The 68986-nt window shown below is 56.0% G+C and overlaps 1 protein-coding gene across 2 annotated transcripts; it reads left to right on the top strand.

Annotated features, from left to right (window-relative positions):
• The first annotated feature begins 17049 nt into the window (after positions 1 to 17049).
• Positions 17050 to 67696, top strand: Ctdp1 (CTD phosphatase subunit 1). Of its 2 annotated transcripts, none has more exons than XM_026412458.2 (13): positions 17050 to 17435; positions 33380 to 33463; positions 34139 to 34232; positions 36416 to 36544; positions 38278 to 38428; positions 40560 to 40650; positions 41372 to 41538; positions 42762 to 43790; positions 45277 to 45418; positions 46212 to 46421; positions 60209 to 60371; positions 64546 to 64733; positions 66965 to 67696. In XM_026412458.2, exons 1-13 carry the CDS (start codon positions 17122 to 17124, stop codon positions 67104 to 67106), a joined length of 2904 nt encoding a protein of 967 aa, XP_026268243.2. In that variant the 5' UTR covers positions 17050 to 17121; the 3' UTR covers positions 67107 to 67696. The 2 variants fall into 2 exon arrangements, with proteins under 2 accessions (XP_026268243.2, XP_026268244.2); XM_026412459.2 differs by having other exon boundaries at positions 17114 to 17184; positions 66965 to 67695.
• The last annotated feature ends 1290 nt before the right edge of the window (positions 67697 to 68986 follow it).

Here is a 68986-nt window from a genome sequence, read left to right as displayed (position 1 = left end):
CACAGGGCTGGAGAGCCCGAGGCCGGCACTTGCAGGCCCCCAGAGGCATTGGATGTGCCTTGGTGGTGGCCACAGTGTGGTTGGCTGTGGAGAGAGGCACCTTGGGCAGGAGTGAGCAGAGGTCTCTGGCTTCCCCACCCAGGCCTTCTGGGACATTCTCAGGAAACCCTGAGGTGGCCACCAAATGTTTTCCACGAGCTGACCCAGGAAGAGTGAAGGTCAACCAAAGGCACCTGCCTGCAAGGGCCTCAGTGGCTGGGGGCCTCTAGACACTGAGAAGGCCCAAGAGTCCGACTGCAAACCCAGCCAAGAGCCCCTCACCAGGTCTCTGCCCAATACCTTTTGTTTCCTTAAAAGAACAGGCAAGATCATATTTAGAGTTCGGTCATCAGAGAAAAGGGAAAACCAGTCACCACAAAACCAGAGGCGGCTAGTGGCCATCTTTCTAGGTGCCTCCTGATGGTGTGAGTGAGCCTGGGTGGGTCCCTGTGGGCCAGGACAGCTGAATGTTGGACACCACTGAGGCCAGACTGCTGGGCCAAGATGCAGCTGAGCCCGCTCCCTCCCCGGTCCCAAACACCATGGGGACCCACAGCACAAGGCAGACCCTGGACACTGCCAGGTCTCACTGTCACATCAGGCTCTTGAAGAGTGACACGCACCGCATGCACCGTGGCGGGTCCCGTCTTGGCTTGGGGAGTGGTTTTCTGTCTGGGCTGCCGTTTCCCTCTCCTTGGACGTCGTGCATGGTGTTTAGGTGAGGATGATGACGCAGTGAAGCCTGGCCTGAGCCCAGGGGACCCTGGGATCCCTCCCCAGGAACAGTCCCAGAACCAGGGCCACCACGCGTGTGGCTCCAGGCCTGGCCCTGCCCTGGTGCCTGCCCTTTAGGAGGTGCGTGGGTGGCACAGGGAAAGGCGAACCGCACACCTGGGCTCTGGGGGGGGGGCAAGGCAGAGAACAGCCGCTCGGCCCCACAGAGGCCCCTCCTGGGCTTCTCGGGAACCCCCTGCTCCAAGAGCTCTCCCTGCCACCGAGCACCAGCCTCTGAGGCAGGTAGCTCCCTGTGCCTTGGGCTCTGGGCCAGAACCTCAAGGTGACCTTGGCATCTAAGGTGAACGGCTGGTCAATCTGCTGCCTCTGGTCAATTTCTGCGTGTGGTGTCAGCTAGCTTGAGTTTATGTGTCCTCTCACACACGGGACATGGCATGATTAGCTCCCTGTGCTTCGGGATGGGAGAGTGATCAACCTTAGAACCGGATTTAAACATGGTGGGTATCAGGAATGATGAGAGGCAGGGGAGGACGAGCCAGCTAGAGGCCACCACAGCATGGCACCGCTCTGGTGGGAAGAGGGACTTCTCCAGGAGGTAGCCTGCTGTCTTGGACGCTGGGAGGGAACCCAGTCCTGCTGTGCACAAGGTTAGTTCACCTCAGAGTTCACAATAGTTTAGAAGTAAATAGTACACTGAAGTCCAAAGGACTTCTGCAAACCCAGGGAAGTAGACTACCAGAAATACAGTCAGACAGATTAAATGAGAGTCCACCTCTAAGAACCCAGGATCTAAGTGAAGGGACCTAACGTGGGCCCAAGACAAGTGTGGGCTCCTACCCAGGGCTCGCCCACACCTGCCCAGGGACGCACCACCAATGACCTCCACAGGCACCAGTGTCCAGAGGCACAGGCACCTCCAGCCGGGCTGAGCCTCCAGGGGAGTGAGGCTCATGTTCTGCCCATGCACACCCCACTCCAGGGAGAGCACATCCCACAACCTGGCCCAGTGTCCACAGCACGTGGATCAGCCTCAGCCACGCGGTCCTGGTCTCTCGTTCCAACAACTGGACATTCGACAAATCTGGCTGAGTGCAGGCCTTTCACTGAGGTGCTGTCCCCAGAGGATGGCCGCCTGCAGCAGAGCGCGCATTCATGAGGTGTTCTTTTTCTTTTGGGTACCAGGGGGATTGAACCCAGGGTGCTCAACCACTAAGCCACATTCCCGGCCCTTTTCAGTTTTTATTTTGAGACAGGGACTTGCTAAGTTGCTCAGGGCCTCTCTAAGTGGCTGAGGCTGCCTGTGAACTGGGATCCTCAGGCCTCAGCCTCCTGAGCACTGGGATTACAGGCGTGGACCAGCACGCCCAGTAATAAGGTGGAGACCGCCCAGGATGGAGCTCCAGCTGGAGTCCAGAACTCTGCCAGGTCTGGACCTGAGAGAAGAGTTGGGAGGTCAGCATAGAAAAGGCCATGGAGTATGAAATGTCCTTGACTCTGTGTTGAGCGGCAGCCAGGGGACAGTTCTCAGGAGGGGGCAGCTGGTGCCCGAGGGAGGGGCCAGCCCAGAGACCAGCAGGAGGGGGCTGCAGCAGAGAAAATGAGGGTCCTCAGGGCAGAGCTGCAGGTCAGAGGGCAGGGCAGGGCTGTCCTCCTGTCCTGAGGTACATGGGAGCTCAGGATGGACAGAGTGGGCAAGGGGGACAGGAGTCCATGGGAACCAGACAGAGGATGCTAGCAGACCCTGGAGCCGACCCTGGGTGGAGACGGACATAGCCCTGAGCAGGAGGACAGGCCAGACGCTATGAGCCTGGGCTGGCCAGGAGAAAGCACCCTGTCTCGATTTCCGCACACACATAGCCCCCGACTTTCTATCTGAACACATCCCAACCAGGACTTGGGCTGCTCCGTGGATTCCGGGACCAGGCGAGCTGCTCCTGAGGTCACTCCAGTGACCTTACATCTCCTGAATGGGGCTAGGTGGCCCTTTCCTGCTGCCAGTGGCAGGGCTGGCCTTCCTCCTGGCTCTGCAGCCGTGGACCCTTGCCCTGGCAGGCCTGGCCAGCCTCTGCCTGACAGCTCCCCAGCACTGGGCCAGGCCTGTGTCCTCCTCGGCCACTGCCTCCTTGGCGCCCATACCACCCACTGATGAAGGCCAGAGGCCTCAGGGAGAGGGCAGTAAGGAGAGTTCAGGTGCTCACAGCTGACCCTTCCCTTTACCCCACCAAGACCACTGAAGGCCACCCAGCTGCCCGTGGCCCAGAGTCACCCCCCACCCCACTCCCCAGCACCCACCATCTTCCCAGTGCCCTGGGGCTTCCTCTACAGCCCACTCCCCGGCCTGGAGTGCTCGGCAGGACGCCAGGAAGCCCTGCACCACCCGCCCTGTGGGCCACACCGCAGCAGCCCACAGGGTGCAGCCCCCTCTTACCTGGAGGGCAAGTCTCCTCACTCCCCGGGGGTGGGGGGTGCGCCCCTTTGCCGCCCGGTCTCCACAGGGCAGCCTTCTGTCCCAACCGGAGTCCTCCTCTCTGAGGGCCAGGCCCTGAAAGAGGGCCCGGTGGGGCCTTGCTGGTCTTCCCTCCATGCCCACGGCACCCTGGGGCACTGCCTCCCTGCTCTGTGGGGTGAGAAGGGTGGTCCAAAGAAGGGTGCTCAGTGAGGGGACCACTGTGACCACCAGGCCAGGATCTGTGTGAACACACGGTGAGGTGACACACGGGGAGTCCCCTACCCTGCTCACCTGCCCCCTCCCAGGGGCCTTTTCTGCTGCCCAGACGGCGCGGCTCTGTGCCCTCCTCCTAGCAGCTGCCCCTTCCTCACTCCGGTGAAGGCTTGGGGACTGCTGGGAACCAGGCGCCCTGCCGGCAGCCAGCAGTGGGGGAGCTCTGCCTCCTGTTTTCTCTCAAGGCTAAGCTGGCCTGCCTGGCCAGGGAGCCCCTTCCCACAGGCTTGCTGCAGGGTCCTGGACTGGATGGATCTGGGCCCTGGCAGTTCCAAGGGGCCAGCAGGGGTTGGGAGCCTGAGGAGCCAAGCTGAGTCCTGCCGCGGCAGCAGAGGACAGGGCCGTGCCACGCTCAGGGCACCTGGGGCATCACGAGTCTCTGTACAGTCCTGTCAGGCTCAACTTGGCTCCGAGAGTCCAGCCTGGCTCTGGTCCAGCCCTGGGTAGAGCGCACAACTCCAGCTACATTGCAGTGGCAGCCTGGACCCTCCCCAGTACTGGGGCTCCATCCTCTGCCCCCAGCTCCATTGGAGGCTCGGGAAGTTCTGTCCCTGGGGTGGTGCTTGGCTAGGGGGATGTGGATAGTGTACCTATGAACCCTGCAAAAGAAACGCACACCCTGGGAATACAGCACCACCAGTGCTGAGGGCCCCGAGGGAGCCTGCAGGGGATGCGAGGCCATCAACGCAGACACACCCTCAGCCTCCAGGAGGTGGCCAGTCCACCTCCTACAGTCAGAGGGCTCCAGGCTGGGGAGTGGGCTCTCCAGCTCCCAAGGAGGGCCAGGGAGTGCTCCTGGGCACACACAGTGGCCACCTGGAGACAGGTCCCAAGCACAGGCCCCACAAGAGCAGGAGGGCTGCAGGCCCACCTGCAGCGCCCTCCGTGTGGTGCTGCCAGTGGGGCCAGGCTGGGTCCACCTGTTCCTCAGCCGCACTTTCTTTCCAGTGGCAGCCGGCATGGTGCAGACAAGGTGTCTCTAGAGACAACCTCCAATTCCTGCTTTCAAATTGGAAACAGCATTACTGGCTCTAATTTTCTGTGAAATTAACCCCCACACTCGATCTCCTCTAGCAGGCAGGCTGCCATCCTGTGGGCAGAGGCAGAGAAAGAGCCCGAGGGACTTCCACTGCTAGAAGAGGGGCTTATTCCCTGGAAAAGGCACAACTGAGCAGGGCCCCTGCTGGGATCCAGCTGTCTGCTCTGAGCGGCCAGGACCAGCCGCTGTGCTGCCCTGGGACCACTGTCTTCCCCACCCTGGACCCCTGGGGTTCGGCCTGGACCAAGGCACCACCTCCTCTGGAAAGGAGGGCCGAGAGTCCCCCAGAGGGGCCCTGGCCCTCCGCTCACATCACCCACATCATGAGACTCCAGGAGGAGGGTCCCAGGTGCCGAATCAAAGGGAAGCAGGCCTCCCACCAGAGCCTGGGGGGCTACAGAGGAACAGCCTGGCTCCTGCAGGGTCCCGGATCTGGCCAGACCAGCTTCCTGTGAGGGCCCTGGGGCAGAGTCAGAGGCCAGCATGCTCAGGAGGGGTGGGCAGACTCTAACCAGCACCGCGGCCCAGACGTGTGCCAGTCTGCTGTGAAGGAGGACGTTTGGTTCTGTTCTGACCTGACTACGGAACCGTCCGGCTCCACAGCAAGTGAGCGAGTGGCCTCCGAGGTTCAGTGAGTTTTAAAGTCTCAGTGAAACACTCGTGCAGTCACACTTCTTCAGAAGTCCAGTGTGAAAAGGAAGTCTTCTTATTTTAGGAAGCCTGGCCATTTGCACCCCTAGGCCCTGGCCCCCCACTCTGACCCCCACCCACGGTGTAAAGATGTCATCCGCCCTTTCTCCCCAATGGGTCCGCCTCGCTTCTTATTTTTTGGGCACTGAGGATTGAACCCAGAGGTGCTCTCCTACTCAGCTAGGTCCCCAGCGCAGACTGGGCCTGACTGGCGACCCTCCCTCTGTAGCTCCCAAGTCCCTGGGATCACAGTGTGCACAGTGCTCGATGCTCCTCACTTTACAACAGCCAGGGCGAAACTGTGGCGTGCCACATAAAGGATCGCGGGGGAGAGTCCCTCCTGAAAAGGAAGCCCCAACAGGAACTTTTAAACCGAGGTGGAATATGTGGAACCCAAAATCCACCATCCCAGCCACTGCTAAGCTCTCGGGTCAGGGGCTTGACGGCCACGTGCCCCCAGACTCTGCCCCAGCTCCCAGCCCCACAGTGCTCCAGGTGTGCCACTCCAGGGGTCTCAGGTAAGAGCAGCCACAGGCCATGCCTTGGTGGCCCGCTTCACTGGGCACAGGGTCCTCCAGGCCACCAGGCCATGGCCTGTGTCAGCGCTCCATTCCACTGCGCACAAGAGCAGGCCGCTCTGCGGACGCACCACATTTACCTTCATCCGTCCACAGACACGAAGTGGCTTCCAAAAGCCAGCTTCTGTGAACAGTGCCAGTGTGGATGTGGGTGTGCAGATTCTCCCCAAGGTCCTGATTCCCATCCTTGAGGCCTGTATTCATCCCTCGTCGTACCTTAACGTGTGATTTTATGTTTGTTAAGCCACTTCTTCACAAGTTTGGAAAAATTAACTCATTTTTTAGTGGAGATGTATCTATAATAAATACTCTTCGCATCATGGCCAGGGTCATCTCTCAGTACCTTTTCTTATTTGGGGAGGGAGACAGACAGGAGAGGAGGCCGGGGAGGGACATCTGAAGGCCAGGCATGGATGGGCCTCCCAGACAGAGGCCCCTCCTGCAGCAGTGCCTCTCCCCTCCCCCAACCCTCAGTTCTAGTTTTCCCAAGGTCCAGCCACCTCTAGCACCAGCTTCTCAACAGAGGATGGTCCAGAGCCTCCCAGCTCCCGTCCATCCCTCAGGAGCCTGTTGTGCAGCCAGCGATTCGAAACGCCTCCTGAGCCTCCTATATTCCCCGTACATGGCTGGGGCCAGCAGTGCCTGTCCTCCTGGTCACCTCCCCGTGGGCTGAGCCACAGGCCTTCCCTCCTGCGCTTTTCCTCCCAGCCTCCTCTGTCTTGTGACCAGCCTGGCAGGTGAGTCATCACCTAGACCAGGGCACCTCTGGGACAGAAGGGCCACCAACCATAAGAGCCAGGGACAGACTGCAACCAGGGCAGGCAGCCCCCGGAGGGCTAGGCCGTGGCCCACAGCCCCACTCTCGGGCAGGTCTGGCTCTGGTTCACACAGGCTCCCCTTCGGCAGTGGACGCTGACCTGTACACCTCCAAGTGCTCCACATGTTCCCACTCCCCTCCCTTTTGTTTTCTGAGCAGTGACATCCTCTCTCGCATCCCTGTCTCCCTGTCCACTATGGAGCCTGGCAGGTTTGGTATGGAAGAGGCCATAAATATGGGAAAAGAAACTTCCTCTGGCACACGTCATCTTTGGAGGTCCAATTGCGCCCCAGTGTGGTAACAGTGAGGACTGCAGGCTGAGGACCTCCCGCCAAGGCACAGGCTCAGGGTCTGCACAGCGCCCCACAGTTTGGGAGTGAGCAGGCGATGGGGGGCCTCAGCCACACCACAAGCTCCGGGGTGAAGGCCCTGGAGGAGGGGCCGGGCCTGGTGGCCCCAGGCTCGCTGCTGAGAGCCTACCTTACCCCTCACTGGCTCCTCAGCCAACATCTCCAGACACCTTGAAACTCGCCCCAGCATTTTATTTTTTTATTTTTATTTTTTTAAGAAAGAGAGAGAGGAGAGAGAGGGAGAATTTTAATATTTATTCATTTTTTAGTTTCTGGCAGACACAACATCTTTGTTGGTATGTGGTGCTGAGGATCGAACCCGGGCTGCATGCATGCCAGGTGAGCGCGCTACCGCTTGACCACATCCCCAGCCCTCGCCCCAGCATTTTAGACGGAAGCTTTACAGGGGACGAGGCTGGCGCTTCCTGCAGCCGTCAGGCAATGCCACGACTGGTCCATAGGATGGCTCACGGGAACGTGGACTGCCACCTCAGGACCTGCCAGCCCACGTGCGGTGGAGCATCTCGGCGCCCTGCCAGAAGGCAGCCAACACTCGACGGTGCCGGAGCAAGTGCATCGTCCTCCTGGGTGAGGATGACCCTGAGTAGGGGTAACAAGTAGACAGAACGTCTGGAACGAGAAGACCCTCACCCAAGCACCAGCCTCCAGTAACCAGTCACACTGCTCACGTCTCCTCATCGAGAAAGTGGGGACAAGGGCAACTCTGGCCTCGAGTACTGTCACCAACATGGCGCGGAGCCTTGGGGTCCAAAGCCTTAGGAGTAGTGCAACTTGCACACACATGTGCCTGTGCTCACACTGCGGGAGATCTGCAGTGCACAGGAGGAGTCACCCACCAGGCCTCCCAGCCCCACAGAGGCCTCAGCAGAAAGACTGGGAAGAGCCAAGGTCCTCTCACACAACTTCCAGGCCTCGAGGCACTAGGCCCCATGGAGGGTGCCTGTGGCCCTGACCACCCTCTTTCTATACTCCTCTTGGGCTCCTGGGACACCCTAAGTCCAGCACTGAGGCAGAACTGCCTCCTGACTGCATTACTGCAGGACGAGGCTCCAGACTGTCCAGGGCTGTTCTTCCTCAATACAGCCCACGTTCAAATAAGTAAAAACTAAGTGTGAGGAACAGCCGCAAAGTACCTGCTCCCCACACGCTGCCCAAAGGCTTCTCCTAAGGCTGCAGGCTCCCAGCAGGAGACTCCCTTCCAAAGCTGTGCAGCCTGCTCCCTGGCTGGCCAGGGCTACGGGGAGACGTCCCCACCTCGTGGCCGCCATTTTCACTGCACTGAGAAGCAGGCTCCTGGGCGGCTCTGGAATTAGACAAGGGCATTTGTGCACAACCTCATGACTATGCTAAAAACCATGCAATTGGACAGTTTAAGGGGTGAATTGTATAGAATAAGTTATATTTCCATTTAAAAAAAAAGAATATTGTGAAAGGCTTTCATATGAACAGAAAGAGAAATCATCATCCGTGTTTCCTGACAGACAGGTTGCGGCCTGGAGCCCAGTGAGGGCCTCCTCCTCACTCTGTTCCTAGGACACAGGTCGGGCCTTTGGGGGGCATCTGAAACCACAGCTACAGCCTGGGAACAACTCATCAGGACCCTCGGTCTAAGGCTGCGGGAAGCCCTTTCTTTTTCCGGCCACGTCTCTACCACACGCTCCTGGCTGCGACCACAGCCCTGAGTGCGCCACACACGCCACCGCCCCTGCCCGGCCTCCAGCTTGCTGCATCCCCTGCACGACACCCAGCTGAGTGCCATGCAGGGCTCCCAGTACTGCCACCACACACCACCTCAAGAGCCTTCCCCCACTTCGTGTGGGACTGATCAGTGCAATTATTTTGTAAAGGTCTTTGTCAGTGGCTTCAAAATAACCAGAAACAGTAATTATTATCATTTAGGATTCAAGTGTTATTTTCCAGCTGAGACACAGCCTCAGCGTCACACAGCCACAGGTGTGGTTGACGAGGAAAGCAGTTCTCTGGCATTGTCTTCAGGGGGCTTCTGAGACCAGCTCCTAGTTCCTCTGCCCAGAAGCCGACTCTCCACACAAGCCTGGAGGAATCTGCTGTGGCCTCACTGTGTGTTTCCCTAGCCAGGCAGGGGTCCTCCTCCTCCATCAGCTCAGACAGAAAGTGCTGCCTCGTGCAGAGCCACAGCCAGGCCAAGAGCAGCTGTCAGGTAGCCTCAGGCAGCGCAGCGGCCACACTCACCCCCCAGGGGGCTGCTGGCCTCTGCTGCCTGCACAGCGTCTGCCCCCTCTGCCCAGCCCTTCCTCAACTTCCTCTCACAGCTGTGAACCCAAACACATTCCACACCAGACGTGTGCACAAATCAGACACATCCCACAAGCACAGGGCCCCCTTAAGACAAAGAATGATCTGGCCCCAATGCCAACAGTGCTCTGGCCAACGACCCTGAGGCAGATGAGCAGAGAAGGAAGGAGCGGGGAGGGAGGGAGGAGGGAGCCTCGCGGCCACTGAGCTGGAAGCCAGAGGTTGTTAGGGACACCCCCACAGCTGTGTGCCAACCAAGACACAGTGGAGAGTCCTGGAAAGGTACCGAGGACCGCACCTGACTCCCCCAGAGACAGGAAGCCTGCATAAGCCCAACAGGTGGAGAAAGCTCCTGTTTTAAAATCTCCCCACAAACACAAGCCCAGTCCCAGCTGGCTTCCATGGCAAACTCCATCAAATACTTAAAGAAAATAAAACACGGATCCTCATGGACTGAACCCACAAGACCATGAACCCCAAGCAAACCCTTCCTCCTGATTGTTCCTGTCAGGAGTTTTGGTCACAGCAGTGGAAGGCTGGGCTAACACACCCACTTACACAAAGATGGACTGACATCAGTGGGCTCAGCATCCTTTTACGATGACAGGAAAGAACAATATGAACAGAAAGAGGAATTATGTCCATGTCTTCTTATAGTTGAGTTCCAAGGCCTGGAGCCTCGTGAGGGCCTTCTCCTTACTCTACTCCAGGGAAAAGTTTAAGACATCCAGGGACACAGGCTGGCCATTTGGTGGCCTACAAAATATGATTTCCAAAAGGGATTCCAGGTAAGAGCTCTGACTGAAACTATGCCTATGAGACAAATCTGTCAGTTTAAACTTTCCCACAGAGAAATACCACGACCAGAATGGTTTCAAAGGCTGATCGCACCAAACTTTTAAGGAACAAGTCATTCCACACTTACAAAACCCTCTTCAAAACCAGAAAAGCTCCCTGCTCATTCTCTGAGCCCAGGCAGCCCTGATGATGCCAGAGAGGAGGCCTGTGGACCAGTCTCACCCACAAAAGTGGGTGTAAGAATATCAGCTAAAACATCCACCAGCTAACACCCAGCAGCTGAGTGGGGTCATCCCAGAAATGCAGAATTTGATTTAGTCGTGTGTGTGTGTGTGTGTGTACACATTCACATATTCATAAGTTACTATTTTGGCAAATGAAAGAGAAAAGCCACATGACCATCATCTCAGTAGAGTCAAACCAAACATTTTTGATAATATTCTGAAACAGTCATAAAAATCTTCCCAGGAGATAGGAAATGCATGGAAGTTTCACTTGACCAAGGATAGCCTGACACTGTCCACAAACTTCTTTCTTAATGGACATTTGTTAGAAGCCTCCCTTTAAAACCTGGAATAGGGTGAGGATTCTACCAGTCCTGCCACCTTCACATGAGAGAGACCAGCAAGTCAGGACAGGAGGGAAGAAGCCACAATCCCGGGAAGGAGGAGCAAAAGCCACCTGCACACAACCTGGGTGCACTGGGGAACACCAAGCACCTGCTGGTCCTACACGAAACCCCAGGTGACAGTAAGGTGGGCACACCAGAACTTGACTGGCAGGTGTATGTACCAACAATGACCACTCAAACTGTTACTTAAAAAGGAACATCACACACAATAGCATCAGAAAGATAAGGTAACTAGGAATAGAAGGAAACAAAAATCTGCAAGTCTGATGAGGGGAACACCATCCCTCTTTTGGAGGACTTGTGAGGATCCAGCAGATCCTTGTGCAGATGGCATGACTCAAACCACAGGGTCAGTGGACCCCCAGAATGACTTGCAGATGCCCTAGCAAATTTTATCAATAAGCTTGACACATTAATAAAATTTAACAACAAAATATCAAGAACAGCCATTAGACTCCTAGAGAGGGAGATGCCCGTGTCCTCCAGAGACCAAGATTCTGAGAGGCTGCAGCAGTGAGGTAGGGTGGTCGTCACCCAGAGCAGAACACCCCGTGGGCTCCCCTGCTAGGGGACGTGAGCACCAGAGGCACTGCACCCAGAGCAGGAGTGTTTCAGTCCACAGGGCTGGGACCACGGGTCATCCACACAGAGAAGAACCAGGGCCCTGCCTCACACCATCAGAACATCCACTTCTTAGGAAGACTTGGTGGTGACAGGCAATTTTTTTCAAAAAAGAAGATATTTCTGTGACCTCATATTAGGGAAGGCATTTTTAAAATTAACAGCTTCTGTTCATCAAAATACCTCAAAGCCAGGTGCAGTGGTGCATGCTTGTAATCTCAGCAGCTCGGGAGGCTGAGGCAGAAGGATTGTGAATTCAAAGCCAGCCTCAGCAATAGCAAGGCACTAAGCAATTAAGTGAGATGCAAACCAAACATTTGATAATATTCTGAAACAGTCATAAAAATCTTCCCAGGAGATAGGAAATGGATGGAAGTTTCACTTGACAAAGAATATCCATCCTAACACTGTCCACAAACTTCTTTCTTTTTTTATATTTATTTTTTAGTTGTAGTTGGACACAATACCTTTATTTCACTTATTTGTTTTTATGTGGTGCTGAGGATCGAACCCAGGGTCTCGTAGGTGCGAGGCGACCACTCTACCGCTGAACCACAACCCCAGCTCCAACAAACTTCTTTCTTAATGGGCATTTGTTAGAAGTCTCCCTTGAAAACCCGAGACCCTGTTTATACATAAAATACAAAAAAGATCTGGGGATGTGGCTCAATGGATGAGTGTCCCTGATTCAATCCCAGTCCCTGATACCCACCCCCACAAAAAAAGACAAACCAAGAATTGGCAGGTGGAAACGTGCCCTGAAAGCTTTGTGTTTAGAACCCATGCAGAGCTGCTGCAAATCAGGAACCCACAGGAAAATGAGCAACAGACATGAACTGGCACTTCACAGAAAATACCCACAAATAAAAAGCAGAAAGATGTGCTATACCAAATGACATCAGAAGCAGCAAGTTAAGATGGCAGGTTTATTCTACCTGACTTTTGTTTAGCTCGGCTAAAGGTGGAGTCTGACGAGACCAGCTCCTGAGGGTGATGGGAACAATGCACCCTGTGCAGAGAGGGCTAGTGAGGAAAACCACTTTGAAAAACCACGTGGCCTTGTCTCCTGAACCTGAGGTATGCCTCCTTTCCACACTTGGGTATACATCCTCAGAAGACCAGCTCATGTGCACCACAATCAGCACCATCGCAGCACTTCTCAAAAGCAGAAAGTGGAGACAACCCAAACACCCTGGTCCACAAGCACCCCCACCTCTCAGAAGTCTCAAAGAACAGGCCACCTCCATGAGATAATGCCTCAGTCTGGCTGGGCACAATTCAGGAGCCACTTGTCAAAAGAAACAAACTTTATTTTCAAAACTACAAACGCCAAACAAAACAGCTCCTCAGGAAAAACCCTCAGAGCCCAACTGCCACCACCGGGCTTCCAGAAGCCTCTCCCCACACAAACCACACCACCTCCCACAATCCTCCTGCTCTTGAGGCCGATTGGCTGGGTCGCGTGGGCGGAGCCAAAGAAGTCCCCCAATGAGCAGTTCCGTAGTCTGAAGGGCAGGGAAACAGCCCAATGAACATGACTGCAGAGGAGCCAATCAGCTAGATGTTGCTGGGGCCACTGTGAGCCAATCATCAGCTGGCAGCTTGAAGGGCAGGGAAACAGCCCAATGAACATCGCCGCAGAGGAGCCAATCAGCTAGATGTTGCTGGGGCCACTGTGAGCCAATCATCAGCCGGCAGCTGGGAGTTTGCTGGCAGCTGGAAGTTTTCTGGGGCCCCTTTGGCTGTGGCTCTCAACAAGATAATATGATGGAATCTCCACGGGTGATAAGTGAAAAAGCCATCAACAGAACAGACACAGTATGTACACATACACGTGCTGTTTCCATGAACCTCAAGAGCAAGAAAAACTAAATACCTTGTGCCAGCATGTATCTCTGTGCAGCAAGGACTACCCAGGACAAGGACACACATGGGCGGGAGTGCAGGGACAGGGCACCTGAGCTGAGGCAGCTGGAATGACCTGGCAATGTCCTGGTGAGTGCTTTTCAGGACCAGGGTCTTTGGCATGGACCTACATTGCATGGTTTTCAAAGAGGGAAACTGGAAGCTGGTCTTCTTCAACACGGCTAAGCCTAAGGACTAGAGGCCCAGAAGACAGCTTTGGGGAAAAAGCCTAACAGGGCAGATTCAAATGAGAAACCCGGGAAACAGTGGGCAGCAACAAGACTCAACTTCCCCTCCTCTGAAGGGCCTAGAGTCCAGGAGGCCTTTGAAACTCAAAGATGACCAGATGAACGCTCGGCCTCTAACTTGGGACTGCTGTGTTAAGTCTACCTGATACCGAGTCAAACAACACGTCCCCCCAGCATGTGGGGTCCAGGGGAGGGAGGCAAGGTGGCTTAGCTCCAAGCTGAGTGGCCATTCTGTTGGCAGGAGTCTGTCTGGAAAAACCCTGAACACAGGCCTCAGAGACAGTTCCTTGAGTGGCAGAAGTCATTGTCACTTCTGACGTGATACTACATGGGGGAGGGATACTACCAACACCTTCCTCCAAACAGGTCCAAAAGCAGAGCATCACCTGGATGCCCCAGCTCAACCTCACCCCTCTTTGGGCTTTGCCCGACTGCTGCCTCAGACCCAGGGCAAGTCACCATCCTCACCTGTCTTGGAAGGCTGACCCATCTGCTGATCCCCTGCCCTGCCCAGACATCTTACAGAAAGACAAAACTAAAGAGCTCAATAAAACTTCAAATATATCCAGTGTCTCATCTATCATTAGTTTCTACCTTATTCTGATGATATTTATTGAAAAGCTGCCCATTTTGTTTTCATGACCCTTGACTATGGCCCTTAATCAGATGAGAGAGCAAAGCTGACCTGCAGAGGTTAGGAGAGCAGGTCGGCAGCCAGGCACCTGACCTCAAGACTCCAGTCCTGCCCCAGCACTGGGGGATCTCCTCCATCCTCCTTACTTCAAGTAAAGCCAGTCACTGCCGCTGCAAGCTGCATACCAGCTCTGCAGTGCACTAGCAAGACGTCCATCAGACGCCATCAGACGTCTGCAGAAAGCCATGCCAGGTAAAGACGGGTTCGAAACTGAGGTTCACTGTGTAACAAAGATCTAAAGCTGTTGTGATTTGGAAGTGAAGTTAGGAAGAAATCACAAAGGAACATACAAAGGAAATCAAGGATAGTGAGAACTGGTAAACACTTCATTTTCTTAATTTGCTGCCTAGAAATCATCAATTTTTAGAAATAGCTGGCAACAATTTTTAAAAGGCTTCCAAACACACCTGGGCCTTGCTTTTTCTGTGTACGTAATTCCCCTTATCAATCTGCATGCTTTTCAACCAAATATGGCTTATAGTCTAAGAATGAGCACAGCCTCAGAGTATTCAGAAATATCAATATTTATTATGCTGAAAATAATGAACACTACAAAGGGTTTCTAAAAATACAAAAGAAAAATAATCATCTTATTCCATTCGCACTTTTCCTTTCTTTTAAAATTTCTAATTGTGGTTACAAACATAAAAGTTGGCTCATTAACCATGGTGCACAGCTCGGGACCGTACACTCTGTTCAACTGGTGTGCAAACTACCCTCGTGAACACGCACGCCTCCTTTCCCCTGCCCCCAGCCCTGGTGACCAGTCCACCTTGGTCTGAGTTCTAGGCACCTCACAGGTAGACTCTTACGTGTCCCCCAGGACTGACTCATCTCACTCAGCACATCTCCAAGGTCCATCCAGGTTGTATCATGTGCTTTTCATTGCTTTTTGAGGCTAAATAATATTCCATGGTGTGCACATACATTTTGCTCATAATGCACCCCACCTACAGGGCTTGTGTTGCTTCCATATCCTGCTGTGTACCTTTCTAACACTGCTGTCAACCTGGGTGTGCACGCTGCTCTTCTAGATCCTTCTTTCAATACCCAGAAGTGGGACTGCTGGATCATGTACTAATACTAATTCTTATGTACCTGAACACCATTTCCCACACTGGCTGCAATATTGTATCCTGCCAACAACAGTGCCCAGGATTTCTCACATCTTTGCCAATACTTATTTTGATAGTACTCCCCTAGCGGGTGTGAGTGATGTTTCGTTGTGGTGTTGATTAGCTTTTCTCGACTAGTGATTATATTTTCATGTGCTTGTTGGTCATTTCTTGTCTTGGGGAAAATGTCTACTCAAGTCCTTGGCCCATTTTTAAATTGGTTATTTTATTGTCCTTGAGTTGTAGGACTTCATATATTCCAGATGTTAACCCCTAATGATGTAGAAATAAATATTTCCTCTCATTCCATAGGTCCCATTTTCAGTGTCAGTTGTGTCCTTTGAGGTGCATAAATCTTAAGCTTGATGTGGTTCCATTTGTCTACTTTTACTTTTGCTGCCTGTGCACTTGATATCATAACAAAGAAATCATGGCCAAGTCCAAAGTCATGGAGCTTTCCCTGTTCTAGAAATTATGTGGCTTTAGGTCTCTTTTAGTCTTCAATACGCTTTGAGCTAATCTTCATAAACGGCGTAAGATAGAGCCTCCCTGTGGCTTTTCTTGAGGCCACACACTGGTTTATGAAGCAGGCGAAAGCCTTAGGCACAGTCACACAAACGTGCAGACGAAGTTCACAGCTCAGGAATTGGTCCTTCCTGCGGTAATACTGCCACCCTCCTGCTGCTGTGCCTTTCCCTACACTGCTCTCAGTTGTGGCCTCACTAGCAACCCCAATCAGAGGACAAAGGAAATACACGTGAAAAATTGAAACACTTTCTGGAAAGTCAGGAAAAGGGCGGACAGAAGTTTGAAGAGCAGTCCAGAGGAAGTAGATGGAACCCTTACGCCAGAGAGCTGGATCCCTCTCTCCCTCAGAATATGTGCAATACCAGGCGTTTCTCCATAGGCCCCAAATCCAAAGTTTTGAAGGTGGGAAGTTTTGTGCAACTGATTTGCAAAGTCAGAACTAACAGACGCTTGTGGTCTTTTCATTCCACGCAGATTTTCCTGCACAAATACTGACTCATTTGATGAAGATGCTGCCCAGGTTCCAGGTCCACATGACCGCTTTCCTAAGTCTGAAGACACCACCTGTTCTTTTAGGGTGAGGCCTGGGCTTATGGCAACTGCAGAGTAGCTGCCTTCCTCGGATCAGGCACGATGCTCTGTCTCAACCCCTACCTATTCCTTCCTGCCTCGTGACGCTGGTGGACACTGAATACAGGACCGGGGTGACCTTCCGCCGGGCCGGGCGGACAGGGGCTGGGCCCTGGGTCTCGGCCTCCGCACTCGGCTGGCTGCTCGGAGCCGCCGGCTCCCGCCCACCGCGCACTGGCCGGGCCGCCCGGAGCTCGGGCCCGAGAGCGGCGCGGACCAGGCGCGGCGACGAGAAGGGGCCTGGCCCGCGCTGCACGCCGGGAGCCGCCGTCTCGCCACTCCGGGGCCGGAGTGACCACGAGAGCCCGGGGACGGCGGCGCGTGGCACGTCGGGACTTGTAGTCTCGCGACGGCGGGACTGAGACGGCGACCCGCGGGGCCCGAGGGACTCGGCGCGCGCCGGGGTCCTCCGACGGCGGCCGGCTCGGCGCGCCCGGGCCCAGGGACGCCGCCCCGCGCCCCGCCCCGCGGGTGTGGCCCCGCGTGGCCCCGTGTTTACCCGCGGCCTGGGCGCACGCACGCGACGGCACGTCGCCCGCCGTGACGTCAGCTCGCCTCCCGGAAGTGGGCGCGCACGGAGCGGCGGGTGAAGCCGGTGCCGGAGCGGGAACCGCAGCGTCGCCGCCGCCCGCGGTGGGCGCCGCGCCCTGAGCGCCCCTGCTTGGCCGCCCCCCGCCCCGGTCGCGATGGAGGTGCCGCCCGCGGCCCGCCTTCCCGCCGCGGGCGCCCCGCCGGCGGCCGTGGCCGAGGTGCGCTGCCCTGGCACCGCGCCGCTGCGCCTGCTCGAGTGGAGGGTGGCGGCGGGCGCGACTGTGCGCATCGGCTCGGTGCTGGCCGTGTGCGAGGCCGCCTCCTCTGCGCAGCCCGCCGGGCCCGCCCCGGCCCGCGCCGCTTCGGGGGGCTGCGTGCGCGCGGCGCGGGCCGAGCGCAGGCTCAGGTCGGAGCGCGCCGGCGTGGTGCGGGAGCTCTGCGCGCAGCCGGGCCAGGTGGTGGCCCCTGGGTGAGTGGGCCGGTCGGGGAGTGGGGTCCCAGGGCCGGGCGCCGCGGGAGGAGTGGCTGGGTGGACAGTGGCACCCGGAGGAGCTGCGCTGGGTGGGAGCTGGGAAAGGGCCACCCCAGCAGCTGCGCGACTTGGTAAAGCTGGGGACCCACCACTTGTGACCCTACTACTGGAGGCATTTTGATTGGGAAATGAAATTTTTAGTGACCCAAAGTTGCTCCCTTTGGGGAATCTGCACGCACTTCTACTTTTCTGTAGTAGATGGACTCCACCTTTTGTAAATGAAGACAACTTGGGGGTGGCCGTGAGTACAGGACTACTCAGGCAGGTTCCAGATTTGTTATTGAAATAGAAGCTGTGGGGCGTGTGCAGGTCTTTAAACACTTGTAAACTTTGTGAAACGCGGTTGTAAAACCCGGTGGTTCTGCCTCATAGCTGAGAAAGGGACAGAGCTCAGGCTGGGTCCAGGTGACAGGATCGTCATGTATGGACTCCACGGCTTTCCAGGCTTCACAAAGGGACATGTGTCCTCTTCTAAGGTGCTTGACTGCTGAGTGTCCAGTTTATGCCTGAATTTGCCAGTGCCGTGTTCTTAGAGTGTGCTGACACACAGGCATGTGTGTGTACCTAGGCTGTTCCGATTCCACGGAACAGAAACTGCCGCGAGTGCGAAGGCTGCTGGCCTCACTGGGTGTGAGAGCTTCCCTCTGGAAGGACACCACCCTTGTGTTTCTGCCCACCACCGTCCTCTATCTTGGGTTGGCACCACCCTGCCTGTGTTGAATACTTTCTACTGCTGCTCTGCACAAACAAGGATCAGGACAGCACCACCTTTTGACCACAGACCCAGGCATTCCGTCTCACTGTCTTTCCCAACTTCACTTCCCATGTCATGGCAGCCCCAGTGTGTCTTTGGAGATGGAGCCTGGGTAAGGACTTTGGGTCACCACCCACTCCTCCTATTGAATGCTCACAGGCAGGGATAGGAAGCCCCCAGGCAGAAAATATGCTGCTTCAAGGATGTGCCCCTAGAGTGCCCCCTGCCTGGCTTCCTTCAGAGGTCAGGGCTGTGAGTTTGGTGGGCCCTGTGTTGGTGTGTTAGGAAAGCTACCTAATGTTCACTTGGTCCCTAATTAGCATTTAGCCTCAGTCCGAGTACCAAAGGGGTAAAGTTCACTGATCCAGAAGTGGAGAGCTCTACTCATTTCATTCCATTCCTCTGATTGTACAAAAGTGGCCACTGAGGCCCAGATAATGAATCAAGCCACCCAGCTAGTTGGCCTCAGCAATCAGCTGAGCAATTGGCCTGAGGACACGTTCCTGCAGCAAGTGGCTGTTATCTTCTTTTTGAGGTTTGAGACCTTGGGGTCCTTTATCTTGGAGGCTTGAGAAACTGATGAGTGGCATCCCTTCTCAGATGAGGTATCCAGGTGACACCAGAGGTGTTCCACTTGGTCCTTTCCCCACCCGTCCAGGAGCAGCAGGTGGATCCCTGCTTTTAGAAAATCAAGCAGTGTCACCTTGAATTTAAAATGCTTCCTTTCCTGTTGGAATTATTTATATGCATTTGTATGTGGGGTTTTGTGAGTCCAGGGAACATTATGATGATGTGACATTCACAGCTGTGGTGGCATTCCTGTGTGCCTGCGTGTGTGCGTCTGAAGTGTGGGTTCAGGAGGGAGCCTTGTTGTGTTTCCTCTGGCCGTTGTGATTGCCTCTCTGGCATGGGGTCCACAGCTCAGGTTGCCTGCCTTCTTGAATTCCACAGGTGTGTTTGAGCGTGGACTCAGGGCTGACTGGGACTGTCTGGCTTCACACAAAAAAAGTCTGCTGTACTTCTGTGTGACACGATTTGAAAATCACTAAATTACGTCACTTGTTGACAGGGGTTTTGTAGAAGACAGCTTGCCAGTGACTTCTTCAGTAGGATAGCACCCTTGACGTGAGCAGCCTTCCGCTGTGTGGACTGCAGAGGCTTGACTGGCATGTGTCTGAAGAGCTGTAGAGAGAACTCTCCATAGTAAGGCATACAGCCATCTGTGGTGGGTTCCCACAGCTCATGAATTTCGGCTAAGTAGTCCTTTCCCCACAATCTAATTGTACAGATTAGGTGTCACTGATCCTAAAATCTAAAGTCCAAAATGCTGCAAGATACAAAACTTTTTGAGTGCTGGCAAAATGCTCACACAAAGTTTCAGATTTTGAATTTTCAGTGTAGGGCTGTTCAGTGTGAAGTCTATTCAAATGTTCCAATCTCTGAAACACTTTTGGAGGCAGACATTTCAGGTGAAAGATGTCAGATGGATGTGTTTTTATGTGTAGCCTAGTAGAGAATGTGGTCAAATTCTATCCTAATGTTGGACGGTAATCACCTTCCTGGTCAGTAAAGAGCTAGCTGTTTTGCTCCCTCTCAGGATCCTGAGCCCAGCACTTCATTTTGAAGGATTTCCTGTTTTTCTGTCTCCGGTTTTGTGACCCACAGCAGTTCCATAGTCCTAACTGATGGCTTCACACCAGGTATAGACAGAACAGTAGGGTCATCAGGGAAGAGGAGCTGGACCAAACCCATTGGTCTTTCTGTCTGATAGCCCCAGGTGTTTAACTTATACTGAGCAGGTCCCCAAATCATATGGACAGCTGTTTCATGACCGGTTTATATTGATAGCTTTCTGGAGGTGTTCTAGAAGTCTCAAGTTCTTAAGACCATGCAGGACAGAAAGCATCTGATTTGGTTTGCATTAAACGTTTGTACACAGATTTGGGTTGTTCACCTTAGAGAACCCCTCGGATGGCTTAAGTCACATACATTTGTTCAGACAGTGCCGAGTGGATTGAGGGGGTCTTGGCCTGCCCTTGTCATCTTGTATGCAGGGACAGGTCTGTCCTTGAGCTTGTCTTCTCTGCACAAGCCTCCCCACGCCAGTGGAACCTATGGCTCTTGCAGCGGCTTCTAGCCCTGCTGACTAATCAGAAACTTGGGTGTCAGCATGGCATTCTTGGAGGGCTGCCTGAGGAACATGTAGGTGTCCAGCTGGCCAAGACCACATGCAAACTTTGCTCTTGGGGAAGCCTGGCCCCGAACCCTTGGTCTGTGCGATGGACCGTTTTGGTCCCTCATGGAGTTGCTGAGCCACTGCTTGCCCTGATCGCCGAGTTGCTCTCTGTGTGTGGTGTTGGGATGTCCCTCCTATAGAACTCCTGTGAAGGACAGTGGTGTCTCTCCTGAGGCTTGAGTCCCTGGGCCCCTGCAGGCATCAAGAACGATTTCATCACAGAAGATTTGTCCAGAGTTCCTACTTTTCTACTATCATCATTTTTTCCTCTTGATTTTCATTAGGCTTGTAAAAAGCTTATTTGTGAATAGTGAAGTGAGGTTTTGAAGAAAGTCACATTTGCTCAGCAGGAGCCTGGTAGCTGCCTGAATGATGTCTTGATACAGTTGAGCACAGACTTTGCAACAGTTACTATAGCCATCGTGGCCCTTGACCCTTGAGCACAGGATACTTGACAGCCGCTTAGTTTTTTAACTGAGACTGTATGTGAGACCGAGAGGTGTGACTGGCTTGTGTAGCCTGTGGCCAGCACACTCTGAGGTGCCCAGGGACAGAGAAGCAGCTCTGGTCCTGTGTCTGTGGAGTAAGTCTAATAAATTCTCAACAACACAAAAGGTTAAAGCAAGGAAGGGTCCCAGGGAGGTGTGTGGGAGTGAGCCTCAGGTGGCTGTTGCAGGTCACTGAGGTGGAGCGCAGAGCAGACAGGTGGCTGGGCTCCACGAGGGCAGCAGGCACATGTGGCCATTGTCTCTCTCGCCTTCCTCCCAGAGTTCATCTGAGGTGGTTCTTAAACAAAGAACAGTTCTAAGAACTTAACACTTCTCTTGGGTGAAGCTGAAACAGTCGCTAGGTTGTCACCTTGATCTGTAGTAGGGTTACGTCCTCGGTGTACACAGGAAGGAAACCAAGGTTTCAGAATCGGGAGCCTCACTGTGCACGCCCTTCGTGTGTGTGTGCCGCTGGCTGGACCACGTCCACAGACATCCCCAGATGGGAAAGTAGGTGCAGTGGTGGGGAACCTCTGCTTGTGCAATATTTATGTGAATTTAAAATATTTTGATTAAAAATACACTGATAAGGGCTGGGGTTGTGGCTCAGTGGTAGAGTGCTTGCCTAGCATGTGTGAGGCTTGAGTTCGGTCTTCAGCACCGTATAAAAAATAAAGTTATCATTCATCTACAACTAAAAATAAATACACTGATAAGTCACCCTCAGAAACTAAGTGTGAATTTGTTATTTCTGTCATCCATTCATGGAATGACACTGAAGTCCAAAGAGAGGGGAAATGGGTGAAATGACCAGGTGACGTGAGGTAATTGGTGCGATGGACCGTCTCCAAGCAGAGGTGGAGATGGCGCTGTGTGTGACAGGTGCCTGAGTCTCAGCAGGTTCGTGAGTTGGTGAAAGGAGAGTGCTCCAGCAGTATCAGCATTGCTGTCTTTGTTACTTTTAGGTGTTAGGATTAAAAATCTTGGAGAGGCTATAATAAAACAACTTCAACTGTAACCTCTTCTAAGATTAGCTGCCATTTCAGTGTTCTAAACTTAGGTGTTTAAAATTCCAAACGCATTTCAGTCAGTGCACTTAAATAATACCTACAGAATGAAGTCTTGCTTTGGAAATAAGGAAATTTCTTGTTCATTGTGATATAGAGAATTTTGATGGGTTAGTAGATTTTTTTCAGTTAAATAATCATATTCTTTCTTGTTGGCAGCTGCATTATTTAAAAGATCACACAGTTAAAAAAGACATGTCCTAAACTAGGGAAATGGTCACTTTGTTTAATCAAACCTGTTAAACATGGTTGAACTGTACATCAGGTGGAATTCCACTTCGTGTTTCCGGTTTTTGCAGAACAGAACCCCAGCCTCCTTTCTGCCTCCCTAGCTGTGTGAGCACACTGCTGGCCCGGCTGCAGATTCTGGTGTCTCCAGCAGAGGCCTGTCTGCCTGGGATGGGTATCTCCATCCCCGTGTGTTCTTTAATTTTTAAATGTATTAAGTGAAGTAAAATGTTTGGGTATGGTGGAATGGATGAGTCAACTTTACATATACATTTTTAAATAATGATATCAAAGGTAAATATAAGAAATGATGCAGATCTGTTGTCTCAAGAAAAGTGCTTTTTAAGTTTCGGGGGAAGAACCTAGACAAAATGGAATCAGTCAGTATGTTTCCAAAAATATTCTAAAAGATACATATACTTCCTAAAGGTTATGACCAGATACCTTAGTGATTTTTACATCATGTGGGTACAGGTCTTTGCTGTTTCACGAAGTGGAGAAAGGTTTGTTTGATATCTGTGTTTCAGAGAGGCTTTTTCTTTTCCTTTTTCAGCAGCACTGAGGAAAGGCACTCTACCACTGAGCTATAACCCCACCCTTTTATAAAATTTTGAGACAGGGTCTCACAAAATTGCCGAAGCTAACCTGGAACTTGTGGTCTTTCTCCTCGGCTTCCCGAGGATTACAGGCATGCGCTGTCGTATCCAGCTTAAAGTAGCTTTTAAAAGATTTTCCGTAGTTTTCACGTTGTGCTGTAAATTGTGAGGCATGGGATTTCGTGCGTTTGATGTGTTCTGGATTGACTGAAGGAGTGGTGGTGGACTCTGATGATCCGTGGGTCGTGTGCTGTTAGCGCACAGGCACAGCCCCCAGCTCTGGCCCTGTCTTGGGTGTGCCCCAGGGGTGCTCAGGCTCTGCCAGGCCGCCAGGGACTGGAGCTGCCTGTTAAATTCTGAGGTGGGTGCTGCTGCTTCATCCTGGAGCCTGTCCCCAGCAGAGGGCAGTAGAGCCTGTGGCGCGCCTCAGCCGTGTGGCCTGAGAGGCAGCTGCGTTCTGAGTGGAAGTCCTAAGAATCCCTTCTGTGTCTCCGTAGTGGCCCGTGGAGTTCTGGTGGTGATGAGAAGGGAGCCAGCCCGTCCTTACGGTAGCTTCTTCTCCATGTGCTTCAGGCTGGTTCTTCAGAGCTGCAGTTTGGTAGCCATGCCGGGTCCCGGCCTCTTGGGGCCCCAGGCTTCCTCGTGGCCCTGGTGCCTTCTGAGCAGGGCCCCGCGTCAGTGGCAGCCCAACTCTGACTGTCGGTTGGTGAAATGCTGGGTGGGGACTGCCCACCCACATGCCAGCCTCCAGCCAGGCAAAACAAGAACTCTTTCTCCTTCCCGCCTCCTTGGCCATAGTTTTAGTCTTCGAGGAAAGTTGCGATAATACTGCATATGGATTTTCAGGTGAGCTCACCCAGGTGTCTGCTACCTTCCCGTGAGTGATTCATTTCAAAAACAAACCAGAAAACCCCAATATCCTCTCACACAACTGCTGTGCCGTCACCAGGGCCAGTGTCAGTGTCTGTGCAGTGCCACCCTCTGTGCTGCAGAGCTCCTTCTTTTTCTGAGGAGGCCTCTGTAGCAAGAGCCGCCTGTCCTGGGTCAGTGCCACCTGCCTTCCTCCCGGCCTTGTTGTCGGCTGTCATAGAGCACGCCCTGGTTAGACGGTGGTTTGTAGTGAGTAGGACTGACACCTGTCCTGGGTCAGTGCCACCTGCCTTCCTCCCGGCCTTGTTGTCGGCTGTCATAGAGCACGCCCTGGTTAGACGGTGGTTTGTAGTGAGTAGGACTGACACCTGTCCTGGGTCAGTGCCACCTGCCTTCCTCCCGGCCTTGTTGTCGGCTGTCATAGAGCACCCCCTGGTTAGACGGTGGTTTGTAGTGAGTAGGACTGACACCTGTCCTGGGTCAGTGCCACCTGCCTTCCTCCCGGCCTTGTTGTCGGCTGTCATAGAGCACCCCCTGGTTAGACGGTGGTTTGTAGTGAGTAGGACTGACACCTGTCCTGGGTCAGTGCCATCTGCCTTCCTCCTGGCCTTGTTGTCGGCTGTCATAGAGCACGCCCTGGTTAGACGGTGGTTTGTAGTGAGTAGGACTGACACCTGTCCTGGGTCAGTGCCACCTGCCTTCCTCCCGGCCTTGTTGTCGGCTGTCATAGAGCACCCCCTGGTTAGACGGTGGTTTGTAGTGAGTAGGACTGACACCTGTCCTGGGTCAGTGCCACCTGCCTTCCTCCCGGCCTTGTTGTCGGCTGTCATAGAGCACCCCCTGGTTAGACGGTGGTTTGTAGTGAGTAGGACTGACACCTGTCCTGGGTCAGTGCCATCTGCCTTCCTCCCGGCCTTGTTGTCGGCTGTCATAGAGCACGCCCTGGTTAGACGGTGGTTTGTAGTGAGTAGGACTGACACCTGTCCTGGGTCAGTGCCACCTGCCTTCCTCCCGGCCTTGTTGTCGGCTGTCATAGAGCACGCCCTGGTTAGACGGTGGTTTGTAGTGAGTAGGACTGACACCTGTCCTGGGTCAGTGCCACCTGCCTTCCTCCCGGCCTTGTTGTCGGCTGTCATAGAGCACACCCTGGTTAGACGGTGGTTTGTAGTGAGTAGGACTGACACCTGTCCTGGGTCAGTGCCATCTGCCTTCCTCCTGGCCTTGTTGTCGGCTATCATAGAGCACGCCCTGGTTAGACGGTGGTTTGTAGTGAGTAGGACTGACACCTGTCCTGGGTCAGTGCCACCTGCCTTCCTCCCGGCCTTGTTGTCGGCTATCATAGAGCACCCCCTGGTTAGACGGTGGTTTGTAGTGAGTAGGACTGACACCTGTCCTGGGTCAGTGCCACCTGCCTTCCTCCCGGCCTTGTTGTCGGCTGTCATAGAGCACGCCCTGGTTAGACGGTGGTTTGTAGTGAGTAGGACTGACACCTGTCCTGGGTCAGTGCCATCTGCCTTCCTCCCGGCCTTGTTGTCGGCTGTCATAGAGCACGCCCTGGTTAGACGGTGGTTTGTAGTGAGTAGGACTGACACCTGTCCTGGGTCAGTGCCACCTGCCTTCCTCCCGGCCTTGTTGTCGGCTGTCATAGAGCACCCCCTGGTTAGACGGTGGTTTGTAGTGAGTAGGACTGACACCTGTCCTGGGTCAGTGCCACCTGCCTTCCTCCCGGCCTTGTTGTCGGCTGTCATAGAGCACCCCCTGGTTAGACTGTGGTTTGTAGTGAGTAGGACTGACACCTGCCCTGGGTCAGTGCCATCTGCCTTCCTCCCGGCCTTGTTGTCAGCTGTCATAGAGCACGCCCTGGTTAGACGGTGGTTTGTAGTGAGTAGGACTGACACCTGTCCTGGGTCAGTGCCACCTGCCTTCCTCCCGGCCTTGTTGTCGGCTGTCATAGAGCACCCCCTGGTTAGACGGTGGTTTGTAGTGAGTAGGACTGACACCTGTCCTGGGTCAGTGCCACCTGCCTTCCTCCCGGCCTTGTTGTCGGCTGTCATAGAGCACACCCTGGTTAGACGGTGGTTTGTAGTGAGTAGGACTGACACCTGTCCTGGGTCAGTGCCATCTGCCTTCCTCCTGGCCTTGTTGTCGGCTGTCATAGAGCACCCCCTGGTTAGACGGTGGTTTGTAGTGAGTAGGACTGACACCTGTCCTGGGTCAGTGCCACCTGCCTTCCTCCCGGCCTTGTTGTCGGCTGTCATAGAGCACGCCCTGGTTAGACGGTGGTTTGTAGTGAGTAGGACTGACACCTGTCCTGGGTCAGTGCCATCTGCCTTCCTCCCGGCCTTGTTGTCGGCTGTCATAGAGCACCCCCTGGTTAGACGGTGGTTTGTAGTGAGTAGGACTGACACCTGTCCTGGGTCAGTGCCACCTGCCTTCCTCCCGGCCTTGTTGTCGGCTGTCATAGAGCACGCCCTGGTTAGACGGTGGTTTGTAGTGAGTAGGACTGACACCTGTCCTGGGTCAGTGCCACCTGCCTTCCTCCCGGCCTTGTTGTCGGCTGTCATAGAGCACGCCCTGGTTAGACGGTGGTTTGTAGTGAGTAGGACTGACACCTGTCCTGGGTCAGTGCCACCTGCCTTCCTCCCGGCCTTGTTGTCGGCTGTCATAGAGCACCCCCTGGTTAGACGGTGGTTTGTAGTGAGTAGGACTGACACCTGTCCTGGGTCAGTGCCACCTGCCTTCCTGCCGGCCTTGTTGTCGGCTGTCATAGAGCACGCCCTGGTTAGACGGTGGTTTGTAGTGAGTAGGACTGACACCTGTCCTGGGTCAGTGCCACCTGCCTTCCTCCCGGCCTTGTTGTCGGCTGTCATAGAGCACGCCCTGGTTAGACGGTGGTTTGTAGTGAGTAGGACTGACACCTGTCCTGGGTCAGTGCCATCTGCCTTCCTCCCGGCCTTGTTGTCGGCTGTCATAGAGCACCCCCTGGTTAGACGGTGGTTTGTAGTGAGTAGGACTGACACCTGTCCTGGGTCAGTGCCACCTGCCTTCCTCCCGGCCTTGTTGTCGGCTGTCATAGAGCACGCCCTGGTTAGACGGTGGTTTGTAGTGAGTAGGACTGACACCTGTCCTGGGTCAGTGCCATCTGCCTTCCTCCCGGCCTTGTTGTCGGCTGTCATAGAGCATGCCCTGGTTAGACGGTGGTTTGTAGTGAGTAGGACTGACACCTGTCCTGGGTCAGTGCCACCTGCCTTCCTCCCGGCCTTGTTGTCGGCTGTCATAGAGCACGCCCTGGTTAGACGGTGGTTTGTAGTGAGTAGGACTGACACCTGTCCTGGGTCAGTGCCATCTGCCTTCCTCCCGGCCTTGTTGTCGGCTGTCATAGAGCACCCCCTGGTTAGACGGTGGTTTGTAGTGAGTAGGACTGACACCTGTCCTGGGTCAGTGCCACCTGCCTTCCTCCCGGCCTTGTTGTCGGCTGTCATAGAGCACGCCCTGGTTAGACGGTGGTTTGTAGTGAGTAGGACTGACACCTGTCCTGGGTCAGTGCCATCTGCCTTCCTCCTGGCCTTGTTGTCGGCTGTCATAGAGCACCCCCTGGTTAGACGGTGGTTTGTAGTGAGTAGGACTGACACCTGTCCTGGGTCAGTGCCATCTGCCTTCCTCCCGGCCTTGTTGTCGGCTGTCATAGAGCACGCCCTGGTTAGACGGTGGTTTGTAGTGAGTAGGACTGACACCTGCCCTGGGTCAGTGCCATCTGCCTTCCTCCCGGCCTTGTTGTCGGCTGTCATAGAGCACGCCCTGGTTAGACGGTGGTTTGTAGTGAGTAGGACTGACACCTGTCCTGAGTCAGTGCCATCTGCCTTCCTCCTGGCCTTATTGTCGGCTGTCATAGAGCACCCCCTGGTTAGACGGTGGTTTGTAGTGAGTAGGACTGACACCTGCCCTGGGTCAGTGCCATCTGCCTTCCTCCCGGCCTTGTTGTCGGCTGTCATAGAGCACGCCTTGGTTAGACGGTGGTTTGTAGTGAGTAGGACTGACACCTGTCCTGGGTCAGTGCCATCTGCCTTCCTCCCGGCCTTGTTGTCGGCTGTCATAGAGCACGCCCTGGTTAGACGGTGGTTTGTAGTGAGTAGGACTGACACCTGTCCTGGGTCAGTGCCATCTGCCTTCCTCCCGGCCTTGTTGTCGGCTGTCATAGAGCACGCCTTGGTTAGACGGTGGTTTGTAGTGAGTAGGACTGACAGCAGTGGTGTCACTTGAGAAAGCCTGTGAACGCCGTGCATCCTGTGTGGTGAGGTTAGACGTCGATCCCTGGGTATGGTGGCGTCTGCCAAGTTCCTATTGCAGAGTCACTGATTTTCCCACTGTAATTAAGTATCTTGACAAAGATACTTTATTAATCTGTAAATACCTTAAATTCTCACTGAACTTTGACCCAAAGACAAACAGCCCATTGGCATGGCTACGTGATTGAGGCTTTGAACTTGCACAGGTCACAAAGCACCCGGGACTCGCCCCTGTGCCATCGTTTCGCAGCTCCCAGCTGCTTTCCAGGGCCTGGGCCCCGCCCAGAACTCACCTGCATCTCTCTAGTTCTAGAAGCTGGCCCTCGACGGATGCTGAGTGAGGGACACAGGCTGGCCTCATGGCCACAGGAGGCAGGCTCTGCTGTGTCTTCAGCCTCTCCCCAGAGCCTCTCTGGGCCGACAGGTGCTGTGTCCCGTGGCACCTTTCTTCTCAGACTGGTCAGGCGGTGGTGCTGGCATCCCATGCTCATTCATCGCAGCGCAGGTTTCTAGTAGACTGTCACTTGGAGCTGAGATCCTGTGGGCTGCTTTGTGCTTCTTTCTGAGGGAGCCGGCTCCACTCTGCACTGAGACCCTCTTCATTCAGAGGAGAGTGGGCTTTCTGCCGGGGCGTGGGAAGCATTTGGGAACCTTCGGTCGGTACTGGCCTTGTGGAGCATCCTTCAAAATTCTAGTTGACAGGACAGGGATTCACAGAGTCACTTGGAGTTGGAGAGCTCGAGCTTAATTTTAGTATATATTTATTTTAACATTTTTATGAGTATAAATTTTCATATTCTTAATCCCCATAGGTATAAATAAGGTTAGATGTCAAAGTTTTATGGGGAATAAAGTTAGTCTGTGACTTCCTCTGCAGGTAGTCCTTAGATAGCCGTCCAGAGTCCCTGCAGAGGGGAGGCTTCTGCAGGCTGCATGACCCTCACTTGCATGGTCTGCGGACTTCTTTGGTGGTGGAAGCTGTCACATGAACCTGGAGCTGTCCCTGTGGGTGAGTGTGCTGGCTGGCTGCTGTGCCCACTGGGATGGGCTCCTGGAAGCTGAGTGCCCTGGTGGACAAGCTAGCAGGCAGTGTGTCTCCTCTCAGCCTCCAGCATGGGCACCCATGGACATTCTGGGATGGGTGATTGTGAAGCAGTGTCCTGTGCCCTGTGGGATGTTGAGCGGCAACCAGGATCCCCCCAGGTGCCCATTGCTGTCCCAGGTGTCTTGGTGTGCAGAACCTGCACTGTAAAATAAGACCCTAGCACAGAAAATTACATGACTTATGCACAGCAGAAATAAAATTGTAGAAATCAAGGAGCTGGTTCTGAAGTTTATATGGAAATTCAGGAACCTTAGAAGAGCAATTTCAAAAAAAGGACAAAATTAAGGAGTGTATTGCCTGGTTTTAAAACATACTGTACAACCTCAGTAATCAAGGCAGTGTGCTAACTGATGTAAAAATAGACGAGCATCATAAACGTGGGACTAGAGTCCAGAAGGCTCGTAGATACAGACCAACAGGTTGTCCTCAGGGAACCCGTGAAGAAAAGTGCCAGCACTGGTGCTTTGGTCATATGGGCCCACAACTGTCTGTCCCTTTAGTGGACAGAATTGTCCTCCCACCCCCATGGTCAGAGGGAGATGTGACATTGGGGAAGAACCAGAGAGAGTGTGAGGACCCCCCCTCCCGCCAGCCAGGATGGCTGCAGCTGACAGCTGCAGGTGCCTCTGAAGAGCAGAAGCCACGGAGCCCTTCTGGGCCATGGAGGGCAGCTCTGCCCAGCTCTGGGCTGGAGCCCAGTGAGACTCCTTCAGACTTCATCTGCAGAACTGAGATCCCAAGCGTGTGCTTTGGCACTGGGTGGGTGATTTGTTAAGAGCCACACGATCCGCAGGCAAGGTAAAATAGCCCAGCCTTTACTTTACATCCTACTGAGAAGTGACTCAGTGATTACACACCTGATGACATGATGTAAAACTGTAAACCTGTGGAAGGAAATATAAGCAATCTTGCGTAAGGCGAGGATTTCCTAATAAGGATGACCCCCAACATGTAATTAACAGTACTTCACCAAGTCTTGTAAAACTTGCTCTTTGAAAAATACTAATAAAAAATGAAAAGTGAACTGTAGGCTGGAGGGAAAAAATCTTTGCAAAAAAAGATGCTCCTTGGGCATTTGGCGGAAACACCAGGGTGGCAGGAGCAGCTAAGAGGAAATGATTGTGTTCGCTTGCCTGGTTTCAAAACATACTGTACAACCTCAGTAATCAAGGCAGTGTGATCACTGGTGTAAAAATAGACGAGCATCATAAACGTGGGACTAGAGTCCAGGAGGCTCGTGACTGTGTATTCATTTCCTCTCCGCTGCTCCTGCCACCCTGGTCCTCCGTTCTCTTGCAGTCTTTGATCACAAACCCCACAGTCCATTGCATGGCCAGTTTACTCTGCTTCTTGTGACACCCACCCTAGCACCTCACAGGGCACAAGGCACACCCAGGCCTGACAGAGTCCTGATGGCCCAGGGCTCTTGTGGCCCTGTAGCTTTGGGAAGGAGCATTGAGTGCTGGTGCTGGCTCTGCCTGAACCCAGAGGGCCACCCTGTGCACGCCTTAGCCACACGGAGGGTTGGTTTTGAATGGGGCAGGAGCAGTGCAAGTCTCCCTTTAGAGAGCTGGCTGCTCTGTGGTGTACAGGCATGGGCCAGGAAGAAGGGAGACCAGGCGCTCACTGAGGGGCTGGAGACCTGGAACTTGATAATGGTGCTCGGGTGAGAGACACCGGACTATTCAGATGACAGGGTTTGAGTGTCGTGGTTGGGGTAGAGCAGTGCCAGACATGGGACAGAGCCCCAGAGGAGCCTGGGCACTGGGAGGAACAAGGCTGAGTCAGGTGCTGTGGCCTCCCTTGTGTACCAGTGGACCCTAGGCTGTCAGTGCTGTGGGTGTGAATGTTGTGGAACCCGGAGGTGTCCCAGAGGGAAGATGGTTTGGCAGGAAAGCCACGTGGATTGGTGCAGGTGGCCTGGTCCTTTTACTTTAAGCTTGGGAAGCAGGGCAGAGTTTGGATGGAGGTCAAAGTGTTGTTTCAGATGGTCAGAGGGTACCCTTGGGGGAGGGGAAATATTGGTGGGACAAGTTTCTGGAGGGACTGTCAGGACTGGAGGAGACACCCTCTGCCCAAACCATGCTCTCTGAACCAACAGGAACTGTGAGGTTGCCGTGTGGGGCTCCAGCCCAGGGCTCACAGTCCCATGGGAGAGGGACTACCCTAGTGGCCCTGGTTGTGGATAGTAGGAAAAGAAGCCAGTACCTGTGGGATGCCCAGCGTGGCCATGTGCTCTAATTTGAGACCCAGTAAGCTGATTCTTTGGGACTTGGAACTTGTCTCTATATTTTACGGCTGTGGTTGTGTGTCCTCAGGAAGCAGAGCAGAGCCACTGTGCCTCCCTTTGGCAGTGCTGGTGGTCCATGGCCTTGCCGTGATGGTGTGCTGTGCCGGCCATGGTGTGCCTTTGCTGTGTGCACACCTTTAGTGAAAGGTCTGCGAGTGTCTTCTGCCTGTTTTCTAGCAGGGTGGTGGAATCAGAAGAGTTCTGTATACCAGATACCAGTCCTTTGTTGGGGTGTGACCTGCAGACACTCCCAGTGCATATCTCGTCTTTACACCCTCACAGGGTATTTCTAGAGCAGGAGTTTTAATTTTGATGAGCTGCAATGATCAGTTTTACTGTCTATGGCTCAGGCTTTTAGTGTCAAGTCTAACAATTCTGTCTAGACCATGATCTTGAAGATTTCTTCCCTTTTTTTAAAGTGTAAGTTCATTTTGAGTTGGCTTTGTGTGAGGTCTGATGCTCAGGTCAAGGTTTTGGGCATTATGTCCTCCTCAGCCACAGAACTGGCCAGAGCCGGTCACATGTCTGCACCGTTTGCAAGCATCCCTGTCTGCAGCCCTCCCTCTGGCCCCCGCAGCTGTGCAGGGCAACTCCAAACCAGGTGGCGTTCGGTCATCTGACTGTCTTTGCTTCACCTACTTGAGGACCAGTGCCTTTCGCGTAGTTCTTAGAGTAAGTTTGTGCCTACAGAAGCTGTGCTGGGGTTTTGATAGGAGTTGGGAAAACCTGAAGGTCATTTTGAGAGAACTGACATCTTTGCTGTGCTGTCTTTCAATCCATGATGGTTATTTTGACTTTTGATTTCTCACATCAGTGATTTTGACGTTCAGCATACACATTCTCTACATCTTGTTAAGCATTCTGTAAGGGCTGAACCAGCAGTGGACACAGGGAGAGAAATCACCTCTGAATCTGTATAAAACTAGGAATATTATAGAAGTTCTATCAGAAAAAAATACTTCTCTGAACATGAGCCTTTCTGGAATGGGAGCCACCCATGGGAGGAGCCAGAGCTTGTTATCCTTAGAATCACCCAAGTGCCTCCCACTGCGTTCAGGAATAAAGCTCGGTTTCTTTTTTTTTTTTTTTTTTTTGATATGAAATTGATTTTTATTTATTTATTTTTTTATTGGTCGTTCATAACATTACATAGTTCTTAATACATCATATTACATGGTTTGATTCAAGTGGATTATGAACTCCCTTGATATAAGGGGTGTAAACAAGGACAGGGTAGGGACGAAGAGCTTGAGAAGAATATTTACATTAAACAGGGATGAGAGGTGGGAGGGAAAGGGAGTGAGAAGGGAAATTGCATGGAAATGGAAGGCGATCCTCAGGGTTATACAAAATGTCATATAAGAGGTAAGGAGGGGTAAGTCAAGAGAATAAAGCTCGGTTTCCACAAGCTCATCGGAAATGCAGGGGTCACAAGCACATATTTAATGTATCTGATGTCTTTTGAGGCCATTTCTGTGTGGTCTCCTCTTCTAGGTAGACATCCTTACTTTTTCAGCTCCTCCTCTTCTCCTCCTTATTTTTTCTGCTATGTATAGCAGAATTTGTTCTGTTTTGTTTTCCATGAGAGAGATCCACAAGGGAAAAGTCCCTTCATTTTATTTATTTATTTATTTAGTTAGTTAGTTAGTTTTCATGGACCTGGTACCTTTATTTTATTTATTTGTTTTTACGTGGTGCTGAGGATCAAACCCAGTGCCTCGTACATGGGAGGCAAGCGCTCTGCCACTGAGCCACAATTCCAGCCCAAAGTCCCTTCATTTTGTAGTCAAAGCAAACAACCCTGGTGTGGGGTGAGGCCCTCTGGAGCAAGTGAGAGCCAGGGTCAAGCTGGATAAGGCTCATGCCCTTTCCTGGTGCCCTTTCTCATACTCCGACATACCCATGGATTTTAAAGCGTCTTTCCTTTATGATGAGTCATTGTTTCATCTCATATTTTGCAGGGCGCTTCTGGTGACGCTGGAAGGATGCAGCCACCCGGTTGTCATGAAGGGCTTGTGTGCGGAGTGTGGCCAGGACCTGACCCAGTGAGCAGCATTGGAGGGAGGGGCAGCACTCCTGGGGTCTGAGGCGGGGCCTGTGGGCAGGGTTCCGAGAACAGACGCCTTCCCTTGGCCACACCCAACCAGACTGGATCCTGTTTTCATTCTTGGTTTGTGGAAGCCCCAGATCACTCCGGGTGCTCGGCTCAGATGCAATGGGAGCATGCTAGAGGGTTGGGATCTGTTCTCCCTGTGGGGACCACAGGCTTGTCATGTCCCCGGTGCAGATGGCCATGTTCCCACCTGAGCCCTCTTTTCCCATGCTGTGGGCCAGCCAACTGCTGATAACAAGTGGTTCTTTGTCAGTCTAGAGGGTGGCTGACACTTGGATTTTTTTTTTTTCTGTTTCACTTATAGGCCTGTTCGTGGGTCTCATGACTCCGTAGTTAATTAGAGGGTTTTGACCCTGAATGCAGCTAACTCTTGCCTGCAGGTGTGAGTGTGGCTGGGACAGCTGCGCTTTGTGGCCCAGAGAGTGGCGTACTGAGAGCTTGGGGTCTGGTGCTTTCCTGATGGTGCTCAGACAGTGCAGGGCATTCCCCAGCTGCCGCAGAGCAGGGTTCTGTGCAGGGGCAACGGGCCTGGCCCTGCCTGCAGCTTGGAGCCCGTCCCAGTTAACCCCAGCACAGCAGCTTCTAAGGTATCTTCTTGCCTTCAAAGGCTGCAGAGCAAGAATGGCGAGCAGCAGGTGCCGCTGTCCACAGCAACCGTGTCCATGGTCCACAGTGTGCCAGAGCTGATGGTGAGCTCTGAGGTGAGTGTACACGGGGTCCTGTGAAGACATGGGACCCGTCTACAGTGTCATTTCTGAAGGGTAGCTGTGCAGTGGCTCAAACGTTTCAGACTGATGGCTTCTGTCCTCCGCTTTCTTTAACCAGCAAGTCTGCCCCACAGCTCCGTGGCAGGAACCTCCCTCGTGCTGCCAGTGCAGGCACCGCTCTGTTTGGGTGCCCCTCGAGCCAGATTCCGGGTGAAAGGGATGTGGTGGATGCCTGGACACAGCTCCAGAGGCAGCATGCTTCCAAGGGTGTGCACAGGGAGGACAGCAGGGCCAGGCGGCTGTGAGGGACAAGGCTGCTGGGGCAGTCTGCTGCCCGGGAACTGCCATCGTCCTTGTGCTGGTGGAGCTGGGCATCAGCTGCCATAGAGAGGATTGGAAGTGAGGTGGCCAGGTGGGACCCAGGTGACATCTGCTGTGCTGCAGGCCCTGTGCAGGACTGGGAAGCCTGCCCTCCAGAGCGTCTTGAGTGCCTGTGCTGCTCTGGTACCCACGGGTCACCCTGAAGCTTGGGGCCGCATGGGCCTCTGTGTGGTGTGCAGGCAAGTGTCCCTCCACCCCCCACCCCTGCACCTGTAGAGAGCTCCACAGGCAGTGGGTGTTCGGTCTGGGTTGTGAGAGTGCTTCAGGTCGTCCATTTCTGTAAGTGGGGAGACGTTGCTCACTATGGGGATCTGGTCAGACTGACGCTCTCACGTGACACACATCAACTTCCGTCTGTTTTTATGGGGAAGACAGAATGCCAGATGCACCGCTCTGGTTTTTCTGGATTACTGAACTTTAAACAGATGTGAATTCGTCTGTGTGTGTAAAACAAAGTCAGGAACTTTGGGGACGCAGGAGAAGGGCGTCTCCCATCTTCCCACCACAGCAGAACTGCTGTCCCTTTATGCCACACCCCTGCAGGAACCATGTGGCAGGAGGTCTCCAGCTAACCTCTTCTGTGACTAGCTGAATGCAGTCACAGCAAGAAACCTGGCAGGAAGCACACCTGACATATTTACCTCGTGGATACGCTTGCCCTCTAGCAGGTTGGGCAGGGCCGTCTCAGAGGAGAGCCCGCACCGGGCCTGGAGTGTGGAAGTGCTGTCGCCCATCTCTGGGCCCGCCAGGCCCCCGGGGGTTGCAGGGAAAGAAGCATGCCCGCACGGCCAGAGCTGCTGCAGGGTTCTCTGCCGCCGCCGCTTGCAGTCTCACGGTGGGGGGGGGGGGGGTTTCAGGTGAGTAGTACCGAGCTGCAGTAAACTCCCAGAACCAGAGGGAGCATTCAGTGCCACACCAGGTGTCGGGGATTTGCGTTTCATTGTCCTGGTTCTGCTCTCTTCTTCCCCCTCTGGGGATCTCCTCATGATGCCCTCATCACAGGGTGGGTGTGCCCTGGTGATGGTCGCGGGAGAGAATGTCTGGGAGACCTGGTCTCAGGAGAGAGTGGTTCCCTTAAGGGGTCGCAGTTAACTTCCACCCAGGAGGCTCTGACACGCCAGGCCCCATTTTCCTGAAGCTCACCAGCTTCCATCAGGTCCCGTGATTGGGGAAACAGTCACCTTCGGGGTGGCAATTACCTACCACCAGGGGGAGGTTGGGCATTGGGGTTCCCATTCCCAGATGCCCTCTTCTCCAGGACGACTCCCTGGGGTCTCAGTTGGATGACTTATGGATTTTCTTAGTGCACACGTCTGACGTCGGCCCCCTGCCTGTTCATGGCTGATGGACCTACCTCACAGTGATAAGGGGCAGCACTGGGCCAGGAGGACTGAACCTCCTCCCTGGCCTCTGGGCCAGGCCAGTGGTTTGCACTGTCAGCCGCCTCTGTCATTGTTGCAGCTCACCCGAACGGAGGTGTTCCGTAGCATTCAACTGAGTTGTTACAGACACCCGCTTCCTTTCCCCCTCTCCTTTTCATATCTAGTCAATTACAAAGTGCCACCATGACCCACATTCCCGTAAGCAGGTTTTGACCAGACAGACTGGATTTTGGTCAGTGTGCAGCACTGGCCAGTGGGGAGGCCCTGAGTGTGCAGGCTGCTGTGGACTCTAGGTCCTGGACATGTGATGATCCTGATGAGGACCTACAGTGTCCTTTCACTTCTTTTAATGGAATTGGCGTTTACATTGGATCCAAATATAAGAACTCTTTTAATTTTTTCTTTTAATTTTAGCAAGCTGAAAAACTTGGGAGGGAAGATCAGCAAAGACTACATCGAAACAGAAAACTAGTCCTCATGGTTGATTTGGACCAGACCCTAATTCACACGACAGAGCAACACTGTCCACAGATGTCAAACAAAGTGAGTATTGTCATCTGTTCCCAGCGTGGCTCTCCTAGAAGCCACCACTCCCATGATTCAGTGTAAGAGTACGTTGTCTTGGGGCTGGGGTTGAGGCTCGGGGTAGAGTGCTTGCCCAGCATGTGTGAGGCACTGGGTTCAATTCTCAGCACCACACGCAAGTAAATAAATTAAAGGTCCATCAACAACTAAAAAATATTTTTAAAAAAGAGTACATAGTCTTGTTTTTAATACTTCTGTAGGTCACCCAGTGTTCGGGTTTCAGATTAGCCAGTGTAGACATGATCTCGTGCTGCAGTTCTCTGTGTCTGAGTGGTGGTCATTATCCTACGTGGTTGTTGGGTCCTAAGGGAAAATTGCATCACCATGGGTTTAGCAGTTACCAGTGGTAGTTAACTGTCACCATCTGTGGTTACCAGAAGTAGTCACCATAGGTAATAGTCATAGGCAGTTGTGGGTGATGGTTATGGTTACCAGGGGTAGTTACCCCAGGGAGCTGTGGTAGTTATTATGGGTAGTTGTTAGGTCCCGAGGGACTGTCACCATGTGTGGTTAACATGGTTATAAGTGGCAGTTAATCATCACAATGGGTAGTTGGCAGTTACTATGGGTAGTCAGCAGAAGTGATCACTTTAGGTAATTGGGGTGATTGCATGGTTATGAGGGGTAGGTACATCGGGAGCTGTGGTAGTTGTCATGGGTAGTTGTCAGGTCCTGGTGGTCAGTGCGCTTACAGGGCAGTTGGCTTCAGAGGGTGTCAGCCTGCACTTCCTCAGTCAGTGAGTGTGAAAGGTTTTCCCCTGGTGTGTATCAGAGCTGGCTACTGGCTCCTCCTGAGGTCCTGGTTGGCCCTGCACTTTTTGAGGTGACCAGCACCTCACCAGGGTAACTTTTCCTCTTCAGGAGAGGATAAGCCCCCTGAGAAATAGTGAAGTCTGAAATAGTGAAGAAATAAGAGACAAAGTCAGAGAATCAGGTTTTTTTGGTTTGGGGGTTTTTTTAGTATATTTTTTATTTTTAGGTGGACATAATATCTTTATTTTATTTTTACGTGGTGCTGAGAATCGAACCCAGTGCCTCATGCATGCTAGGCCAGCGTGCTACCACTTGAGCCACAACCCCAGCCCAGAGAATCAGTTCTAAAAGCAGAGTACCTGGACTGGGGCTGGGGCTGGGGCTCAGTGCTGGAGCCCTTGACTAGCATGTGTGAAGCACTGGGGTCCATCCTCAGCCCCACATGTAAGTTAACAAGCGTATAAAATAAAGGTACTGTGTCCATCTACAACGAAAACCAAATAAATAAAGGTACTGTATCCATCTACAACTAAAAAACATTTAAAATAGAATAAAGCAGAGTGCCTGACAGAGTCTTCTAGTCCTGGGAGGAGCTGGAACCCAACAGTTAAAAAATGGCTCCAGTTATTCAAGGGAGAGGATCAAAGGAAGGGATACGGTTTCAGCAGGCCGAGTCTTTGTTTATGGTGTCTTGCAGTCAAAGGTTGATGGCATCTTGACAAGCCACACTCAACTCTGAGAGGCTTGGGGACCTTTTGGCAGAGCTGAGTAGGAGCTCACATGTGTCTGGGCGTCTCACTAGCAGGATTTTTCCTATTCGACGGCTTATGATGCCGGTTTGGTCCATGCACCGTTCACAGACGGCTCCCGACACTGGAGCTCGTCTGCAGACTCCTGCCGAGCCCGTGCGCGCTCTCATGGCCCTGTGGTCCTTGCAGGGCATCTTCCACTTCCAGCTGGGTCGGGGTGAGCCGATGCTGCACACCCGGTTGCGCCCGCACTGCAAGGACTTCCTGGAGAAGATCGCCAAGCTGTACGAGCTGCATGTCTTCACCTTCGGCAGCCGGCTGTACGCACACACCATTGCAGGTCAGTTGGCTACTGCGGGACCAGCAGTGGGGTCAGGGCTGCCGATCTGTGGGCATCTTCAGGGACAGCATGTTAGCTTAACAATGAGGGCAGGAGAACACAGGCTCAGTTCTTGTGTTAGCAGCAGGACGTTGGTAGGTGAGAAATTCTGCTGTGGCAGCCGAGTGCTCTGGCCAGGAGCCACCGAGTAGGCCAGTGTGCAGGACCATGGATGCGTGGGAACAATGGTGGGAATGTGCTTTCTGAAGCTCCGGAGTAGCTGAAGGAGGGCCTCTGGCGCCCGCCACTGGTCTTGGCTACACTTGAGCTGCTCTGCAGTGGCTTCCTGCACTGGGTCCTGTGCAGGAAGTTCGTCTGCCCTGCTGCCACACAGGGCCAGGGCAGTCCACAGAAAGCCAGTGTGGGGAAGGAGGGGCTGGGCATTGCAGTCAGGACCTGTGTCACACTACAGAGCAGGTGTCCATGTGCATCTGGGCACCCAGCAGAGGCAGTGGAGTGAGATGTGACCCAAAACACCAGTCTTCAAAGAGCAGGTCATATTGCAGTGTGGGTGTAAAAGTGCCTCCCGGACATCTGGCTCAGCATGCTCTTGCCCGCAGCTGCAGCGAGGTCCAGGAGACACACCCCCTCTGGACTGCTGTCCTCTCCATCAGGGTTCCCTGTGCTCTGAAGTCCACTCCGAGTCTCCTGCCTGGCAAGACTCTAGGCAGGACAAGCCAGCGAGCGGCCCTGGGCAGGCTGCCCCGCCTGCCGAGGCCCGGGTTCCTGTCTCCTGCACATGCTGGGTGTTATTGCCATGGGTTTCCCCAGGTGCCTTAAATGGCAAGTGACGTTAAGTTGCTCAGCTGGCTTTGAACCTGGACCACCAGTGTCTTCACCCCAGGAGATGACGTGAGAAACCTGCTTTATTTCCAGCTACTTCTCCTGCTTCCACAGACGGGAATACTTTTACTGTCCTGTTTTTCTGTGTTCTCTGTATTAAAACGGCATGTCTAATTATTAAATAACGTAAATGTAAACTTTGCAGCCTTACTAAATGTGATGTCTGGTACAGTGCAAGCAGGTACTTTGATAGGAAATTGATCCTTTGCCGACTGTTAGTATGTAACGTAAAGCTTATAACCTTCTCAGTTCCCCAGGCCAGTTTCCGTGATGTTGCTTAAGTTTGCAGCACTGGGAAGTGGTACATGCCAGTAGGAAGTAGTTGCAATGACCCTGCTCTGTGTTTCTGCTTTGTAGTGTGTGTGTCAGTTCAGCAGCTCCCCCGGTCTGCAGTCTGCGTCCACAGAGAAGGGCAACTCTTGTATTACCTTGGGGTCTCAGGTACCCATGGCTGAAAGCAGTCAACAATTGATAGGCTTTAAATGTGCCATTCTGAGTGGGGATGCGGCTCGGCCCCTTGACTGGTGTGTCCATGGCGATGCACTGCCCACTTGATGGCCACTTGGTAACCATCGCAGTCATCAGATTGACTGTTGTGGTATCAGGGTGCTGTGTTCCAGTGACACTTTCCTTAGTACAGCCTCAAAGCCGAGGAGCAGTGGTGCTGGCAGTTCAGGTATGCCAGAGAAGCCAGAGGTGTGCTCTGCACCACTGCTTGTGGTCACAGACAGGAGTGCCAAGGAGTGTCCCCAGGTGCTTGAGAGAGACCACGTCCACCTTGCTGCGGTGGCTTTGCTTTGTCATTGTTGTGAATCCCTCACTGCCCAGTGTACAGGCTGAACTTATCACGTCTGTGTGTATAGGGAAAACGACAGGCAGGGTCTCGGTGACACTCGGGTTTCAGGCACCGCCGGTGCCCCTGTTGGTGTTGGGGAAGATGGAGGGGCTCCCGTCTGGCAGTCAGGCAGCTTAGCCCTCAGACCTCAGAGGCGAGGAGCCCTCACCTGTGCCTGAGACGGGGACGTCTAGGTCAGTTGGCTTGGCTAGGCAGTGGTTTCAGTTAACAGCACTACAGACACACACATGGTTCATTCCAGAGGAATCGAAGCCCAGGGTTCGAGCATAGGAGACTATGTAAGTGGGTCTCGCCTGGGAAGAACGCGGCTTGCTGGCACCATCGCCGGGCATGTCCGCTGGGGAGGGGCACGTCTGCCCCCAGGTGTGCAGTTCTGTCGGTTTTCTTTCACAGGCTTTCTAGACCCTGAGAAGAAGCTTTTTTCCCACCGGATCTTGTCGCGGGATGAGTGCATCGACCCGTTTTCTAAGACAGGAAATCTGCGGTATGTGCCAGGCAGGGCCCGTCACGGAGCAGGGCTCCATTTGGCTTCCACTTTCAAAGCCGCGTTTTGAGAACCAGAGTGCGGGTTCTGGAGGTGCGTCTCCTGGGAGTTGGCCCCTCTTCAGCAGTGGCTGTGGAGAGCCACGGCGCCTCCTCCTCCTCCCCCTGAGCCCTGCCCTGTGTCCAGAGTCCCCCTGTGCTCCGCTGCTCTGCCCCAAGCGGCACAGTGGCCGTCCCACCCTGCACTTGTGGCCCACAGCCTGCTGTCGAGGCTCTGCGTGACTCTCACTTCACATAGGCCTGGGGACAGTGCTCCAGGTCCCCCGCCTGTGCAGAGGGCCTCCTGGACCAGGCTTCAGAGGCAGGCAGTGGCAGTGACTTCCCACCAAGGTCCCACTCTAACATCACCACCTCTTTTCTGCTGGGCTCCTGGGGAACTCGGGAGCCTGACTGCACAGGGTTGAGCGTGGCCTCGTGGCTGGATGCCTGAATTGTGTACTGTCTGGCCCTTTAAGAAAAGGGTTGCCTCCTGTGGTCAAGGAGAGGCAGGCGGAAAGAGTGGTGCCGGTCTGATTCCTTTGACGTGACTCTGGAACCACCAGGAGTGGGAGCTGAGGTCCCCTCCTCTCGTAACCTGCTCTGCTCGAGGCCTCTCCTCAGCAGGACAGAGCGCCGCGCCCGCTGGTCCCTCCTTGGTGCAAATGGCCTGTTTCCACTTGTAGAAACCTCTTTCCCTGCGGAGACTCCATGGTCTGCATCATCGATGACCGGGAAGACGTCTGGAAGTTTGCCCCCAACCTGATAACCGTGAAGAAGTATGTGTACTTCCCGGGCACAGGAGACGTGAACGCACCCCCCGGGCACCGGGAGTCTCAGGCCAGGAGGAGAGGTAGGCAGTCTCCTGGTGCGCCCAGAAGCCAGCGCTTGGCTTCCGCGTCTGTCCCTTCTCTCGTGCTGTCTCTGTTTTGGCTGCTGAAAGTCCAGATTCACTTTTTAAATTTGTATTTCAATTTTATAGAATCTGTTTATATTTCAGTTTTATTGGGGGCTTATGTAATACTGAGAATCAGGGTGATTAAAGCCGGTGTCTTCTTGGTCACGTAAGAGTCTAGATGCTCCTCAGCTGGGTGCCCCTGAGCACGGCGGCTCTTCCAGTTTACCTTAAAGTTCCTCGGGGTGTGAGCGGTGGGTGCAGGGGCTCTCAGAGGATGCCCAGAGCTCAGGCCTGGGCTGTGCCCTCCTGGAGTTCCTCGGGGGGTGTGAGCGGTGGGTGCAGGGGCTCTCAGAGGATGCCCAGAGCTCAGGCCTGGGCTGTGCCCTCCTGGAGTTCCTCAGGGGGTGTGAGCGGTGGGTGCAGGGGCTCTCAGAGGATGCCCAGAGCTCAGGCCTGGGCTGTGCCCTCCTGGAGTTCCTCAGGGGGTGTGAGCGGTGGGTGCAGGGGCTCTCAGAGGATGCCCAGAGCTCAGGCCTGGGCTGTGCCCTCCTGGAGTTCCTCAGGGGGTGTGAGCGGTGGGTGCAGGGGCTCTCAGAGGATGCCCAGAGCTCAGGCCTGGGCTGTGCCCTCCTGGAGTCTGCAGGACCCTGTCCTGTCAGGCAAGCTTGAGGCCAAGCCTGTTGAGGAGACTTGAGTTGGGTCTTTGTTTTTGTTGTGATTTTTCAAGAATTTTTCTGTAGTTGTGGATGGACACATGCCTCTGTTTTGTTTGTAGTGTTCACATATGCCAGGCAAGTGCCCTGTCACTGAGCTGCAGCCCCAGCCCCTTGATTTGGTTTTCAGAGTTTCTGTTGATCTCTTTAGTTTCAAAGCAGGGTATCTTGAGGCTCGCAACTACTGCTGTGGTCCCTAAAGTAGAACTTAGAGGTCAAGGCCAGGGGAAGGTGGTGCTCAAGGGCCCCTTGCGGGGTGTGTGGCGGGGACCTTCTCCTGTAAAGCCAGGGCCCATGTGGGTGGAAAGGCGCGAGGTCAGCGTGGCCACAGCCTGGGCGTCGCTGCTGGGCTCCCTACCGGGGGGGGGGGGGGGGTGGGGGGGGGGTGGGGAGGCGCGGGCTCAGGTTCTCAGAACCGCCGAACAGCGGGTCATAGAAGCCTTTCCCTTTGTGTGCATGTTTTAGTGAACCATTCTTCTAAAGGCGCCGATGTCTTGGAACCAGCCCCGTCTGTGAAAGAGCCCGAGGAAGGCAGACCCGTTCCTGGGGCAGAGCGGAGCAATGGCCTCGGGAAGCCTCCCCGAGAGCTGAACGGCAGTGAGGCTGCACCGGGAGCGCCTCCCAGCAAAGCGGATGAGAGGGACGCCTGGCCCTGTCCCCGGGCCCCTTGTGGCCGTGAGCTGGCCGAAGCTCCACAGCCCCAAGCCCAAGCATCCTGTGAACAGGGAGGTCGGACCTCACCAGGGGCACAGCCCACACAGGGCGCCCCCGGCACGGAGTTAGACTTTGACTTGTCCAGTGACAGCGAGAGCAGCGAGTCCGAGGGCCCGAAGTCGTCGTCCTCGACCTCTGAGGGGGAGAGTGAGAGGAGAAGCCGAAAGAGACCTCCAGCTGCCCGCGCTGGAGTCAGAGCCCCCCAGCAGGGAGGTCCGCCTGACACGGGCGGGGACAGACTGGCAGGGGCGGGCCCCGGAGAGCCAGGGCCCAGAGTCCACACACAGGACAAAGGGCCAGACCTGGACGTGCAGGAGGAGGGTGAGCGAGATGGCCTCTGTGGCCTGGGCAATGGCTGTGTGGACAGGAAGGAGGCAGAGACGGAGTCCCAGAACAGCGAGCAGTCGGGCATCACCGCAGGTGAGTCCCTGGACCAGAGCATGGAGGAGGAGGAGGAGGACACGGACGAGGACGACCACCTGATCCACCTGGAGGAGATCCTGGTGCGGGTGCACAGGGACTACTACTCCAGGTACGACAGGTACCTCAACCAGGAGCTCGCGGAGGCTCCGGACATCCGCAAGATCGTGCCAGAGCTCAAGAGCAAGGTGTTGGCGGATGTCGCGGTGATATTCAGTGGGTTGCACCCAACCAACTTCCCTGTGGAGAAGACCCGGGAGCACTACCATGCCACGGCCTTGGGGGCCAGGGTCCTCACGCAGCTGGTGCTGAGCCCCGACGCCCCTGACAGGGCCACCCACCTGATCGCAGCACGGGCTGGTAAGTGCCCCCCACGTGCTGCGGGCGCAGCAGGCCAGCCGCGCGCTCGGGGTGGTCGTGGCCTGCCTCCACCTGATGGTAGTCCCTGTCCTGGAGGCTGGCATTGCTATGCATGGCCCCGTGCGCTGTCAGGAACACGTTCTAGAACAGGGACCTTGGGAGAGCGGGTGGGTAATTCCCTTTGGCGGACTTCTTTGCCCGGGTCCATTCTGTGGGCCTCTGCACTGGTGGCTGGCCGCTGTGGGTCCTTTGGGCAGTCACTTTGCTGCTCTGGGATGGTGGAGCTCTCTCCAGGAATAGTGGGAGGGAGCAAGCCAGAGGCTGCGTGCCTCGGGGAGCAGGTGAAAAGCCATGAGCCCCCTGAGAAAACCAGTTGGAGCAGAGAGAGCATTCGCTGTGGACAGGAAAGTGGAGGACCCCCTTGAAGTGGGTGCACCTCCTCTGGCTTCCGAGACCTCACCCAAGGAGAACAGAACCTGGGGTGGTGGGCGAGCTTGCAGGATGCTTAAAGCCACAAACGTCTCATCACTTTCAAAATGCTTCTCACAAGCAGTTTGACCTCTCCCAGTGAAGACTGCCAGCTGCCTCAGCCTTGCCTGTCACGGCTGCTGTCAGGAGTCAGGGCTGCAGACGCTTGGCTTCACCTCAGGCCAGCACAGCTCTTGCCTGTCTCCACGGAGGCCGGCGTGGTCCTGTGGGATGCTGTGCCTCGGGTCCACGTCGGGCTGTGCAGAGCCTGGGGTCAGAGTGTGGAGGCTCCCACCACCGTGTGCCGTGCTCAGGGCCAGAGGCAGCTCTCCTCCCAGCCAGATCCCCTGCCAGGAGAAGGCGCGGGGGGGCTCCGGCCTCCGCCCTCCACCTGCAGGTAGAGTAGGTGTGGCTCGGGTCCCTTGCCTAGGTACCCGAGTGCTTCCACGTGTGGCCGTTGTCCTGCAGCCACCCAGCACCTGACCCGCAGCACAGGGGCTGTGCCGCCAGGGAAGTGACTGTCCTAAAGACACAGCTGAGCAGAGCTGCAGCAGCCACCTCAAGTCACAGGGGTGGGACAGGCTCAGCAGGAGCTCAGGTGGAAGCCTCAGACTTGGGGACACTCAGGATGCACGAGGGGGAGGACAGGTCCTCGGGAGGCCACCCAGGTGCTGGAGTAGAGCTGGGAGCCCGCCGGGTCCCATGGAAGATGGTGGCATCTGGTGGGATGATGACGGCGGGGCTGGAAAGAAAGGGACAGGTGTTTGTCCCTGCGGACGGCTCTTTGGCCCTGGTAGTGTGTGGAGGGAGAGCTCGAGGTCCTGGTGGTGGTGACATACACAGGTCCTGCCCCTGGAGGCCGAGTCTCGGGCAGAAGTAGGCCATGCTGCTGGGACCTGGCCTCTCAGGGTCCCTCCTCTCGGCTCCTCCTGGTCCCTTCCCCAGGGTGTCCTTGCCCTGGGTCTGTCCCAGATGCCCTCCCCCTGCTGCAGGGACGGCCTGACAGTGGTCTCCACAGGCACGGAGAAGGTGCGGCAGGCGCAGGAGTGCAGGCACCTGCACGTGGTCAGCCCCGACTGGCTGTGGAGCTGCCTGGAGCGCTGGGACAGGGTGGAGGAGCAGCTCTTCCCACTCACGGAGGACGATGCCCGGACGCACAGGTGGGTGCTGGCCATGCCCCGCCCCTGAGCTGTCCACCCGTCCCTAGGTTCCTGACCACCACTGGCCTGTGGGTGTGGCTCTGCCTCAGCTCCCGGCAGGCCCGTTTCACCGAGGATCAAATGAGGTCTAAGTCGGTGAGGGGAGCTTGCTGCTGGGCAGTGTCCCCAGTCCATGCCATCTGGCCCCCAAAGCTGCTCCTGAGCACTGGTGTGTCCTGCACGACCTTTGCCCCATCCCTCAAGAAAGTGACCCCTCCCCGCCCGTAACCTCGGACAGACTTAGGAAGCCTGTGTGCAGTCATCAGGATCAAGAGGCAGAACCGCTTTCTCTGTTTGAGTGAAGCACAATGTGGCTTTTAGTGGTGGACCTTAGCTGGCGTGTGTCCCAAGGGCCGGGGAGTATTACGAGTTAGGTAAAAGCACTTTACAGATGAGCAGACCAGAGAAAGGACCGGCAGGGCCGGGCAGAGGCTGTCTTCCGTGTCTCCCGGGGAGCCACTCGTGTGTGAGTGTGCCTGCTGCTGGGCCACAGAGGCAGAGTGCCCTCGGCCCCACTGTGCTGGTGAGGAAAGCCTGTGTCTCCACAGCACACAGGGGCTGCTCTTGCACCTCCTCCATCAAGGAACCCGACCAGGAGCCAGAGGCTTTGGGAGCCATGTGCCTGGGCAGTGGACATTGGTGGTCCTGCATGCTGTCCCCCCTGGTCTGTCCCTGCATCATGCCATCATGCCCTGTGTCCCTGTGCCCCACGTGGGCCTGGCTATTCTAATGGCCCTGCTCCTGCCCTCGACAGGGAGAACAGCCCTACAGCCTTTCCTGACAGGCACAGCATGCTTCCAGCAGCCTTGTTCCACCCCACGCCCGTCCACCCCAAGGCCCAGACTGGCCCCGAGGTCCGGATCTATGACTCCAACACAGGGAAGCTGATCAGGACAGGTGCCCAGGGCCCGACACCAGCACCCGCCGGCTCCCTGCCTGTCCACGGGGAATCGTCCTCCTTCAGGTAAGCGCGGCGCCTGAGGCTGTCTGGGTTGTAAGCGTCCACCCCATTAGGTGATCGGTCAGCTACCTACGGTGTGGGCAGGGATGCTGAAGGTTGAGTTCAGTGTGTGGTGGCTCCTGGGCTGAGGGGAGCAACTCAGTTGGTGGGCACTGGGGCTCTTCTGTTCATTTCTGTGCCCCCTCTTGGGTTCCAAAACAGCAAGCAGAGAAACTTGTGCTGGATCCCCTAGAGCACCCTTCATAAGCCCTGCACCTCCTCGTGGTCCCGCACGTGTGTCAGGTGCCCCCGGACAGCCCTGTGGGGTGGTGCTGGCTCTCTCTGATGCCCTCCAGGCCTAGCCTTGCAGGCCTGTTGTCCCCGGCCACCTGCCTGTTTTCACACACTCTGCGTGTGGGTCCTGGTGATCTGAAGCAGGCGGAACGTTTCCCCAAGTGGCCTCAGCGACCCTTCATTGCTAAGGTGTGCTGAGACAACACAGCCAGAAAGAGGACCCAGCCAGGGTCTTGGTTCAGGATGGCTGCAGGGTGGCTCTCCTGCCTTCTGGATGTGGACAGGCCTAGCGCCACCGGGGGACACATTTTTATGCCTGAAAATGTCAGCTGCTGCTTACATGCTGGTTCCTCCCAGTGACGGAGCGTGGTCACTGGTGGTCACTGACCTCAAGGGTCGTGGTCACACACTCTGCTTCCTGTGGCAAGGCTCTAGGCTCAGACTTGCTGCATGAAGTGGGTTCCGCGTCGGGGACGCTCTGGCAGTGTTACTGCAGCAGGTGCCCTCTGAGCCGTGTTCCCACCCCAGGAGCCAGGCCCCAGCTGGAGCACTGGTGCCGGGCTTTCTTTTCTCTGTGGGGAGCCTTTGGGATTCTGGCCTGAAGAGTAGCTTTCACTTGGTGCCGTCGAAGGCACTGGAGAGCAGCTCCCGGCCGCAGGGCTGCGCTCGTCCACGTGGTGTGGCCTCGCTGAGCCGGTGGCAGTGCCTTCCCGGGCTCAGGAGATTCGTGGTGGGGGTTAGGCCGGGAAAGCAGTGAGGAGGGCACAGAGGAGGAGCCCAGTGAACCACAGACCTCCCGCCTGGTGGGACTGCCGCCCGAGGAGTGGCTCCTTCAGTGACCAGTCAGGCAGAAGGGTCCGTGGAGTAAGCCGCGGGGTAGGAAATTCACAACTCCTCAGGAGAGCCTGTGGAGGGGGCTGTGGACCCTGCCCGTGGGCCTTGAGCACTGGGGTTTCCCTCCCCTGGGGATTGGCGTGCACCACCCCATGTGCCCTGGGCCTGGGTTTTATGGAGGTTGTGCAGCTGTGGCTGCGGGAGCGGGCTCTTGGCGATTAGCTCCATCCACAGCCACCCCCTCCAGAGGTCGCAGGTCAGGCTGGATTAGCAGACCTGGTCTTTCTGTGGCCAGCTCCATCCTGGAGCTGCCACTTACCCTCTGCGTACTCCAGCGTGGGTTCTGTGTCAACAGCCAGGACTGGCACAGGCCTGTGGCACTGTGGGACCTGGCCCCGGGTCCTGATGTCTCCTGGTAGGTGCTGCAGGGCCTGCTGGGGGCTGCTCTCCAGGGACCCTGCCCAAAGGGAAGTGCTTGGGCAGGGAAGAGCGGGGCCCTGAGTGGGTGCCTATGAAATTCAGGCCTCCCCTCCAGGGTTAGGATGAAGTCACGGGTTTAGAGCAGCCACAGAACTCACACTTGCAGGTGCAGACGGGAGCCTGCCTGTTCCGAATGTGCTCCTCATGCCACGGGAAAGAAGATCACAGCTTCGCACTCGGGGTTTCTTAAGCATAAAAGCAGTTGTTGAATAACCACAGGGTGTGTTTAGAGACAGGTGCAGTTGTTTCTCCTTCGTTCAGCCTTGCCTGAAGCGCGTGTCTCAGTAGACAGGGATTCTAGGGGAAGCGGGAAGGAGTCATTGTGACTAAGAATACTTTGCGTATGGTAAGCTGGGTAGAGCAGAGCATATCTTTGTCCCTGGAATGGCTGGTGATGCTGCAGGAGCAGTGTCCTCCGTGCCGGTCCCCAGCAGGGCCCAGCCACAGCTCTACCTGGAGAAGGGAACTGACCCCAAGGTGCTCGTGCCGGTTCGTTATCACCAGCCTGTTTAGGTGTAGGAGAGAAGTGACGTGGGCAGTCCAACCACCACAGAGGGTCAGACAGCCTGTGGCCAGTCAGTCACGCCGTCTGTCAACACCGAGACCCACGGGAAGCAGCCTTTGTGTGCAGGTGGCACACATCAGCGTTGATCCTTGAGAGCTGTTTCCAGGCGTGACCAAATGGCCCTTCTTCCCCTCCTGGTGCCTCACAGCACGGGGTACCACAGGAGCTGCGGCATGGGTACAGCCACCCTCTGGCCACGCCCCCCCATGACCCGGGTGGTCAGGCTGGGCCTTCTCTCTGTGGGTAAGGGCATCAGCACGTTGCCTCCTGGCAGCACCTGGCAGCGTCCCCTCAATCAAACTGGAGCCTCCCTGTTCTTTTGACACTGTACCTGCCGAGTCTCGCAGGCGGAGCAGATGCGTGTGCTGGCTGCTCTCTGCACTGTGGGTCCCACACCTGCTGTGCTCCCTCTCCACAGTAGAGTCGGACCCTCCACGGAGGCCCAGTAACTGCCCCCGCCCTTGGCAACGGGAGCCCTCACCCCACCCCAGCCACCCACTGCTTCTTAAGCCCCCACAGCCTGCACCTTCCCCACCCCCCCAGAGGCACCTGTGTGCCTGCCACAGTGCTGCAGAGGGCCACCCTCCCCCACCCAAGAATGACGTCCACTGCTGCTGGGTCTAGAACCCTGGGTGGGCCCATTGTGACAGGGCTCCGGTGGTACCCATGGTAGGCTGTCCTCTGAGCACATTCTCACCCAAGGCTGGGGAACTGTGAGTTTTACCTGATTCTTCGTGATATTTGTGGCTCTGGGCTGGGTAACTGGCTCTCCTGGAGACTCAGATGGGTAGGTGTGAGGTGCAGGACCTCATCCGAATCAAAACCTTTCCTGCCAAAGACCCCGTGGAGAGGACCAGGCAGCGCAGGACAGACAGAGAAGACGACGGGCATGTGCAGAGCTCTGCAGGGAAGCAGCAGGAGCCGCCAGGGAAAGGGCAGGCCTCGGTGTCCCTGCAGCCAGCAGGTGGGCAGAAGTGCTGTGGTGGATGCAGTCAGCTCAGCCCACACCAGCTCCCTGGCTACCCGGGCCCTGGGAGGAGGCCATGCTGCAGGACCTCTGGACACACTGAGACTGCACAGCTGAGCACGTGTGTTTGTGTGGTCGCTCCTTTTATTTTGAAGGCTTTCACATTAATGCAGTGGAAGAAATGTCATACAGAGAGTCCTAATGCCCTTGGCCAGCTCCAATGACAGCGTCCTCCAGAACCCTGGAGCAGGCGGCACCCACAGGACATGGCAGGAACACAGTCCCCGACAGCACCTACACCTTCCTGCTGCCCCGAAAGGCCCCCAGCTGCCCAGCTGCCCCTAGCACTGCCCTGCCTCATCCAGCCCTGGAGTTCAGCCCCTTGAAGAAGGTTGTCAAGAACAGGGCCCGGAGCCATGTGCCCTGGGGTCTGGGCTTTCACTTGCCGGTGCCCCTGGAGGTCAGTGGGTGTGGCTGCCTGACAGTGCCTCCTGGTCAGTACCCAGTCACTGCCAGCCCTCTGGGGGCACCTGAGCCGTGCCCAGAATATCTGTTGTTCCCCATGCAGCTAAGGTCTGGCTGCTCTGCCGTGCAGGGGTGGGCTGTGTGGCACCTCACAAGTGTGCCCTGGGAGAGGCTGGGCACTTCCGCCCGCCTGCTGGCTGCAGGGACACCGAGGCCTGCCCTTTCCCTGGCGGCTCCTGCTGCTTCCCTGCAGAGCTCTGCACATGCCCGTCGTCTTCTCTGTCTGTCCTGCGCTGCCTGGTCCTCCCCACGGGGTCTTTGGCAGGAAAGGTTTTGGTTTTGATGAGGTCCTGCCTCTCCAGCTTTCCCTGCTGTCTGTGGGCCTAGCCAAGCCCTGGGTCCCACAGTGTCCTCTGCTGGTCATTCTGAAAGTGTCACAGATGACTTATTATTTTGTACTTGGAGAGAGGGTCTCACTAAGTGGCTGAGGCTGGCCTTGAACTTTTGACGCTCTTGGCCCAGCCTCCTGAGCTGCTAGGATGACAGGCATGGCCGGCACCTGGCTACATCTGTCCCGGTCAGACTTTGTTCAGGCGGTGAGCTGTTGCTCCGCCTCACTCAGTGGCATGCAGCTCCCCTTCCTGGGCCTGCCTGGTGCCGCCCTGGAGTTGGTGTGGACCTGCAGCGTGTCCCCAGTCTGTCTGTCCCCGTGGCCTGTGGAACCTGACCTGCCCCTCAGTCCCGGGCGACGGCTGGACTTGGAGTGGTGGAGCTGCGGCTGTTGGCAGGGGCTCTCTCTCGGGCTGGCCAAGGCCCCTCCTGTGAGTCCCGTCCCTGGTGGGTTCTGGATTTTGTGACCGTGTGGTTGTGCAGTTCTGCAGTCTGTTACTGCTTGGGGGAGCATATTGCTTGGTTTTAAGGATTGACGCAGCCCTGCTCCCTGGGTCGGGTGGTGGTGTCCTTGGTGGGAAGCGTGACTCGCCCGGTAACAGGAGAAGACTGCCCAGGTGTACGTGGGGGCAGTCTCTAGGGAAACCACCTGGGTTCCTAGGGGGAAGCTCTCCAGGTCACCTGCTTCGGATGAGGCAGGGCTATGGCAGTGTGTCTGGAAGGACACAGGCTGAGGGGCACCTGTTCCCCACAGTGTTGTCCAGGTGTGTCCCCTCCTGCTTCCCAACACCTGTGTGTCGTCACTGCCCTGTTCTGCTGGTTCTCCTGGAGTGTGTCGATGTCCTGTGTCCTCTGCCCTGTTCTGCTGGTTCTCCTGGAATGTGACGATGTCCTGTGTCCTCTGCCCTGTTCTGCTGGTTCTCCTGGAGTGTGTCGATGTCGTGCGTCACTCTGCCCTGTTCTGCTGGTTCTCCTGGAGTGTGTCGATGTCGTGCGTCACTCTGCCCTGTTCTGCTGGTTCTCCTGGAGTGTGTCGATGTCCTGTGTCCTCTGCCCTGTTCTGCTGGTTCTCCTGGAGTGTGTCGATGTCCTGTGTCCTCTGCCCTGTTCTGCTGGTTCTCCTGGAGTGTGTCGATGTCCTGTGTCCTCTGCCCTGTTCTGCTGGTTCTCCTGGAGTGTGTCGATGTCGTGTGTCCTCTGCCCTGTTCTGCTGGTTCTCCTGGAGTGTGACGATGTCGTGCGTCACTCTGCCCTGTTCTGCTGGTTCTCCTGGAGTGTGACGATGTCCTGTGTCCTCTGCCCTGTTCTGCTGGTTCTCCTGGAGTGTGTCGATGTCCTGTGTCACTCTGCCCTGTTCTGCTGGTTCTCCTGGAGTGTGATGATGTCCTGTGTCCTCTGCCCTGTTCTGCTGGTTCTCCTGGAGTGTGACGATGTCCTGTGTCCTCTGCCCTGTTCTGCTGGTTCTCCTGGAGTGTGATGATGTCCTGTGTCCTCTGCCCTGTTCTGCTGGTTCTCCTGGAGTGTGTCGATGTCCTGTGTCACTCTGCCCTGTTCTGCTGGTTCTCCTGGAGTGTGATGATGTCCTGTGTCCTCTGCCCTGTTCTGCTGGTTCTCCTGGAGTGTGACGATGTCCTGTGTCCTCTGCCCTGTTCTGCTGGTTCTCCTGGAGTGTGTCGATGTCCTGTGTCCTCTGCCCTGTTCTGCTGGTTCTCCTGGAGTGTGTCGATGTCCTGTGTCCTCTGCCCTGTTCTGCTGGTTCTCCTGGAATGTGACGATGTCCTGTGTCCTCTGCCCTGTTCTGCTGGTTCTCCTGGAGTGTGTCGATGTCCTGTGTCCTCTGCCCTGTTCTGCTGGTTCTCCTGGAGTGTGACGATGTCGTGCGTCACTCTGCCCTGTTCTGCTGGTTCTCCTGGAGTGTGACGATGTCCTGTGTCCTCTGCCCTGTTCTGCTGGTTCTCCTGGAGTGTGTCGATGTCCTGTGTCCTCTGCCCTGTTCTGCTGGTTCTCCTGGAGTGTGACGATGTCGTGCGTCACTCTGCCCTGTTCTGCTGGTTCTCCTGGAGTGTGTCGATGTCCTGTGTCACTCTGCCCTGTTCTGCTGGTTCTCCTGGAGTGTGATGATGTCCTGTGTCCTCTGCCCTGTTCTGCTGGTTCTCCTGGAGTGTGACGATGTCCTGTGTCCTCTGCCCTGTTCTGCTGGTTCTCCTGGAGTGTGACGATGTCGTGCGTCACTCTGCCCTGTTCTGCTGGTTCTCCTGGAGTTTGTCGATGTCGTGTGTCACTCTGCCCTGTTCTGCTGGTTCTCCTGGAGTTTGTCGATGTCGTGTGTCACTCTGCCCTGTTCTGCTGGTTCTCCTGGAGTTTGTCGATGTCGTGTGTCACTCTGCCCTGTTCTGCTGGTTCTCCTGGAGTTTGTCGATGTCGTGTGTCACTCTGCCCTGTTCTGCTGGTTCTCCTGGAGTGTGATGATGTCCTGTGTCACTCTGCCCTGTTCTGCTGGTTCTCCTGGAGTGTGTCGATGTCGTGCGTCACTCTGCCCTGTTCTGCTGGTTCTCCTGGAGTGTGTCGATGTCCTGTGTCCTCTGCCCTGTTCTGCTGGTTCTCCTGGAGTGTGTCAATGTCGTGCGTCACTCTGCCCTGTTCTGCTGGTTCTCCTGGAGTGTGACGATGTCCTGTGTCCTCTGCCCTGTTCTGCTGGTTCTCCTGGAGTGTGACGATGTCGTGCGTCACTCTGCCCTGTTCTGCTGGTTCCCCTGGAGTGTGTCGATGTCGTGCGTCACTCTGCCCTGTTCTGCTGGTTCTCCTGGAGTGTGACGATGTCCTGTGTCCTCTGCCCTGTTCTGCTGGTTCTCCTGGAGTGTGACGATGTCCTGTGTCACTCTGCCCTGTTCTGCTGGTTCTCCTGGAGTGTGTCGATGTCGTGCGTCACTCTGCCCTGTTCTGCTGGTTCTCCTGGAGTGTGACGATGTCGTGCGTCACTCTGCCCTGTTCTGCTGGTTCTCCTGGAGTGTGTCGATGTCGTGCGTCACTCTGCCCTGTTCTGCTGGTTCTCCTGGAGTGTGTCGATGTCCTGTGTCCTCTGCCCTGTTCTGCTGGTTCTCCTGGAGTGTGACGATGTCCTGTGTCCTCTGCCCTGTTCTGCTGGTTCTCCTGGAGTGTGTCGATGTCGTGCGTCACTCTGCCCTGTTCTGCTGGTTCTCCTGGAGTGTGTCGATGTCCTGTGTCCTCTGCCCTGTTCTGCTGGTTCCCCTGGAGTGTGACGATGTCGTGCGTCACTCTGCCCTGTTCTGCTGGTTCTCCTGGAGTGTGTCGATGTCCTGTGTCCTCTGCCCTGTTCTGCTGGTTCTCCTGGAGTGTGACGATGTCCTGTGTCCTCTGCCCTGTTCTGCTGGTTCTCCTGGAGTGTGTCGATGTCCTGTGTCCTCTGCCCTGTTCTGCTGGTTCTCCTGGAGTGTGACGATGTCCTGTGTCCTCTGCCCTGTTCTGCTGGTTCTCCTGGAGTGTGACGATGTCGTGCGTCACTCTGACCTGTTCTGCTGGTTCTCCTGGAGTGTGACGATGTCCTGTGTCCTCTGCCCTGTTCTGCTGGTTCTCCTGGAGTGTGACGATGTCCTGTGTCCTCTGCCCTGTTCTGCTGGTTCTCCTGGAGTGTGACGATGTCCTGTGTCCTCTGCCCTGTTCTGCTGGTTCTCCTGGAGTGTGTCGATGTCGTGCGTCACTCTGCCCTGTTCTGCTGGTTCTCCTGGAGTGTGACGATGTCCTGTGTCACTCTGCCCTGTTCTGCTGGTTCTCCTGGAGTGTGACGATGTCCTGTGTCCTCTGCCCTGTTCTGCTGGTTCTCCTGGAGTGTGTCGATGTCGTGCGTCACTCTGCCCTGTTCTGCTGGTTCTCCTGGAGTGTGACGATGTCCTGTGTCCTCTGCCCTGTTCTGCTGGTTCTCCTGGAGTGTGACGATGTCGTGCGTCACTCTGCCCTGTTCTGCTGGTTCTCCTGGAGTGTGACGATGTCCTGTGTCCTCTGCCCTGTTCTGCTGGTTCTCCTGGAGTGTGACGATGTCGTGTGTCACTCTGCCCTGTTCTGCTGGTTCTCCTGGAGTGTGACGATGTCGTGCGTCACTCTGCCCTGTTCTGGTTCTCCTGGAGTGTGTCGATGTCCTGTGTCCTCTGCCCTGTTCTGGTTCTCCTGGAGTGTGACGATGTCCTGTGTCCTCTGCCCTGTTCTGCTGGTTCTCCTGGAGTGTGACGATGTCCTGTGTCCTCTGCCCTGTTCTGCTGGTTCTCCTGGAGTGTGACGATGTCCTGTGTCCTCTGCCCTGTTCTGCTGGTTCTCCTGGAGTGTGACGATGTCCTGTGTCCTCTGCCCTGTTCTGCTGGTTCTCCTGGAGTGTGTCGATGTCGTGTGTCCTCTGCCCTGTTCTGCTGGTTCTCCTGGAGTGTGACGATGTCCTGTGTCCTCTGCCCTGTTCTGCTGGTTCTCCTGGAGTGTGTCGATGTCCTGTGTCCTCTGCCCTGTTCTGCTGGTTCTCCTGGAGTGTGTCGATGTCGTGCGTCACTCTGCCCTGTTCTGCTGGTTCTCCTGGAGTGTGTCGATGTCGTGTGTCACTCTGCCCTGTTCTGCTGGTTCTCCTGGAGTGTGTCGATGTCGTGTGTCACTCTGCCCTGTTCTGCTGGTTCTCCTGGAGTGTGACGATGTCGTGCGTCACTCTGCCCTGTTCTGCTGGTTCTCCTGGAGTGTGTCGATGTCCTGTGTCCTCTGCCCTGTTCTGCTGGTTCTCCTGGAGTGTGACGATGTCGTGTGTCACTCTGCCCTGTTCTGCTGGTTCCCCTGGAGTGTGTCGATGTCGTGCGTCACTCTGCCCTGTTCTGCTGGTTCTCCTGGAGTGTGACGATGTCCTGTGTCACTCTGCCCTGTTCTGCTGGTTCTCCTGGAGTGTGACGATGTCGTGTGTCACTCTGCCCTGTTCTGCTGGTTCTCCTGGAGTGTGACGATGTCCTGTGTCACTCTGCCCTGTTCTGCTGGTTCTCCTGGAGTGTGACGATGTCGTGCGTCACTCTGCCCTGTTCTGCTGGTTCTCCTGGAGTGTGACGATGTCCTGTGTCCTCTGCCCTGTTCTGCTGGTTCTCCTGGAGTGTGACGATGTCCTGTGTCACTCTGCCCTGTTCTGCTGGTTCTCCTGGAGTGTGACGATGTCGTGCGTCACTCTGACCTGTTCTGCTGGTTCTCCTGGAGTGTGACGATGTCCTGTGTCACTCTGCCCTGTTCTGCTGGTTCTCCTGGAGTGTGACGATGTCCTGTGTCACTCTGCCCTGTTCTGCTGGTTCTCCTGGAGTGTGACGATGTCGTGTGTCACTCTGCCCTGTTCTGCTGGTTCTCCTGGAGTGTGTCGATGTCCTGTGTCCTCTGCCCTGTTCTGCTGGTTCTCCTGGAGTGTGTCGATGTCCTGTGTCCTCTGCCCTGTTCTGCTGGTTCTCCTGGAGTGTGACGATGTCGTGCGTCACTCTGCCCTGTTCTGCTGGTTCTCCTGGAGTGTGTCGATGTCCTGTGTCCTCTGCCCTGTTCTGCTGGTTCTCCTGGAGTGTGTCGATGTCCTGTGTCCTCTGCCCTGTTCTGCTGGTTCTCCTGGAGTGTGACGATGTCGTGCGTCACTCTGCCCTGTTCTGCTGGTTCTCCTGGAGTGTGACGATGTCCTGTGTCCTCTGCCCTGTTCTGCTGGTTCTCCTGGAGTGTGTCGATGTCCTGTGTCCTCTGCCCTGTTCTGCTGGTTCTCCTGGAGTGTGACGATGTCGTGCGTCACTCTGCCCTGTTCTGCTGGTTCTCCTGGAGTGTGACGATGTCCTGTGTCCTCTGCCCTGTTCTGCTGGTTCTCCTGGAGTGTGTCGATGTCCTGTGTCCTCTGCCCTGTTCTGCTGGTTCTCCTGGAGTGTGTCGATGTCCTGTGTCCTCTGCCCTGTTCTGCTGGTTCTCCTGGAGTGTGTCGATGTCCTGTGTCCTCTGCCCTGTTCTGCTGGTTCTCCTGGAGTGTGTCGATGTCCTGTGTCCTCTGCCCTGTTCTGCTGGTTCTCCTGGAGTGTGTCGATGTCCTGTGTCCTCTGCCCTGTTCTGCTGGTTCTCCTGGAGTGTGACGATGTCGTGTGTCCTCTGCCCTGTTCTGCTGGTTCTCCTGGAGTGTGACGATGTCCTGTGTCCTCTGCCCTGTTCTGCTGGTTCTCCTGGAGTGTGATGATGTCCTGTGTCACTCTGCCCTGTTCTGCTGGTTCTCCTGGAGAGTGACGATGTCCTGTGTCACTCTGCCCTGTTCTGCTGGTTCTCCTGGAGTGTGACGATGTCCTGTGTCCTCTGCCCTGTTCTGCTGGTTCTCCTGGAGTGTGACGATGTCGTGCGTCACTCTGCCCTGTTCTGCTGGTTCTCCTGGAGTGTGATGATGTCCTGTGTCCTCTGCCCTGTTCTGCTGGTTCTCCTGGAGTGTGACGATGTCCTGTGTCCTCTGCCCTGTTCTGCTGGTTCTCCTGGAGTGTGTCGATGTCGTGCGTCACTCTGCCCTGTTCTGCTGGTTCTCCTGGAGTGTGTCGATGTCCTGTGTCCTCTGCCCTGTTCTGCTGGTTCTCCTGGAGTGTGATGATGTCCTGTGTCACTCTGCCCTGTTCTGCTGGTTCTCCTGGAGTGTGTCGATGTCGTGCGTCACTCTGCCCTGTTCTGCTGGTTCTCCTGGAGTGTGTCGATGTCGTGTGTCCTCTGCCCTGTTCTGCTGGTTCTCCTGGAGTGTGACGATGTCGTGTGTCCTCTGCCCTGTTCTGCTGGTTCTCCTGGAGTGTGACGATGTCCTGTGTCACTCTGCCCTGTTCTGCTGGTTCTCCTGGAGTGTGTCGATGTCGTGCGTCACTCTGCCCTGTTCTGCTGGTTCTCCTGGAGTGTGATGATGTCCTGTGTCCTCTGCCCTGTTCTGCTGGTTCTCCTGGAGTGTGACGATGTCCTGTGTCCTCTGCCCTGTTCTGGTTCTCCTGGAGTGTGTCGATGTCGTGCGTCACTCTGCCCTGTTCTGCTGGTTCTCCTGGAGTGTGTTGATGTCGTGTGTCACTCTGCCCTGTTCTGCTGGTTCTCCTGGAGTGTGACGATGTCGTGTGTCACTCTGCCCTGTTCTGCTGGTTCTCCTGGAGTGTGATGATGTCCTGTGTCACTCTGCCCTGTTCTGCTGGTTCTCCTGGAGTGTGTCGATGTCGTGCGTCACTCTGCCCTGTTCTGCTGGTTCTCCTGGAGTGTGACGATCTCGTGTGTCCTCCAACTTCTGGGACCAGGGCAGTGGTGACAGTGAAATCCTCCTCGCTCCAGGACGCGAGATGCAGTCATTGGGAGTGGCTCTCCACAGCCCTGGGTTTCTCCTCCTCAGAGCTCCCCGAGCTGCTTTTCTCAGACGTTGTCAAGTTAGGCTGCTCTCTGAGAGCCCAGGAGTCTCGTCCCTCCTTGCCTCTGGTCCAGTGGGCACCGGTGGCTTCACCTCTGCTGCTGCTCAGGTTTCTCTGTACCGGGAAGTTCAGTGGGGTGTGTGTGGTGTTGTGTTTGGGGGTGGGTGCTCTCAGATGCTCATCTTTTGCCAAATTAGGGCTATTTCCCGCTTTTCTGTGGGTCGACTCTGCCTCCACCAGGACTCTGAGTCAGTGTCACCTCGTGTCATCTCAGAACTGCATTCCCTTTTCCCCTTTGGTCTGTTTGCTTTGTTTTTCAGAGGTGATTCTGTTAGGAGCTAAACCCCCTGACCGTTTTCTTCTGTCACCCCCATGTTGCTGTCATGCTCATCCTTTGCTTTTTGTTGTTGTTTTCATCACATTCTTTGGTTTGGGATCTCTTTTTGTTCTATTTATTTACTTACTTATTTTTGCTGAGGCTCTGCCTTGTTCCATTTAGCTCAGGTGTATTTGTGATGACTTGAGGAAGCATGTTCATCGTGGATGGTTAGAATCTTGGTCAGACGACTGTGTCATCCTGGAGTTGGCCTCTGTTGATTGTAGTTTCCCTGAGTTCCACACGGTGCTGTTCTAGAAGGACAGGTGACTCTGATGGGGCCCTGAGGCTTCCCGTCACGTCAGGGGATGAGGGTTGTAGAATCCTCCATCTCACTGATGCCAACTCCGTGGTGGAAGTAGAAGTGGAGGCAGACCTCTTCTGGCAGGGGTGGGCGTCAGGCCCGCCTGCTGACGCCCAAGGTGGGGTGGGGTGCCTCTGTCACTGGGAGACAGCTGTGGGGGCCCCTGTTACCATGGGGGATGAGCCCTAATCTCCCCTGGGCTGCCTCTGACACTGCAGATGGAGTGGGAAGGGCCTGGCTTCCTCCCCCAGGTCGGGTGGACGCTGGGCTCCTGTGTCCCTGCTCTGCCTTCTCTGAGCCCCAACCCAGGGGTGTTGGGGTCCTTGCAGTATTTGGCTGTGGTGGAGTAGTTATTTCCTAAACAACTTTAAATACTGATTTTTAAAGTAACACCAAACCGTTATGTTAACATAATGAAAATACCAAATATGCTGAAGTCAAAAAGAAATGTTATCAGAGTGACATGTTTTACCCTTTTGTGAATCACTTTGGCTTAGCGTTTAGGTAGAAATACACAGATCTGTCCTGCCCCAGAGGTGCTGCTGGGGAGAGAGGGAGAACTGGGCAAGGGCCCCGGGAGGCCCAGGAGGCCGTGGTTTGGTAGCTGATCTGTGCTGTGTCTTCAGGTCAAGGAGGGGCATGGTTTTCCCGTCTTGCACACCCTGCAACTGCACCAGGACAGTTTACCTGGGTGGCCATGCGTCCACACGTGGCCTCGGCCCCTCTGACCTGAGGATCAGCACTCTTCCAACTGTCCCATAGACATTCTTGTTCTTACATTCCATTTTTAATTAAAACAACTTTTCTAAATGGCATCATGATACATGTATTTTTAGTAAAAAGAAAGCTGCTGCTTTTGAGCTCTGTGCATGTCCGTCTCTGGGGTTGTGGGTGTGAGGGCAGTGGGCAGGGGTGGTGTCCCTGCAGGTGGAGCCCCAGTCACACATCTGTCGGTGCCAGTGAGGAGGACAGCGACCTGGAGTCCAGCTTCTGTCGAGGCCGAGGTCGCACTTCTCAGACCTGCAGACAGAAGCCTGGTCCTCACACCCGTGTTTGGGTGGGCCAGCACAGGTGCTCCTCGCCTTGTGGCTGTGAGTCGGCCTGACTGCCTAGGCCCTGGTGTTGTTGCTGACCAGCCTGGGATGCACGGCCCAGCCTGGGAGAAGCGACGCCTAGCAGGAGAGAGGGTGCTGCCGGTTTTCCTGGGGTCTGCCTTACGTTCTGAGAGTCGTGAGCGTGCCTAGAAAGGAGTTCGGGGGAGTGACACCTCCGGGCAGAAGTGCAGCAGCTTCCCCGTGGCAGATCTCAGCAGGAGAGCCTGGGGCTGGGGGGCTGAGCAGATGCACCCCTGAAGCAGGGGCCTGGTGATCTGGTGCCACTGTCTGTGACTGGGTGGTTCCACCCCTTGGCCCACTCGTGATTCACCATTGTACGGAGGTCTTTCCTCGCCTGGTGGGATGTAAATGCCCCTTTCTCCACCTGCTTTCTGCTGTGTCTTTGGGCTCTGGGGCTTCACTTGCGCTCAGTGGCGCCTCCTGGTGGTTGCTGGGAAGCTGTCCCTCCCGTGAGCCGGGCCAGGCCGAGCCCTGTGGCAGGGCACTTTGCTGGTGCAAGGTAAACGTGAGCCACGGGGCCTAGCCCAGGAGCAGTGCCCAGCGTCCTGAGCACGACACTGCGTGTGTGCCCCTGGGGCCACCAGCTGCCTTCCTCACACAGCCCTGTGACGTTCCTCTCAGAGCCGTCCAGCCACAGCAGCCGCAGATGTTTGGTGAAGAGCTGCCTGACGTGCAGGACGGAGAGCGGCCCGGCCCTGCTAGGAGGAAGCGGCAGCCCAGCATGTCGGAGACCATGCCGCTGTACACGCTGTGCAGGGAGGACCTGGAGAGCATGGACAAGGAGGTGAGCGGCGGCTGTGCGGGAGCTGCAGCCGGTGCGCCCAGGTGTGCACAGGTGTGCCTGTCATCATCCCCAGCTTCCTGGCACCACAGTGCCCCCCAGCTGCACCCCAGGCAGCCAGTCCTGGGCGCTGGCCGTGGTCTCAGCCCGCGTCACCCCCACCCCAGACCTTGTGGCCTTGTCTGGAGAGAGTTCCCATCACCAAGGTGAGGGGCAGGTGCCTCTGGCACCTGTGGGCAGAGCCGGGGTGACACTCAGCACCCTGAAACCCTGTGCCAGGACGCCCTGCTGGGCAAGCGAGGACCAGCTGCTGGAAGTTGAGGACCCCCTTGAGCCCCGGGTTGCCGTGGGCAGCACAGTGACTCTGAGGGCAGTTTCTGGTTGTGTCCTGAACCCCGAGCAGGCCTCAGCAGCCTGCACAGAGTCAGCTCACCTGCTTCCTTGCAGGAGCAACAGTGGCAGGACTCCAGACCCACTGTGAGCTAGAGCCGAGGTACAGGGGGTTGCCTGGGTCGGAGGTAGAGCTGAACTAGAAAGAAGGCGTGGTCGGCCCTCACCTTCCCCTGCTTCCCTCGAGACCAGCCCAGCATCATGCCAGCACGCCCCTCCTGGGGTCACAGGCCGGCCCCATGGAAGCTGCCAAGTGTTGGGGTGGTCTGCGTGCTGGGTGCGTGCTGGTGAATGGCCCTGTCCTGGCCCCACTGTCCTGCCACGTGGTCTGGCTGAAGCATCCACCTGCGCCCCATGCTGCTGTCAGGAAGTACAAAGGGGCACTGAAGGAGGAAAATGGGTCGTGCTTACTTTCAACCGTAGCAGAAAGTGCAGGAGGTGAAATCCAGGATGGAGTCTCATCAGTAGCCCAGCTTTCTGTCACCTTAACGGCACTTGGTCCTCTGAGTGCTGAATTTCTCCATGTACATTGTTCTCTCTTTCTGAAAAGTTAGAGTCAGCTCACCTGGCTCCTCTGCCCTCACCCGGGCAGCTCTCTCTGGGAACAGCGTCTGCATCCCTTTGGGCACAGGTAGAGAGGGCCCATGGGGCCAGAAGGAAGTCACCGTCCTACCCTCCACCTCCAGAAGGTCCTGAGTGTCAGCCCGTCGATTGCCCAGTGGATGGCAGCCACCTACAGGCCTAACAGACCTCAGAGCCAGTCCCTAGAGCCCAGGTCGGGGGTATCTGGGGCTCCCTGACTCCCGGGTTGCTTCGGTCTTTAGCCTTCAGATAACTCCCCAGGGCCTGGGGGAGCCGGCATGGCACCAGGGCCCAGGACCTACTGCCCTGGTGGCATCTAGGTGCTGCCCGGGCCTGTGTTCGCCGGCTGCCCCTGCCAGCCTTCTCCCTCTCTCCCAGCCAAGCACACCCCGATTCCATGTTTGTCAGGTCTGAGGCTGCTGGGGAGTCCCTGTGTGGAGGGGCAGGCGGCAGCTCAGAACTGACCGTACAGCTGGCCATTCTGCATCCTGTAGAATTCTCTAGTGGGGCCAGGTAACTGAGTGTTCGCCCCCACATGACCAAAGGTCAGCAATGCCGTCCCTAAAGCAGGCCTTTGGTGATCACAGGAAAACACCAGAGCGGGTGCTTCCTAGCTGGCCCCTGAGTCCCGAGGCAGATGGATGGAGGGGTCTGCTCAGGACCCCATTGGGATGTGGGTCTCCTGGCTTTTCCTCCTGTGTTTCCCAGCCCACCCTGCACAGCAGATGCTCAAAGCTACAGGGCCAACACTGGGAACCACCTCAGGTGTGCTGGGGGTTCCTGTTTTCGGGTGGGGGTTGGTTCTCTCTCTCTTCCTGGCTCTGCCCCAAGGCCAGCCCCCAGTCACAGCTGTACAGCCAGCTACACGCCACACAGGAACCTGAAACTCAGGAAGCTTCCTTCTGGCCAGCAGAGCCCAAGGGGTATCCTGTGATCAGAGAGGAGTGGACACTTGGACAGCACCTATAGTGCTCTGGGTCATCTTGGGGAACCTGGGCAGGGTTCCCTCGTGTTGGCTCTGAGGTACAATCCCAAGAGCATGGCAGAGAACTTGTGGCCCTGAGACTGACCCAGACCACTGTGGCCTAGCCCTCCAAGGCACTTGGGACCACACTGGCATTCAGAGACCATGGAGCGGGGGAGCCGGTCCATGGGGCAGTCAGTGCTGTGCAAGGAATGCTGGGGAGTGTGCTGCCACGGCAGCTCTGAGATGACCCGGCCAGAACTGTGCAGAGCTCACAGGGCCACCCTTCCTGGGGGCAGAGCATCCTGAGGTGAAAGGTCAGACAGCAGGTCTCAACCCAGAGGCAGGAGCCACAGAGGTGGAATACACCAGGCGTAGCAGAGTTGCTGAAGGCCAGCAGTGGACTTCCCTCAACCCCCCGAGTCGTCCGACCTCAGGGAGCAAGGGCAGGCTTGGCGGAAAGACCGACCGCGGGGACCTCTGCGCCACGGTGGCAGCTGGCATTGTGTCCTGGAGTCCCCAGGGAGAGAAGGGAGGCAGCTAAGTGTCTCCTGAGGCCAGGAGATGTCAGAGCAGCTTGTCATCTTCCTGCCCAGGGTCCTCCGCGTGCCGTGGGCACTGCTGACACTGCGGGCGTCTCCAAGACTCTTGACAGTCACTGGCAGGTCACAATCTACCCAGTGACCGGAACCAGCCCGCTCGTGGCTCTGTGGTGTCCAGGTTTGAAGCTGAGGTTCAGAACCACGGGACACAGCCACAGGTGGTCTTCAAGAACTTGTTACTGACAAAGCGCTGTTTCCTACGTCACGGTCCCCAAGAACAGTCTCCTGTCAGCCGTGACCCAGGCATAGAGGCTTTTAACCGCTTTAAATGCTGAGCCCCAAGGTGAATGGTTCCCTGGGCAGTCACGGCTTCCTTCTTAGATCAGGTGTTGACTCCGTTCTAATTTTTCTTTTATTGATAAATATCTTACAAGAATGCTGTGATCACTCTTTGGGTTCTGTATTTACCTTTTGAAAGTTTTAGTTTAAGATTTCTGAAATATGAAAATCCATATGCAAAAAAGAAATCAAGTTTTTATTTTGTTTTATAAAACATCTGGCCACACTCCTCTAAGTAGAGAGCTCTTCAGTGAGTCTCAGTGTGATTTGCCCAAGCCATTTCTGGCCCGGACATGCTGCCTACGGCTAACTAGCGTTTGCATGGTCTTAAATCCTGCCGAAGGCACTTTCTCATGCCTCAAGTTTGGGGTTTGTTTTCCCTGTACATCGTTAAAGTTCCTCTTTGGCCTTTGAAGTATTTTCTGTTGGTAAAAATGTCCACTTAAAAACCCATGCTGGCCCCATGTCAGGTGTCCGTGTGGCACACAGGTGACCACAGATTCAGCAACTTAGCACAACCCCATTTTTTGAGTCACTGCTTCCAGGCTGGGAAGTGGAGCTCAGGGAGCACGTCCTCTGCACACAGTAGGTCACCCCTCAGGGCTGGCATCGCTGGCACACTGGCAGCTTCCTGTGCACAGGACCCTCTGCCCCAGGGTCCATGCTGGAGGTAAACTCCCCTGGTGGGCAGCTGAACACCGGCCTCTCTGCCCTGTGCACCCACCTGTCTTTCCAGTCCTCTTTCCACCCTGAGGGTGCACGCTTCGACCCTGGGGCCCGCATGCCACGGCCAGGCCCGGTTCTGTGCTTGCCTGCAGCAGGGCAGCCATACGGCCGCTCCATGCATCAGACTGAGCAAGGGTCCTTGAATCACGGTCCTTCCCCATCTCTCCCTCCTCCGGCACCCCTCCTCTGCATTTCCTGCTGTTTCTCTTGGCCCTGTCCTCAGAGTCGGCAGGGTCTGCCCCTCCTTGCCACTGCTCTGGCACATCCCAGACTTGATGTGGGGGGGAGAAAGCAGGTGAGCAGAGCAGATGGCCAGGCGGCTGCACCCCAGGCCCCAGCTGAGCTCCCCTGGGAAGCCGGCTCAGGGCCCTGCACCTCTCTGACCCGGGCATCCCTCACCAGTGTGCTACTCACATGCTCCCGGACCCCAGGACCTGCAGGAAGCCGTCATCCCCTTGTGTGTGGCCAGGGTCTCCCCTGGTCTCGCAGGCTGGCTTAGTCTCCAGTGCCAGCCTGTGAGGGAAAGCAGAGCTGCAGGTCAGGCCTGCTGCAGGGTGGACGTCCCTGCTCTGGCAGGGGGTAGCCAGGGCCTTTCACAAAGCTCGCGCAGGCCCTGACTCTGAGCCCTTGGCAGGTGGATGACATCCTCGGGGAAGGCAGTGACGACAGCGACAGTGAGAAGAGGAGGCCAGAGGAGCAGGATGAGGAGCGTGAAGGTGCAGCACGGCCCCGGGAGCCCAAGGCCCCCAGCGCCCAGAGGGGCCCACCGCTGGGACCAGCCTCGTCCAGCGACCGGAGCACGGCGGGCACCCGCGGTCCCAGGTCAGTGTGGGAGGTGGCTGCAGGCCAGCGAGGGCAGCGGAGCCAGCGGCAGGAGGGGGCCAGGAGTGCATTCTGCTGTGGACAGTAGTGTTTGGAGCACCCTCACAGCTGCTGTTGGGAGAGGCCTGGTGTCCAACAGAGGCTGTCCCTCGGATGGCGTTCCTCACTCTGGCATTGAGAGCATGGCTTCTTGGGAACGTGGGCCTTTGCCACGTTTCTTGGTAGCCATGTCCCCTTCAGGATGTCCTGTGTGCAGAGGGTGTGGAGTGCCCACAGCCCTGCCCACAAAAGCCACACTGTCCCCCTCTGGGTGCTGAGTGGGGAAGGGGAACACCGGGGCCATGAGATGCCAGCACCATGTTCTGCTGTGCTGACCTGTGGTGGCTCTGGCTGTGGCCCTTAACTGTCGCAGAGGAACTCCACGTGCCTTCCACTGAGGCCCGCAGGAGGCAGTGACCCAGGCCACGGGGAGACCAAGGCCCATAGAGTCCAGGGAGGGCTCCCCCATCCACCGTGCCCCTGGCAGTGGACAGCAACAGGAAAGGCCTGGGCTTTACTGCAGTGAGTGCTCTCGGGAGGCCTCTGCAGGGACGGGGTGGGCAGGCTCTGGTCTCAGCTCTGGTGCTTGCCACAGGGTCTTGGGCAGACGGCCCAGCCGCTCCGCCTGTCCGGCCTGCAGTCACCCCCGGCTTCCTGCTGTCACTGAGCTGGGCTGTGAGCCAGGTGTGGCACAGTGGGCCTTCAGGGACAGGTGGCTCAGCTATGCCAGGTGCACTTGGACTTCTCAGGCCAGCGGGGCAGGGACCTTCCCTGTCCACCCTCTGCTCCTCAGACAGGTGGGGTTACACGGCAGTCGCTGTTTTACTTTGCACCGAGGGTTCAGGATGGCTTCAGAACCCGAGACCAGAGGCAGGGAGTGCCCTGTGGGCCTGGGCCGCTGGCAGGCCCTCTGTGTGCAGGAGTGAGCTCGCTGGGCTGGGCCTGTTCCCCATCAGCAGCAGGTTCTGTGCCTCCCAGATGTGGGGATCTCGCCCTTTCAGCCAGGAGTTGGAAAGGAGTGCTCTCTGGTTTCACTGATCCTGTTATGGGGCATGAAGCCAAAAGCAGATGGCATCTCTGTTTGAAACGAAGTAAAACAGTGAAGCAAAACATTTTCCAGGTCTGGCAGGGCCTCCGCTGTATGTGCTGTGTGGCGCCCTCTCAGGGATGCCAGAGCACAGTGCCTGCAGGAGACCCCCTCATCGTGGGGTGAAATCATGGTGCACGTAGCTGGGGCCCCAGAGCCTGCAGGACTGTGGGAAGAGGGTGCCTGTCTACGGCTAGGCTGGCTCTTCAGGGACCACTGCCTAGGAAATATCTGGGTGTCACCTGCAAGTTCTACTGAACAGGGTTGATCTGCAGTGCTCAGTTAAAATAAAGCCACCCCCTGGTGGCCCTGCTGTCCCCTGGTGCTGCTGATGCCTTAGGCACTCGTTGGGGGAGGGGGGGGTTAGCAGCTGCCCCAGGAGGTGAGACTTGGGGAAAGGCGATGGGTATGGTGTCAACCTCCTGTGCTGCTGGCCTAGAGCGGGCAGCTGTGCTGCCCTGTGGTAGGGGGCTTTCCTCTGGTGGTGCCTGTGGACATGCTGCTCTCATTCATGCTGACCCCAGACTGCCAGCCGAGCTGTGGGCCGTGGGTAGGGGTCTGCATCCCTGTGGGGGTGGGGAATAGTCGCCCTGCCTGGCGCAGCGTGCTGTGACGAGGGGCTGCTGGCAGAGGTGGCAGAGCACATGCAGGCACCTCCGAAGGACGCCACCCTGACAAGCAGTGCCACCTAGCTCCTGCTCAGACACCCCCCCTGCAGCCTGGGAGCTGTCCCAGATCCCCCTGTCGGGCTGCCCTGCACAGCCAGGCCCAGGAGCCCATGGTCCTCCGCCCACTGCCGTCTACAGTCCCTTTGGGGAGGTACAAAGTCCCAGCCTGAGAGTCAGCTGTCCTGACGGGCGTCTGAGGCTCAGGTCCCCTTGTCACACGTATCTCCAGGCGCAGGCCCAGCCCATGGCTGATCCCATGTGGATACCCAAGGCCTCGACCATGGAGTGGGCGCCTCAGGGTCTGTGGCTGTACGCGTTGCTGACCGTGGAGTTGGCTCTCCCTCGCATGTGCGAGTGCAGACTGCAGACAGGCAGCGCCAGCTGCATACCTGCCCATCGCCTGTGTCTCACCGCAGTTCTGCTCCCCTTCTCTTCAGAGGCCACAAGAGGAAGCTGAATGAGGAGGACGCTGCCAGTGAGTCCAGCAAGGAGTCCAGCAATGAGGACGAGGAGGGCAGCAGCTCCGAGGCGGACGAGATGGCCGCGGCACTCGAGGCAGAGCTGAATGAGCTGATGTGACCGGGGCCTCCCCGCCCCAGCCCAGCCCCACTCAGGTCCCTTCTCCAGAGAGACGTATATTTTGCAGAGCTCTGCATACAGAAACACATTATTTTGCAGAAATAGGTGTTTTTAAGAAGTTTTACTATAGGAAAGTCTACTTTTTTACGTGACGGAGTGCTGCGGGGAGCTGGTGTGCTATGCCAAAGAGCTCAGCAGAGCCGCGTTGTCGTGCAACTGGAGTTGGTGGCTTCTGTCACACAGTAGGGTGGGTTTGGGGGACCCGAGGAGACTGGGTGACCGGGTACAGGAGCCTGGTGTCTGCTGCTTCACCACCGGAGCTGTCAGGACGCCAAAGGCCAAGCAGGACAGAGCAGCACGCTGCGTGCAGAACACCGCGGTCACCGGCCTGAGCCCCAGCCAGCCTCGGAGGCCCGGAGTCGGGGCTGCCCTGCTCCCACCGAGGGCGTCGTGATGAGAGGACCCCCTTTTCCTGGGTGGCCTTGTGCTTCTTTGAGAGATCTGATGTAGAGTTTTTGTATATCGATTTCATATTTGACCCACCAGACAGATTCTTTCATTTAATAAAAACCCTTTTTGTACGTCCTGTTCTCTCTCTGGTGCATTTGGGCAGAGAGCAGCCCCCTGCTCTGCCTCCTTTCTTGGCCGGGTCCCGGTTCTTAGGCTGGGCGCTCTGCTGGGGGCGGTGGCGTCTCTGAACGGCTTCTCGTGGGAGCCTGCTCAGCAGAAAGTACAGCACTGGACATTTGTTCCAGGGTACCAGGGCCTCGGGAGTGTAGCCAGGAGGTAGACGATGTCCTCTGTGGCTCTGGCTCTTGCCGTTATTTGGGGGAATTTTTTAAAAGATTGCACCATGACATTAACAACCACGGAGTCCTTGTGGCTTGATCAATAGCTTGACGGAAATGAGTTGTGGGCCGTCTGAAGTGACTGGCCAGCTGGCTCTCCAGGCCCCGGCCTTGTCCTCGGGGTCCCTGGACAGCGCGCTTGGTGCGGAGTTCAGGAAGGTTCTGGCCCCCTCAGCTGGCAACCCTAGAGCTTGGTGCCTCCAGTTTTAGGAGCCCAAGGTCTGCTCACCTTGGACAGAGTAGGAAGTGATCCCGAGCGGACGTGGGCTCCAGGATGCCACGGCTCCAGGATGCCACGGCTGGTATTGGGGCCCAGACTTGGGCCACGGGCTTTCCCTGACACGTGGTGTGGCAGTACTCTGTCACCAGCTTCAGGTCAGCAGCACCACTGACCGGTACCCTGTTTTCTGGGTTATTTGCCAAATTAAAAATGAAGCATTAGGGGGCTGGGCTGGGGCTCAGTGGCAGAGCGCTTGCCTCGCATGTTCGAGGCACTGGATTTGGTCTTCCGCACCACGTAAAAATAAATAAATAAAATAAAGGTATTGTGTCCAACTACAACTAAAAAAATATATAAAAAAAAAAAAAGTGAAGTGTTGGGCTAAGCTTGTACGCTAGACCTGCAGGTAACTCCAGGAGGCTCATCTTCATGCATTGACTCACATTTCCGAGGGGTGAGGAGCACCTCAGGTACAGCTAGATCTCGGGGTTCCCAGAGGCTCAGCCACGGTTGGTAACTCTTTCGTACGTTGCTGGATCTGATCCCGGCAGGTTCTGTTGATCACTTTTTGCACTGTGTGCCTGAGGATGTTAGTCTGTGGTTTTCCTGTAAAGTGGTCTGGGTGCTGGGACGACGCTGGCCAGGTGAGTGTGTCAGGAAGTCGCCCATCAGCCCTGTCTTCTGGAGGAGACGCAGAGCGTTGGTGTAAGTCCCTCCGCAGAGGCCTGTCACCCGCGAGCCCCTCCGGGACACTGCTTCTGTTTTGGACAGTCAGCCCCCGAGTATGTGTTTTGACCCTTGTGTCTCAGAGA

The sequence above is a fragment of the Urocitellus parryii genome, chromosome 13, assembly GCF_045843805.1.
Source record: "Urocitellus parryii isolate mUroPar1 chromosome 13, mUroPar1.hap1, whole genome shotgun sequence".
Taxonomy (NCBI): Eukaryota; Metazoa; Chordata; class Mammalia; order Rodentia; family Sciuridae; genus Urocitellus; species Urocitellus parryii.
This window is presented reverse-complemented; position numbering and strand designations above follow the sequence as displayed.

Bases quoted from the DNA above. Each gene is read 5' to 3' on its own strand.
- Ctdp1 (XM_026412458.2), top strand. From the start codon at position 17,122: ATGGAGGTGCCGCCCGCGGCCCGCCTTCCCGCCGCGGGCGCCCCGCCG. The intron at 33,464-34,138 runs GTGAGCAGCATT...TTGCCTTCAAAG, and splicing joins TGTGGCCAGGACCTGACCCA to GCTGCAGAGCAAGAATGGCG. The intron at 36,545-38,277 runs GTGAGTATTGTC...TGGTCCTTGCAG, and splicing joins GTCCACAGATGTCAAACAAA to GGCATCTTCCACTTCCAGCT.